Source organism: Sphaeramia orbicularis, chromosome 18, assembly GCF_902148855.1.
Source record: "Sphaeramia orbicularis chromosome 18, fSphaOr1.1, whole genome shotgun sequence".
In the NCBI taxonomy this organism is placed as follows: Eukaryota; Metazoa; Chordata; class Actinopteri; order Kurtiformes; family Apogonidae; genus Sphaeramia; species Sphaeramia orbicularis.
In genome coordinates, this window is record NC_043974.1 from 38,067,731 (window position 1) to 38,124,110 (window position 56,380).

The window sequence follows — 56,380 nt, forward strand, 5'->3', positions numbered from 1 at the left end:
AGACCATCAAAAGTCATCAAAAACAATAGTTATGTAATCCAGTACTAACTCCTGTGTGTATCATGTGACTAAAACAGACAGAAAAGAAAACATGGAATGCCTAAAAGCACTGTTTTTGTCAGTACAATACCATAGATACTGATGGAAGAACTGAAGTGATTTTGGTTATTATCAAGAAAACATGGAAAATGGATAGATATCAGGTCTGAAATTAAACTACTATGAGCTATTTTTGTTGTTATCATTATATTTGTCCAAACAAATGTACCTTTAGTTGTACCAGGCATTAAAATGAACCAGAAATGCTTATATTACCTTTTTTTCTCGTTATCTTCCTTTCAGTGAGCATTATTGATACCCTTTTTTTCTTCTCAAAAAAAAAAAAAAAAAAAAAAAGAGAACAGTGTACTTTGTATCATTGATGTCCTGTATAATATATTATGAGACTGTTCTGAATAAAAATGTGAATAATAAAAAAAAAAAACAATAGATTGAAGAAAACAAGGGATGGTCTAATAATTTTCCCTGCGACTATAGAAATTGTGTTAGCTCACGTCAACAAATGACTAGATCCCAGCACAAAACAGACTCCGACACAACTTTCCGTGTCGCTAATGCAACAACAGAAGGCTCTGCTTATCAGAACTGTCTGTCAGGTCTCTTAGCAACAAGCCTGAGATTGACAGTTTGTTCTAGACTTACATGAAAATGCTAGTAATTTACATCAGTGCCTGGGATTTAAGAAAAAGGCACAATTAATGTTACCTTTGAGTTTAGACACGACGGAATGCAAGTTTTGTTTCTTTTTTTTTTTTAAATTAAATACATTTCATTCAAACCAGCTGTAACCAAATAGTGAGCTAAAAACATACTGCAACACAATTAGGGTGATTTTTGCACGTGTGTTGGACAACATTTAACTTTTATCATAAAAATTGGACTTTCTTGTCAAAGTTGTTATTTTTTTAACCTCAACTTTGATCCTACTCTAAATTTAGAAATTATGCCTTGTGCCTATATAGAATAAATCTCGTCAGCTGTGTAAAACCGATTTGTGATTTAAAATAGTTTGGGAAAATCATGATAAATGTCATGTTAAAAAATATTCCGATCATTTCATTGGGTGGACATTTATCTGTCTGTGGAGCCTAAACTCTGGCAAAACTAAACAAATGTGTACTGATATGTCTTCCTTCCTACTCATATTATGAATTAATTTAACATTATTGAAGCTAAAACCATTGAGTCATTCCATATGAACTTACCTCTACTTACTACAGTAGGTATCATGTTTTTTATTTTATTTTATTCACTTTTAGACTTTTGTTATATTAACGGGTCCTTGTAAAATCCTAATATTCTACTCCTTTTTGTAGTTGTCAGTGTTTACAGTTTTTAAGCAGCCAAATGTAATCATTATTAGAGTGTGAATTCTGATTGAGATGCATGGAATGGTTCTATTATTTATCATTTGTAAATACTTTGAAAAGCATCTCTCACCCAAATTTTGCTAGACTGGAACTGCCTGCTTTTTAGCTCATGTCTTATTGTTCATTTGACGTATGTTGAGGCTTTAATAACAAGAAAACATAGGAAAAGCATTCATACACTATATTGTCTTACCTTATTTGGTTTACATGTCATTTGAGTTTGCCTTGGTAACCAACCAATTAGCATTTAAGCATAGAGACATGCTGTAATAAGAATGCATTTTTGTGGTGCACTTTAATTTGAAAAGTGACAAAAAATAGATTGTAAAAGCAATTCAAGAAGCCAGATAAGAGAGAAGTAAAACCATGGCCTTATTCTCACATTTACACATCTGACCAGTTGCCGTTGGACATGGGATGTGAAACTTCAATCATTTGACTGACAGTTCTGACGGAGTGTATTGGCACCTTCACCGATCAGAGTTTGACAACTGATTGTAAATTGTACATAAGAAAAAAAAAACAAAAAACAAAAAAACCTGCTTTCCCTTTTAAAATAACACAAGAAGTGGCCAAAGAGAAGATATCAGATCAGTGGACAAACACTTGTGAAATTTTATGTATTTATTTATTTTAGGAAAAAAGGGTTTTCAGTGATGAATTGACAAGTTAAAGTCTGGCCACTTTTTTTCTGTCCTCAAAATGAGGCCATTCAAGTTTGAACTTAGAAGAGCTGCAGCTGCAGCACCACAGTATTTACATGCACACAAAATTATAACAACAACAACAAAATAAGTTAAAGGGTAGAGTTTTCATAATCTGATGAATGTAAGGGCTATGAAAACACGGTAGAGGATGTGTTTGATTGAAAGGAAAATATCCAGCTTATTGTACAAAGTAAGTTTCAAAGATGACTCAGGTCTAGGTTACGATACTGACGGTGTGTATGTGTGTGTGTGTGTGGGGGTGGGGGTGGGGGTGGAGACTGGCTGCCTCTGCACTATTCTTCATCACTACATAAAGACATTTTCAATCTTTATCGTCACACACATCATCAGAAGGCAGCAGAGTACATGGGCAAAGAGGATTGGTTTTGTGTTGTTTCTCTTGTGTGATCATAAAGAAGTTACCTGGAGCTAAAAAAATATCAAGCCTTGTTTTCTTGTTTTTCTGAGATCAAAAAAATCAACATAACCTTTGTACTGACTTAAAGGTTCAGTGTGTAAGATATAATGGCATGGAATGTTGAGTTTGAGGTGTATCTGTTCTGAACCTTTTGGTTATAGAGGTGTTAAAAAGGTGAGCTATTATAGCTACTATAGAAACATATCGCTTCCAAAAGATGGACTACATGGACCATCTGGGGACCATCTGTTCAAATAAATGACCCAGTCTAAGCTAAAGAAAACAGGCTTAGACAACTACTGCATTTTTGCACATATAGTCCCGTACGTCTTACACACTGGACCTTTCATAAGGACAAAAATAGGCTAAATTTGTCTGTGGTCCTGTATTTAACCTGAATCCTACTGCAAAGTGAACACTTTGGCTGTAAATAGCTGCCAACAACAACAGAATGGACACATATGGACTGATGGGATATAGGTATGAGTCATGGTGACCCTCAAGGTTAAGTTCTCCAGTTACTTGATGGTCTGTGTTATAACCTTAAGTCGTTTTGGTCATGACTCCCCTCAAGCCCAGAGTCAGGATTTAGATCTTCAGCATAAGAATACTAGAACATCATATTCAGTTTATCTTTTTGCCTGGACCTGATTATACAAGAGAAATAAATGACTTTTTTCACTACTGACTTTTGTCCACCACATGGTACTGGATCAACTTGCCTTTGGTACTAGGTTACTTTAGTTATTTCCAACAGCAGACATACCAAAACATACCAGAATAACCTTTCCTTAAGCTGGATGTAGCATGTATCCTAGCATCAGTAAGTTAACTGAAGTTACTTGTTTACAAAAACATCCATCTTATGGTGAAAGTAATGGCCTATCCGATACTAAACTTCTACGGATACGACCGAAACTGTCTTGGTATGGACAGGGCCTTAAAGAACAGTGGGTCTAATCTGTGTCATATGGACTGGGGCACCGATAAGAGGGGGTAAACATGACAAATTCATTTGTGTTAGAGCAGTGGAGGGGGCCCAGTGGATATGGAAGTTGTGAAAATTTCATGTAAGAGAGGCGTAGAAGTCGTCAGGCGAACGGTGAGTGCATGTTAAGTTTCATTTTCACAGTATAATAAGTGACGTTGTTTATGGAGCGCACCCCCACATATATTTAACCCCCCCCTCATCCGACAAATTGAGAAGATAGGGAATTTATGTAGGGTCCACAATGATTATGTTTTCATGGGGCCCATAATCGGTAGCGGTGCCCCTGCATATGAATAAAAAAATTCTCCGTTTGAGAGTTTCCTTATTAGTGACTGTATTTAATCAGATCCAAACATGGTCTGGATTCAAATGCTTTATTGTGTTTTGACTGTCAAAGACAATCAGCTCTCCCTGTTGTAAATAATTCTTAAATGTGTGTGTTGTAGTGGTCCAGTGTGGTTGGAACTTTAATACCTGTTATCTTGAAAAGCCATCCTGGTATTCTATAAAACTGAATATCAGCTTTTCCTGTTCTTTCCTGCATCTTTCCCATTCACTTTCATTTGTTTCTCCTACCAGTCTGTGCAAGCAATAAATTAGAAGAAACTAAAGTATTTAATCTGAGTCTTTTTGCTGCTTTTTCCACATTTTACTGTTTTGTACCATGAACCAAAAACAGTTATTAAGTGAATCTACCAAGAGTGTTGAATGATTTTGTGACACAAGGGACATTTTAACATGTCAATAACCTAGTGTTTACAATCAAATTACCCATCAACCCTCTGCATGTCCACCTTATTCTCTGAATATCACTTCTTATCAGTCAGTTTGCGTAAACTCCACATCACATTCAAATCCTCTTCAGATGCAATGCCAAAAAAAGATACCAGGTACAATGGACAAATTTTGTGTAACTGAAACCCAAAATGAACTTAATTGTCACCATATGTTCACTGTTGTTTATTTATATATTTCCTTCTTTGAGTAATTATTTGTTTATTTCTTCATCAGCACAACTAAGAAACGCATTGGTATAAGATTACATGTGTATTTGTATGTGTGTATGTCAGCTAAAATTTGCTTAGAGGTCTTATTTCTGTCTTTGTGCATAAGAAATCAACATAAGTGAATCCCCAAAGGAACTCTGTGTTGGTAAATGCAAGTTATGCAAATTTACAGGATTTCAGTTCTGTTGCAACATGTTGATGGTCATATGAACTATGTTTTCAGCTCAAAAATGTCCAATTTCATCACAATTAATGCTATATTTTCATGTCACAAATGGCCAAGTTATATTTGAACTGAATTTACCTGAAAAACAAATATTCTATTCTTTTAGATTCCCCAATTTTTTGTACAAGATTATATACTACATAGCACATTTTCTTTTTATAGCTTGCAATATGGAGTATGGTGCTGATCCATCCTGCTTAGGTTACGCAAATACATACATTAAGAATGTCACACGTCACTTTTTAAATCAACAGTTTTCTAATAATAAGCATTTTTATAAAGAAATAACAATTCTATATTGTTATTTCCTCTTTAGTCTGATGATAAACTATACAATAAATAATTCTGATACTAGTTTTGCACAGGGATCATTAGTGGAAACGGTGACATGGCTGCCGAGCATCAGTATGATGGGATCTGTAACAACCATGTCACATCCGTCCACTGCCACATTTTGTGTTTTTGTGTCAGCTGTTATTGTTTTAGATCCAAAATACTAACATTTATGAATAAGAGGAGAATTAGCAATAGTAAGTATATAAGTTTATTACTAATAAAGTACTGGTACTGACCAGATCATCATGGGTAATATCACGTCTGTCCACCAGCAAAAGTTTTCACATACACGTGCTATTCCCAATCCAATATTTATGAAAATAGAGCTTCCACTGTCAAATAATATCAGTAGTCTGTGCACAAATGGATTAGCATTATTTCAACACAGTTCTATGCATTACTTACTTTTTTTTTTTTGGACAAAAATGGCCACTCGTTTGACCCCCTAAGTAAATTTTAATCGATATATATTTGTATGTTGTGTATATGCATAAACGTATGTATGTGTATATGGATGAATGAGTTTGTGTATGTGTGTGTGTGTGTGAATAGATATATAAATATAGAAGAGTAATGTAAAAGGAAGGACATATATATTATTAATAATATTTTAGGGAGAGAGGGTGGGATTAAATAAATTGCACTTCTTCCCACCCCTTTTTGTAAATGGAACTATTGTGCTGTTCTTCTAAGATTGTTATGATTCTTGATATTTGTATTATTAAGTATGTTTTGCAAGTTTGCATATAAATTAAATTTTATCGCATGTTCGGAATAAATCACTAAATCAATCAAATCAATCAATCAAACTTGAACCAGTACCATGTGGTGGAAAACACCTGCCGAATTTCTCAGTTCTATGTGCGCGCGCATCAACTTGACAATATTATGAACAAGAAATGTCCCAGCACTCAGATGGCATGCACAAGGCTTTAGAAAAGTCATAAAAGCTCTGCCCTAAACCACCCACATTCTTCCTTCCCCTGTTACCCTAGTAGTTTCTGGTAGTTTAGGACCCCTGATCACAAGAAAACAACACATAAATCTCATCACACCCATGGCCTCTTCAGCTTTCCATGTTCACTTCTGGCAGCAAATTAAACTGCATCAGCTTATATGAGTTTCTTTGGTTAGAAACAATAGGAAAAAAAAAAAAAAAAAAGAATAACTGTCCTTTTCTTTGTTATATTCCCTGCAAAATGTTAGCAACAGTGGCCATTGTCGGTCCTTCCTAAAAATGTATCGTTTAAAAATTGACACCTATGTTCTTCAGAAATTGGCCCAAACCACTGTCTCACCTTGACTGTTGCATACGAAAACGGTGGCAGTCCAAGTCAAGATAAAAGCTGATAAAGGCAACAGGAGAGTTGAAATTGTTCCAAAAAAAAAAACAAAATTAATAAAAAAAAAAAAAAAAAAAAAGATGTTTTCCTTATAGATTTTCATGTCAGGCTGACGATAACAGGTCTATATCACATGCGTTTAAAGGGAGATAGTAGGAAGAGTCAGGAGAGTTTTGAACACAATGTTAGACACTCGTTCTTAAATGTTGTTTTTACTGACCCGGAGGTTTTGAAACTTTTGTTCTGCTTTGTAGCCTGTGGTTGCAGTCGCATGTCGGGTCTGAACTGGGTGCAGTTTTTTTTTCCACGTAGTCCATTATCTGCTAACTGATCATACTCTAGTATATTATTGTTCTATACCATGGCCACTCACCAACTGAATAGTGTTACAACCATATCAGCGGCTCTTCAGCTGTAGAGCGTCGGCTAAAGGTACACTACGGTACATTCAGGTGTGCTTATGTGTAGAGTTTGAGTCTGTGTTGTGCTGGGAGTCACTCGTTTGCTGATGTTAGCGAACTCCGTTAAGTTAACTGTAGCTACTAGTGCATGATGTCAACACTTTAGACCACTTTAAGACACAATGACTATTTTCTTTGGTTGTCGCAAAAGGGTGGGAAGGTCACACTGCTGCATTTTTAACCCATAAAGACCCAGTGCTACTTTTGCGGCAGTTCTCAAATGAATTTTTCTCTTTATTTAACCTTTCTTAAGTGATTTACCACCATTTATTATAATATTATGTTCAGTGTTTTGCATTTTTAATTGTACATCATGTATTTTTTTTAATATTTAATTTTCTATATTTAATGTAGATGTTCATGAAAACTCAGAGTTAATTTCGACGGCTATTATATCAAAACAGAGAAAACTGAAGATAAAGTCACATTTTCAGCAAAGATATCAATAACTGAACGTAAAAACAAATGTGTCCGTCTACTAAGATTATTTTTTCATAATTTTCTTTGTTCAAATGCAGGATGCGCTTTACTTTCATACACTTATGTGACATTTATTCAAAGCCCCTTAAAACATAAAGACCCAGTGCTACTTTTGTGTCAGATTTTCTCTATACCTAACCTTTCTTAAGTGATGTATCACTGTTTATCATAAGAGGAATCTCTATATTTTGCATTTTATCATTTAAATCATGTATTTTCCTGTACTTAATGTACTGATCATGTAGATGTTCATAAAAGCTCAGATTAAAGTTAAGCATTATTACATTAAAAACAGAGAAAAATGCACAAAAAGCGACTTTTTCCAGTAAAATATATCATGAACTGAACATAAACCAACCATTTCCATCCACTGTCATTGATCCAACTCCATGAGTTTTACTGGTGAATCAATGTTGTAGAAGATGACGGTGTTTCCATGGTAACTATGGAGCCTCTGAACGTCCAAATGTATCATATTTGATGACCATGAAAAGACGACAAACTGCATTTTACACCAATTATTTACATGTATTGAAAGGTTTAGTCAATCAAGAGGTATTAGACACTTTAGATCAATAAAAATTTTAGTCACCAGTGGATGTTTGGGTCTTTATGGGTTAAAATCAAACTGAAATATTATGATTTTACTGTTTTCCAAATGACCAGGCAATGAATAGAGACCTCAGTTCATTTTACAAAAGTAAAACTTAGTGTTATACAACAGCTAACGTTAGCGTTAGGGGTTGTATGGTAGCATCCGAGCCAAGTAAGTTAACCTGTTACATTACATCATTTTTTTCCGTGGTGGTTTAATATGCACATTTTGGGCAATTTGCAGGAAATCTTAATAATTGAGAGGGGTTGGGTGGAGGTTAACAAATGAGTGTTTTTCGTGAGTGTCACACTGAATGGTTTAAAGTGTTGAGATCACATGGTTTGATGAAACTGATGTGACTTTTTCTATGGTTTTCACGTTCACCAGGTCTCAAACCAGGTGAAAGTAAATACATATCCACTTGATTAGGGTTAGATTGTTCTTAGTTGTAAATCACCAGCAGCCTGTGTAATAATTGTATATACACTGCTGACTATGAACAATTGAATATCAACTATATTCCTTGGCCATGGTATAATCCACAATAACATGACTCGGTGTAGATAATGAATGAAGTAGACAGCTCGCTATAACAACCTTTTTGTCTAGTCATGGACACTCAAACTGACCAGCAATTTCTAGTAGTGACTAAAATAAAACAAACTGTTTTTTGTTAATTGTAAAAGTTATTTTCCTTCCCCTTCTTCCCTCCTCTATTAGCTGAAGCCAACAATAAGTAGTAGTCAGTAGTCAAAACAATTTCAACAGTTAGCATTTTGCTCTTTCAGGAATCTACAAAAGTATGCCTAGGTTTCACTTACAGTTTCAAAAGTTAAGAGTTTTGTTAACATTTTATTGCAGCATTTATATGAAAATGTTAAATTAGTAACATACTGTATATTTACAGTTAAAGTTTTGAAACAAACAAACAAACAAAAAAAAGACAAACGCTAAGACAAAAGCTTAACCAAGGATAATTTGTTAGCGATTTTGTGACCGAGTATGTTCGTTTCAATGGTGTTTTTGTAGGTTTGCAATTATTGACGATGATCCTAAGGTTATAGCTTCTTAAATGATGCAGCCAACATCACCAGAGTGATGGGATCTAAACATTATCTTGATTTGATTTGACTCTACACTATCCTGTTTCACTGTAAAATAGACACAACCTTCCTGTTTAGTTTTAATAAAGTGCCTTTAGAGTTGTGCAGATTCAGTAACCTAACTCAGCTTGTGTACATATTTAGAAGTATCGTATTTACAGATTGAGATTTGAGATGCCTTAAGGGTGTGTGTTTTCTGTTTTCAAGGAATATCATTTGGATGTTCATTGTTTGTAGGGTTAGGTTACATCACAACAACTAAATATAAGAATGTTTCTTTTGATGCACTACCCACCTCCTTATCATAACATATAAAGAAAGTGGACACAATGTCATAAACATCTGTAATCCATGCATTCCACCTTAATTTAATGTTTACTTTTAGGGTGATGGTTAAACTTTGTATTTAAGGTGTTGGACTGTATCCATGTTCCATTGCACCAGTATGACAGTAACATATTCCAGACTTTGTGAAATTTATAAAATGCTAAAATGGTTCAACAGAACCACCTGAAAGATTTTAAAAATCAATCCCCATGAAGTTACACTTCAAAGTACCCCATTTTGGAAAACCCTTCTTGGAGCCATACCCTAAACCACAGGTGTCAAACATGTGGCCCGGGCCAAAGGGTCCAGTCCGGCCCTTGGAATGAATTTGTGAAATGCAAAAATTACAATAAAAAATTAACAAGGTTCCACACTCAGACCAATTCAGTCTGAAGTGGGCAGGACCAGTCAAATACTATAATAATAATAATAATAATAATGACAACTCCAAATTTTTCTCTTTGCAAATGTAAATATTTTCATGTATTTACTCTAAAACAAAGTATAATTTTGCAAAAAATGTGAATAACCTGAACAAATATGAACAACCTGAAATGTCTTAAGAGAAGTAAGTACAATTTTAACATTAACAATATTCCACTTGTTACTAAATGTTTTGTGTGTTTGTAGACCAGCTGTGATCTGTAAGTTATAATGTACATGTGTAAATGATAAACTGAGGCAGAATATTGTTAAAATTACACTTATTTTTTTCAGTTTGTTCATGTTATTCACTTCTTTTGAAAGGATACTTTGTAGATGTAAATCTTTCCATATTGTAAATTTCCTTTTTTCGCTCTAAAACAGAGAAAAGTTTGGAGTTGACATTATTTTTGTATGATTATGCTATTATTTTACTGGTTTGGCCCACTTCAGATCAAATTTAGCCGAATGTGGCCCCTGAACTAAATTGAGTTTGACACCCCTGCCCTAAACCTGATGCTATTTTGTTTTGAATATGCAACTTTTGTGGTGTTTTTGCCATATACAAGCATTGTGCTTCAACTACAGAATTACACCTAAAGCTTAAGATTTGGTCAGTTTCATCAAGACAACTGAAATGAAAACATGTTGAGTTTTTCATAAAGACTTTTGCCTTGACTTTTTTTTTTTTTTTTTTTAAATTCAGCAGAAATAGCTCAAATTTGTACTCTACGAGCAAGTCAGCCATTTTGGTTTGACTATGCAATTTTAGTCTGTTTTTTTCTTTTCCAGATGTTGCACTGTTGATGCAGGCCGTTACAGGGGTATATAATATAACCCCTTCAGCCCAACCTGATGTGCATGGAGGTCTGAGAGTGTGCATTGAAGCTCAAAATGGTTGACTTGCTGTTAATTTTTTTTTTTTTTTACTGAGACCTGAGCTCTATATTTCGTTCTTCATGGCTCATGATGGATGAAAATAAAGAATCCTTGAAAGCATCAAACCAAGTAGACTACAGTCTCTATTTAAAGAGGTAATAGTGTTCTCTCTGGGCACAAAACAGAACACCAAAACTACAGCCTTAAATATAAAGTAGCATCAACACCCAAACAAAAACAAGTCCGTAAGTGTTGAAGTGAAACACCGGTGACTTTTATGATTTTGTGTCCACATCCTGCATATGTCGTTGATTAAAAATTACCGGATACTTCAATACTTGCTTTGTTTTGTATGAATTAAATTTGTTTGCTTGCTTTCTATTCTATAGAGTTCTTTTTTTTGTTAAGTATAATTAAGCGAGTTCATTACTTGTTTCCTAGATCGTTTTTTCATTCCTTTCTAATCTCACCTTTCTTTCCACCTTCTACTACACCATATCTGACTCCACTACGCATTGCTCGGTGTACTCCTTCACCAGATCCACTCTTAAGGTGCTCTGGCAGAATTCAGTCATGGGCTTCCACAGAGGCGGGTCCAGGAACATCTGGCACATCACATGACCCTTCAGAGTAGCGGTGTGGCGCTGCAGGTGGCACAAGAACTGCTGCCGAGCCAGGTTCAGGTCTTTACCGAACATGTCAATGTTCAGGTAATACCTGTATCAAACGTGGATATATTTAGTAAAAAGAATTAGTTTACAAACGCATGAGACAGTTAAAATACATTATTTACAAAAAAACATACAATACTAATGCCTTGTGGTGAAAATTTCATTGTATATAGTACTTGCCACAATACTTTCTTACGACAGTTGTTGTTTCTCACAGTAAGAGAAACATCAGTCCTGGTATTTATACAAATTAGCATTTCATGGGTGAAAATTGTTTTCACACTACTGCCTGTTTCAAAATTATCCCAAATCTTGACAGATCAATGCTAATATAGAGTCAGCTATTTAGGTGTTTTCTAATTTGTATACAAAATTTTATGTTAATAGTCTCCCATCAGAACACAGTCATTTTCCAATGGGAAGCCATTTTGTTAGTCTATTTAAAGTCTATAAACTCCTTTGGAAACAAGAATTACTACCCCACAGTTGTATACCTCCACTAACTAGTCACTAGTTAAGTTACAATTTAGATCCACGCTTGTCCAGATTTATATAATGATTATTTTGAGGAAAAAAAAAACCCTCACTGTGCTCCAGAGACTGCATTTAAAGTTGACTTTTGGATATAAAGTCTAATTAGAATGTATTTTATCCAGTTACACATTTGTGTTAAAGTTGGTTCATAGTTGGCAAATCAAATCTTGATTAACAGAAAAAAATGTGTTTAGTGAGATCATCACTGGTCACCAAAATCTTAAAAGTTTATCATTTGTGTCCTGGTCACAAGACCTGGTACTGACAGAAACCTGAGGGTTCCAGTCATGGGTATCACTGATGCAGAGGCAGGCCTGTCTTACCATTAACATCAATCAGTTACAGTGTTTGTTTGATGCGACTAACATGCTAATTCACTTAAGTCTTGCAATAGCACAAAAAACTACAAGGCAGTGATTGTATATGGTAAAATACTTTTCTACAGTGGCTCTGTTGGCTTTGAGCTTTGGCTACTATCAGAAAGGGCTATCTGATGGGAAAGCAAGGAGGCAAAAATACTTGAAATATACTGTGACATATACTTACATAAGTCTGTATTGTTATTTGCAAAGGGAATTTTCTCAGATGGCAAAGCAGGACAAAGACTGCAAACTAACCCTGTAAGACCCTGATTCTGCATGGGTGTCTTGTGATTCTCTGGTCTCTCTGGTCTGGGGATGTCCCTGAACAACTCCTGGTACATCCACATCTGCCTTGTCAGCTCCTTGTTGAATTTTAGTGCATGTCAGTGTCATACAGAGGGTGAAGTCTAACCCTAACACTCTGAGATGTAGCGTTGTAAAAACAAGGGAAGGATAGTTACCAATCATCTCCAATGGGCACCCTAAAAGGGAAGGTGCAAAGGCTGGCCACAGTGGGGTTGGTCCCATCATCTACCATCCAGTCAATGTCCTTCTTCAGCAAGATGGCCATGTTACTCGGCAGAGGCTTGAATGGCTGCCAGTCTTGAATGATGGTGGAATTAGGAAGAACACCCTTCATTAGGTCTGTGGTCAGGTAAAGGCGTTCGATGGCTGTGTGGTCAAGACGCACTGGAGGGGAGCTAGATGAGGAGTTGGAAAGAGACGCCTGAATGTCGGCACCTAGGCCGAGCTCAGACAGTCGGAGCTTGAGGTCTTCAGCTCTAAAGCGCACCAACATGATGCCCTAAGTAGAAGAAGGTTACAGTGTGAATTGACAAAGCTGAGAAACAAACAAGTAGGAAGACAAAAGAACAATAGATGGTCCCCAAATTAGTGAGAGGAGTTCTGATCTGATATTGTTGCTGGTACCTGCTTGGTTATAACACGGTACTTCTGGAAATCTTTGGGTCCAAGCTGATCATCCCGGGTCAGGCGGGCTACTTTAACATCTGGGTACTTGGATTTAACCAGTTCGGAGCAAAAGCGCAGCAGAACACCAGCCACACCTTTACCACGCTCCTGGGGGGCAACACGAAGACCTTCCACGAGCATAGTCTCCCCATCGTCAATCACACACACTGACTCCAGTGCAATCTGCAAAGGACCACAAGAAGAAGAGGACCAAACAGAATGAATCACAAAGCATCAACTCAACAGCTGAAACAATTAAGAAGCAAGAGAAGCATTCGTTTTCTGAACCTCTTAATCCTTGAGACGGTCATGGGGGTGCTAGCACCTATACCAAGTACCATCAAGCAACAGTGGGGTACCTCCTGGACATGTTACCAGTTAATCAGACAAACAACCATTCACTTTCACATCTACTGGCAATTTAGTTTGACCAATTGCATGTCTTGCATGGTCCTGGATGGTGCATGTCTTTGAATGGTGGAAGAAAGCCAGAGAACGAAAAAAAGCTTGAACTGTAAATGACTGTAAATGAAAAGTGAATTAAGACATCTGCTCTTGGGCATATGTTCAAACTTAATGTGCGAAAATTGCAATGAAGCAGTGTTTGGCAGATGTTTTTTGTCGGGGCAGACATATATTACATCCATTAAGGCCGTCTTTGTACAATCACATGCATCATAAGTGGACAGCACTATGAATGTATGTTCACACCTGCCATTAGAATGTGGCTCAAGTAATTACCTGTGCTTTATGCAAAAAAAACCCCAAAAAATAACAGCTGTGATCTACAAGCTAAACATACAGTTGCGGAAAAAAATATTAGACCACCCTTGTTTTCTTTGATTTTTTTGTTCATTTTAATTCCTGGTACAACTAAAGGTACATTTGTTTGGACAAATATAATGATAACAACAAAAATAGCTCATAGTAGTTTAATTTCAGAGCTGATATCTATCCATTTTCCATGGTTTTCTTGAAAATCACTTCAGTTCTTATATCAATATCTATGGCATTGTACTGACAAAAACAGTGCTTTTAGGCATTCCATTTTTTCTTTTCTGTCTGTTTTAGTCACATGATACACACAGGAATTAGTACTGGATTGCATAACCATTGTTTTTGATGACTTTTGATGGTCTAATAATTTTTTCCACGACTGTACATTGACTTCAATTTTAAGAACCTGGCTTTATAATGTTTCTTAGCAAATGTAATCCCATGTGCAACTCAAAGACGATAGTAGCTTGTAAGGTGGAATGCTTTCCTGCCTGTTACTTGCTGCACAACATATTTTAAATATTAATATGACAACTTCAACCATTTTATTTATTTTATTGCCTCTCTGTCAAGGTGTATGTGTTAGTGGTTGGATTTTTAAGGGTATAAATCATTCATGCATTACACAAACTGCACTTGTTCTGTTTCCTAGTGGAAAAAAGTAAAAAAGGAACATCTTTCTGATGTGTTAAGGCATGTCTACCCCTTTGAAGCACCGAGAAATACACCTTTAAAACACTTTAATATAATGTCATTGATGCCCTGACATTCATATACATGGTGTCTGGGACCACATTAAAAGACTGCTTACTCATTTATTGTGTTTATGTGAAAGACTGCTTACTCATTTATTGTGTTTACGTGAAAGACTGCTTACTCATTTATTCATGACACATAAAAGAAAGTGACCCCAGATCATCTCTGAATATGGTCTGACTAATCAGATCTCAGTGTCCTCCAATGTCCTTAAAGATGCGGGAGACTTTCGTGACCAATTTTTCATCAAGTCTGTAAAACCTCAGTCATAGCCTAAGTATCACGAATCTGTAAGTCTTTCTGTGATTACTCACCTGAATCTCTTGTATTATGGTGAACAATTTCGAAGTGCCATCCACCATAAACAAACCCTTTGTTCATAAGCAGAACTGGGAGGTAACTCGGGCATCTTCGGAATTTTGTTGCGATGTGCATTATGGGAAACACCGGTTCGTGCCGCTGTCTGGCAACGGCAGCTGCTACAGACACGAGGCGGAAACGGCAGGAGCTCCCTTCCCTCTATGCCAGGGGTGTCCAAACTTTCTTTCAAGAGGGCCGGATCTGATAATGTGGACATTGCCAGGGGCCAGTGGTCCCTTCAGACATTTTTTAAACAGTAAAAATTACATATAAATGCGCTGTTCTACAACAATTTTATTTTCATTGTCACAATATCATTTTTTTAAAATGGCAATGTAACCAAATCTAAGCCACTCAGGTGTGAACAAATTAAAAAAACAAAACAAAACAGTTCTGCCTTCCTTTCACATCTGGAGTCAGATAACATAGAGCAAACTGTATAGAGTATCTTAAACTTCCAAGTTGATAAAAATCTTAACCCCACATTCATTTTAAACATGACTTATATGAGTAATCATTACTCATATATTACTCAGTAATACAAAGTCTGTTAACGTTTAAGATGAAAACATATGACTCTTACTCTTGTCTTTCACAAAATCATTCAGAAAGTAATATTCTGTGTCACATCTACAAGTACATAACACCAGCAGTGACAGGCAACTAACCTGGCAACTTGGTAGCCTGCCTTGGTGGCGAATTCATTGAACTCCCAGGTTCACATGAAGAGTCACTGTTGTGAGTTTAAAGCAGCTTGAATTTGCTTCACTTTTTCAGAGCGCTCACTCCCTGCTAGCTTGTCATATGCGTTAGCATGTTTTGTCTGCTCCTGTCTCTTTACATTGAATTCCTTAAACAAGACAACAGTCTCTTGACAAATTAGGCAAACACAATCACCTCGATTTTCAGTGAAAAAAAAATTGTAATTCCCATCTCTCCTGGAAGCAGCGGCCCTCACTGTCAACTTTCGTTTTTTTATTTACAGGCGCCATGGTTAGAAATTAGCGAAAAAGGTTCACGGCAAAGTCACAGAGCCAGATAGAGTTAGTGGTGCTGCCACCATGAGGTGAAAGGAGAAACTGCATTTTGAACCTTTTATGATTCATGTAGTCTGTTCAACAGTCCAAACGGGCCATAAATAATATAATATAAAACCCAAGCTGTGGGCCGTATAAAATCTGACCGCGGGCCGTGATTGGCCCCCGGGCCGGACTTTGGACATGCCTGCTCTATGCATATTCCTCCTGCTGTTTCCGTGTTTCAGCCGTTTCCGCGTCGTGTTTTTTTCATCCATATAATATATGGTCGCGCTGCTGCTGTCAGGCTCTTGACAGCGGCAGCGCAAGCCTTCACTTCCCACAATGCACGTCGCGACAAAGTTCCAAAGATGCCAGAGTTACCTCTCGACTCTGTAAACACATGGTTTTTTTGTGGTGGATGGCACTTTGAAATTGTTCACCGTAATGCAAGAGATTCAGGTGAGTAATCACAGAAAGACTTACAGATTCATGATACTTAGGATATGACTGAGGTTTTACAGATTTGATGAAAAATTGGTCACGAAAGTCTCCCACACCTTTAATGTTAATGTGGTTAACACCTGACATTAGACCTGTCCTCTTATGATCACCCCAGATATTGTACCTGTCAAGATCGGCTCTTAAGAGCAAAAAATATATGTCAAAATCCACAAACAATTGTGCCAACCACTTTTGAAGTGCTCTAGTTTTCATGCTAAAAGAAAAACAGACCCAATGTCTGAAATGTAATATAAGATGGAAGGTCTACGTATTTTGTGCGTTATCATGCTGCTAATTCAACTCACCACTTTTCCTTGTTTGCGTGCCAGTATAACTATGCGGTTGGTCTCCTGCAGCCAGCTGGTGTATCTGGTAGGCAGGTAGTCAAGGCCTCCATAGATGTCCTGGCTCATTGCCATGATCTCATCAAAGTCCTCCTCAGTGGCTACAGCGAACTGAAGGCCTGCCTGAGACAGGGCCTCTGGAAGCTGGGGCATAGTCAGGCTGGTATCAATCTTCATCTTTACAACAACTGATGGGATATAAAGTGAAGGAGAGGTTATTGTAGGAGTATTCATTACGTGTGTTTGAGTCGGTTGTCAGTTTTCCACTTGGTAAAATGACCAAAGTGAAAACCAACAGATCCTGCTCTTAAGCAGAGGAGGAAGCATGTTTACTCCTTTGCTTAAATTTTGCAGAAAAGTTTATTTCTGCAGCCAGGGTTTAGAAAAGCTCAAGCTTTCACCCCAAATTTGGGGTAATGCAAAGATAGATATGTCCACTCACAACACAACTGTTTATTAATGGTTTGAGTCATCATGTAATATCTTGAATCAGCAAAAAAAAAAAAAAAACAGACAAAGTGAATCATCTTATTATTCTAGTAAATCATATTCAGTTACACAATAAGAAAAATATAAAGAGGAAAAAAAAGCACATTAATAATACAGTATAACGGAATGTTTGTTTATTAGTGTATTCATAGGGATTACACACTGAATAAAATACACTGCAGGAACTCAATGTGAAAGCAAAGGGGAAGCAGTGGTAAATCATTGAAACAGTCTTTATTGTAGGATAAGGCACATCCCATGATGTATGATCTTTCTTCCTGTTTGTACTTAACAATACATCAGTGTGTTTAAATGCTTTTGTACAGCATAATGATGTTGTCAGCCAAATAAATGTTCCAACACAGTTGACAGCATAAGACAAGTTTGCAATACCTTGCTTATACCATAACAGAAACGATTCAGCATAAGTAACAAACACAGAAAGACCACACCACTGGTACTGAAGTACAAGATGACTTCTGCAGAGTTCCAGAGGGAGCCCATTTCAATAACCACAGGACCACCCCCCCCCCCCCCCAAAAAAAAAAAAAAAAAAAAAGGCACATGTAACTGGACCTATCCATGTTTTGATAAAAGCTTTGTGTGAGATAAATGTAAATAAGATGAAGCTGGAAAAAGACTAAATTTGAATAGAACCACAATCCTGGTCCAAATCAGTGACCAAAGGGGAACCAAATACATAAAATTTCATGTAGAGGTGAGTGCCAGGAATAAGATTAAATGAAGACACAGTGCAGAAAAAAAGCATGAAAACCCAGCAGTAGTCAGTCTGTTGTTAGCATAGTGACAACACGTAGCACTGAAAGCTTCTACAGCAACATGTGATGTGATGATTATGAAAAAAAAACCCAAAAAAACATAAAAAACCAGTAAGTGTAAAAGAAGTGGCCAAACATTAGCTTACTGACTTGAAAACAAACTTCATCAGCAAAATAATGTTATTTCTTGCTAGTGTAAACTATTAACTACAGTGGGGCTTTCTGTCAGCACAAAATGCATTTATTCTTAAATAAACAGAAGTTTACAGAACTTTTCCCTCTTCAGAATTCACCTTCCAGAAATTAATAAAACACAAATTTTAAACATTATAATCAATTAGGCAAAGTAACTAGGTCTAGCTGAGCCATTATGTTAAATAATTAAATCAATATATGGTTCAATAATGTGCATTGGGAACTAACAGGAAGTCAGGACATTCTCAACTAGTTAAAAAAAAGGCCACAGTTTGTTGATCGGGAAAAATGCTCCCCAGACTTCCTGGCATATATGTGCAACTTGTACTAAAGGGACCAAAAAGCAGTAAAATAAAATAAAATAAATGCAACATAGTATAATAAGCCGTACAGAAAAGGTATGGTACAACATGACAAGATACAAAAAATGAATACAGAATAATGTGAAATTACACTGGTCACTAATTGGGAGGAAATGTCAACATGTTGTCATTAGTTGATGTTTTGGAGTAAACCAAAGCCAAATGGTGACTGGGTGTCTCAAGGTGCATTCTTTCATCATCCAATTTGTTTGAAAGAGTTAACTGGTAGAAAATAAAAAGTCTGTCCAGCACCAAAAACAGCACATAGGAAAAGTGCAGGTTTTCAAAGGAGAGCTCTACTTCAGGACTTCATCATTGCATATGGATCATGAAAAGCAGTCCAAAAGAATGGGTTTTATTAGCCCCTTCTCTGTAATGAAAATGCCTGCCTTTGTGTGGATGGTGGAGAGAGACAAAGGATTATCGGGATTTAAGGGGTTGAACTAACAGATGGCCAAACAGAAACATGGGACAGCCTCATGTTTAAGGATTCCAGTGTCACGTGATAGCCAAGATGTAAGAAAGACATACAGAAAGAGTGAAAAGCTTGACCTAGTGTCAGGTCAACAGAATGTGCTCGATTGAAGACAAGAAAGAGAAAACCCTGTGAAGTGGAGAGAGTGACACAGGGAAGCTGCAGACATCAAGAATTCTCACAAAGTGAGAAAGAAAGAAGGAAAAATTCCATCTGAAATTGAGAAATCACACACTGTTCACTCTCAAGAAAGAAGGGATCACTGAAGCCTGTATCCTGAGTCAAATACAAGCCACACATGAGTTCTTCCAAGTCATATGTTGAACAAATGAACTATTCTCTTGAAAAAGCAGTGAGTAGGATTTCTCCTCAGTCTTAAAAAGTCAACCACATCCACATATTTCCAAAAAACATTCCCAAAAACACTGCATATCAACCTGGACAAACCAGTAAATAATGGTCAAAACACCATAAAATGAGTGTTCCGACAGGTCATGAAGGGAAGCAATTATAGAACCTCACTGATAACAACTGCCCTCAACTGCCAGTCTACATCAGCTGATTCCCTTTTGGAGATCCACTTGCCGATTGAGGCACCATATTTATGCTCCATAGCCAAAGTAGCCTTGCTGCTTTTAACCGGCTTGGTTTGCTGTTTCCTCTACTACCTGGTTTTCAACCTGCCTACTGGCCAATTCCTCCTTGTCTTTCCATGGACAGTGGCAAGAAAAAGTATGTGAACCCTTTGAAAATGAAATTAAATAGCATGAATTAGTCATGAAATGTGATCTTAGCTACATCCAAGTCACATGCTTCAACAAATAAAATGTAGTAAAACTTAGTACTAAACAAACTATTATAATATTCCTTGTCTTTATTGCACAGAGCAATTAAACACTGTTGCCAGTGAAAGTAGCTGAAACCTTGGGCTAATTACTGCAAAAAGCACTCATTTGAGTCAGGGGATAGCAAACTTGAAGTCCAATCAATGAAATGAGGTTTGAGCCAGGTGTAGAGCTACTTTGACTTTTAAAAAATACTCAAAGCTATTTGCGAGGTTGCTATTCACAACAAACATCTGCTGTCGTGAGCCATGCCATGCAAACAAGAGATCTGTGAAGACCTGCAATCATGAACTGTTGATTTGCAAAAGACTGGAAGCACTTACAAAGTAATCTCAGAGACTTCAGGCAATCATCAGTCCATAGCTAGACAAACTGTCTACAAATGGAGGTGATTTAATACTGTGACATTCATTCATTCATTCATTCATCTTCTGAGCTCACTTTACCCTCACTAGGGTCACAGATGGTGCTGGAACCTATCCCAGCTACCTATGGGTGAAGGCAGGGTACACTCTAGACAAGTCACCTGTTCAGCACAGGGCTGACCAATAGACGAACAACTGATCACTCTCACATTGTCACATTCACACCTATGGGTAATTTTAGGATGACCAATTAACCTGTCAGTGCATGTCTTTGGATGGTGGGAGGAAGCCGGAGTACCCGGAGAGAACCCAAGCAAACACAGGAAGAACATGCAAACTCCACACAGAAAAGTCCCTGGTTGGAATACTGTGACATATCTACCAAAAAGTTGCCAGCCAAGTTGACTCCAAGGACACAAGACAGAACACTCAGTGAAGTATGGTGGAGGGAGCATCATGATTTGCGGCTGTAGTGCTGCCTCAAGGCCTCAACTACCTGCTGTCATTGAAGAGAAACTGGATCAAGTTTGTCAATGTACACCGTCCACCAGATGAAACTCAGCCGCAGCTGGGTGCTGCAGTCGGGCAATGACCGTAAACACTGAAGGAAATCTACAACAGAATAAGTTCAGAAAAAGAAAATCTACCTTTCGGAGTGGTCTTGGCGGAGCCCAAACTTGAATCAAATCGAGATCCTGTGGAATGACCTAAACAGAGTGGTTCACTTTAGACATTCAAAGAGCATGGCTTTGCTGAAGCAGGGCTAGCTGTGTTCAGTAACAACGTATTATAATTGTTTGTTATTAGATCAAGAACATTGTGTTCACCTGTACCTGTGACTTAGATGCAGATCAGACCACATTCTATGACCAATTCATGCAGAGCACAAGGAAATTTCAAAGGGTTCACAAACTTTTTCTGACCACCGTATACATATTAAAAGGTGAAAAGGTATGTTCTCCCTGCCTTAGGCTTTTCTTATATGCAAGTGAAAGGGTAGGGAGGCCCCTGGAACAGAGCCTAATTTCTCTACAGCTTGCTGCAGAAGAAATTGGTTATTTTTGTAATGAAACGATGTACAGAAAGAACTGTACAGAAGCCAGAAAAAGAAAAAAATCTGTTGTGGTTTGATGCAAATCTTTACAGCATAACCTCTCGAGTGACAAACTCACCAACAGTTCGTTTTGAGCAAATCTGTCTTCCACAAAATGTGAAAGAAGGCATGCCATGTACAAAAACGACAAAAAGAGAGGAAAAAAAGAGAAGTGTTTGAAATGCATTTATTGACGATCTAGCATACTAAACATGTCACACACACAACACAGTCTCCTATTTGAGATGATGTGACAAAAGTCTACAAGCCATTTCAAATAAGCTAAAGGTGATGGTAGAAATAATGGCCATCACTGTTTAATCTTACAATGTGTTCAATTACAACGCTTCTTGGAATGCTGACCCAGCTCCAGAAAGGACCAAGCACAGAGTGACATGGTTCTGCTGCAAATTCCATGACTTACGCACTAAAGAACTCAAAAGCAGACATGTTTCATCCTAAAAATTCAGTTCTCCTGTCTCACATACATTCGACAGAATAACATTTTAGAAGCCCAGTTGATAAAAACATAAGGCCATTGATTCCATCAAATGTACAATCAAGGTACAAAAAAAGATAATTGTCAACTCATTTCTGGCAAACAGGGGGATACATCTTCCAAGCCACACTTTTTACAGTAATTGCGGAGAATATGGTACTTCAAGATGGCCTAAATGGAAAATTTTTACACATGTATATCAGAAGCAAGTACATGACACCACAGAAAAACCTCATTTGCATAGGGGTCAGTAACACATGGTTAAAATCTGGCATGAGCAAACAGTGGAAGCAATTATCAGATTTGTACACCACAACTTTGGGAATGTTTAGTGTTCCTTCATACTGAGCTGCTTGTTGATTATTTAGAGTCTTTTAACGCTATTAGCAAAGAAGAGGTTGAAGGGGTAGTCCATTTGGCCCTTAGAAGAGCTGTTGGTCAGTAGAGGCTGACACAGAAATGCTAGACATGTTCCAATAATCTATCAATGGGCCATGTGAGCTGTAAGGGCATTTGTAATGAAAACACTGTCTAGTCACAGCAGATACACACACACACACACACACACACACTGTAGACACTGGTATTTTTCCATCATGCTTTGATGCTTTGGGATGAGCTGTGAGGCTTGGATGGGTATTTTGGTCCTGCCAATGAGAGCTATGCTAGTTTGTTTTTGTGTTGCAGTTTCCCACTTTCTCTCTCACACATCCATTGATTCATTCTTTTTTTTATTCACTCTCTCAGTCCCTTCCTTTCTTCAGCTGGCAATATACTCCAAAAAGAATGGAATCTGGCGTGTTGGCAAAGATTACTGCACTGCCATCAAAACACCGCAGTGAGAAACTACCGGAATGGTCTCTGCAGGTTTGGATCACTTAATGATAGAAAAGACACATTTGCAAACACTTTTTGTAGATTACAGAAAATATGCAGAAGAAGGAGGCACATATTCACTTTGGCACTTCAAATCTGGTGTCACTTTGAGCTGAGATTTTTTTTTTTTTTTTTTTTTTTTTAGAATTTGTCAGTTTAGATACTGCTACCAACTGTCTTTAGCCAAGTCCAAGTCAGCTGGTCTTTACATTTACTTTGAATATACAGTACATTTAACCAACAATTATGCCAATCAAAGAGTTTTATGAACAGGTAGGGATATAGTATAAGTGGAAAAATGCCCACGACTGCTAACGATAACTACCATGCTAGCAGTCAGCACCATCTAATGAACCAGTCGCAGTCAGGTTTAGTAAAACAGTAGACTGGCCCTACAGGTGATGCATGCTAGAATCAACAGTATGATATGCATTATATTTGTTCCTACAGACCTATACTAGACATCTGCAACTCTTTTTTATGTACCATTCTCTGACACAAATCCTCCAAAAAGATGTCCTAAAAAACACCTTTCCAAACATACCAAATTGGACTCTTTGGACTACGTTGCCAGCTTTTCTTTTCGTCTTCCACAAATCCCCCACATAGAATTGACCATTATAAAAATAGAACTGGTGTCTCAAGCACCTGGATAATACAAAACACAAAGGAACACACCATGTCTTCAGTAGATTCTGCTGGTCAAGTGATGAGAACATGGTCACCAAAATCATTCATGTCTCCAGGGTGGATCCTTGGCTCCAGTGCTTCATGCCAGTAGGCTCCACGCTGATGCAAACACATAAGCATAGCACTCTGTTGTGCGATAGCAGGCTCCATGTCATTTTTCCCACGCAGCCCAGCCTATACATAAAACAAACCATTGACACAGAGGCACCAGAAAATGATTAGTTGGTATAACTGCCAAAAATCACTCTGTGCTTGTTGCCATGAAAATGAGATCACTGTGCATGACACCTCAGCACTGTCACCTACACTGTTTGGGTCTGAGTAACATAAGCAGGTTTAATAATTATGCTACATTTTAAAGTACCTTTAAATCGCCCTGTGCCACTAAAATTCATTTTGGACACATCATGTAGTAAATGATGTATTGTTCATTAAATGGCACTATCTCTTGGTTCTACTATTTGGCCTTACGCATCACACTGTATGCATTTGGTCCTCGGCTACACATTTCCTTACACTTCACATTGTTTAGTTTAAAGATGGCATGTGTCTGACATTGGCATGTTATCAAATTGGCTCATTTTACATTTATTGCAATTGTTTTAGAGCTGACAGCCTTGTGTTTAGTCTTTGATTCAGACCAAAGTTGCCTTTTTTTGGTTGAACCAAAGACTGGTTGTGTGGTCCAGACCATGCTCTGGGGGAGGTTTCACACCTGAAATGGTTTGGCTCAAACTGGAAAGGCCAGATGGCCAAACCAAACACACTAGGTGCCAAACCACCCTTAGTTTAATATCAATAAAAAGCAATAAGCAGTTGGATTGTTATAGCAAGCATTTCTGAAAAATCACGATTCAGGGTTCTTTTGTAGAAATTTAAAGGTGGGGTGCCAGATATTTTCCTGGAGCATTTTTTACTATATTGCATTAAAATCCCTTTCACACCCTGATTACAACAAATTAATTAAATGGTTGTGGGTGAATTGTTGCTGTGCAGCACTCGTGAACCCTCAAGAACAAGCATTGTGCGTGCCAGTACTCTGGAGGCGTGGCTTCGGGGGGATGTCTGAAGAAAGGAGTTTGGAGTTTTGAATTGAATATTTTCAAAATCTAGCTTGCTCGAACCGTTTTTCTAAGATCTCATACCCCACCTTTAAGCGAATAACAGCTTGTGACTGTACAGTTGTTTATAAATGTTAGGGTACTAGGGTTAGGGTTACGCTAACCATAGTATAACCAACATGGATGACCACTTTTCCCTCAGTGTTCACATAAACATATTCATATCATCTATCTTTAAAAAAAAAAAGGACTTGGAGAACTATTGTATAAGGAGACCATCCAGGCACTATAGATAACTACTCTATAGGCATGGATTTTAACAAAGAGGTCATGGTTTATGGCTGCCTTCAAATTGTAAAAAATGCATCTGCTAGACAGGACTCACTAGAGTGAGTATTGAGAATCTCTCTTGAATCCTGTCCAGTCATGCCCCAAGTATTTTACTTATGGATGGTTCCATGTTGTAAACAATTGCTGTTTGTGTTTTAATGTACTGAATTTCCTGTGTTTTGTGGTTGCCATGTCACATGCCAACAGACGATTGTTGAAAATTAGCCTGGTGGTAGGCCTATATCTGTCTATTAATGTGCACTTTCCCTGTCAAATAAGTAAAAAGCTAATCAGTGTAAACCATATGTATTAAGTCCTAATGAAAATGACCTTAATGCACTACATATAAATCAATACATTCCATGTGGAGAGAAGCATGCAAACCAATACTGTGCCTCCCTTTACACAAGGCATTTAATAGGTCATTGACAGTTCCTGATATTGACTAGTGACAAGCTAAATAACAGAACGGACAAAAGTATTGTTATATACATGTGCTATCAGTTATTGTTATTTATTCAATTAAATAATATTGGAATCTTCACTGTGACCTTAAATCAAGCCCAGTGTACAAAAATAAGCAATATGCTACCATTTCCCCTCTACACCATCCAGCTCACCCTTACCCACAACACACTCACATACACCCTCTCTAGACACTAACTTAGGAACTTGTCCAGCTGCTTCATAGTTCCAATTTCAAGTTCAGCAGTATCAGGCTACAAAAACAACCACAGGTGGTCATAATGTAGCTTTTTAGTTGTCATCAATCAGGTTACCAACAAGACAATCATGTACATTTTTTTGCAATTTATTAATTTCTACAGTTAGAGGCAGTCAGTAAATATAAACAATTTTATTTAATCAACATGTAGGTACATCCACTTGCATAAATACCAACTCTCAGAAGTCATGAACCAGTCACAATTTTGGAATTTCAGGGAGGGACTGCTCTCTTTAGCGAGAAGCATGCTTCACACATTCATTTAAAGCCTCTTGAAATTTGTTTTAGCAGAATTAACTGCGTAATAGATCTGCAAAGTCTTGCCCCGTTCAAACCCAACACCAGTAATTTTACGAAACCTAAGTTGTAACTTTGATTGGAGATCATTTCAAGTACTTTTTGATGTTTAGTATTATGTAAAAAAAAAAGAGCCTAATTTACATTGTAACAAGAGTATTTCATTTCCAGAGGCTTTAAGGCTTTAACAATGTACGACAGATTCATACAAATTGAACAACCCCCAAAGCTCAGAGAAGGTGTGAACAAACATGCTGAGTTTTTTTTTCTCAAATCAAACTGCAAACAAAATACTCTATATTCATTTAGTGTTTCAGCATTTATTGTTTAAGTATTACTCATTTTTGTTTGTTTTTTTGCCTTAGTGAGTTTAGTGTCACCAAAGCTTCTTGATAGAAAAAGTCCATATTACATCTATGGACAGTCATGGATCTGGCAGAACCCACAAGTGCGAGTAGATTCCCCCATCCTGAAAATAAACACATACATTATTAGGTGAATTCAGACATCTGTGTATAATAAACCACTGCTCATGATTAACTTATTGAAGTTGTCCTTACCTTAGTAAAGAGTCAGACGGCTGAATGGCTGTATCAGAAGCATTGATCGCACTAACTGAAAGCTGGCTTTGTCCGGTCAGTCACGGGGCTACTTCAGCAGGTGTATTCATGGTTCAGACACCTGTGTGATGTAGCACTGGTCATGAATAATGATTTACTTGAGTTGTTATGTATTATTCAGAATTGAGTAGTATAGGCTTACCAGTTACTTTCTTAAATGTTGCAATCTGCTGATGAGCCTTTGACAGTATGATAATATTATTCATTTATCAAAGTTACAACAAAGTCATTCTACTGTGCCTTTTTAGTATAGTTTAGTTTTTTCAGTATATAGTGATTTTTGGGAATGTTTTTAGGCACACATAATTGTCATCTTTGGCTTTATTCTTTCTATAATGCTGAATACTTTAATAATTTAGTTAGCATTAGCTGTCACAAATTAACATTTGAGGTCCAAACTTTAACCTCTCAATATCTAACAGGTCATTTGAAGCCTGTTGGGAGGTTAAAGTTACGGTCACATTTCATCCATATGGTTTAGGTTGTGTTTTACACATCCTAAACCCAAAAAGTAGGAGATCATACCTTTCATGTCAAGTCTAATGCTTGCAATTTGCTTTACAATGCTTCAGTTATTAGCCAGGAACCTTAACCGTAAGCTAACTCTGCATAGGGTTATGGTTCCAAGAAAAAAGTAAATGTTAAAATGTTAACCCCACACACAAAAGAAATTGCATAACAAGCATGTACATCTCTGTAAAACACAGTGCTGGGGTACTTGAAATACACATAAAATTTCCAGGTTCTTTTTTCCTTTCCTGCAAAGATGAGTTTGCAGTAAAGCTAGCATGCTTGGTCAAAAGCTGTCCCTTGATGTAGTCTTTGATCATTGCAATAATCCTATACCATTCCAAACTAACTAAACCAGTGCTTGTAATAAAATATTTCGAAACCCACTCTTGATTAAAAATTTCCAGTGCTGTTGTCAGAACTTCTGGTAGGCAACAGTCAATTTAAACCCCACTTTTGTCCAGCCTGAATGTGGACTGTGCCCTCTGTCAAACAGCAGTGCAGGCTCAATGTATTTATTTAGATATTAATGCCTCACTGTCATTAACACATTACTGTTTCTTCTTTCTTTGGGGGACTGAGTTTCCTGTGAAGATGTTGTATCTCAGACTGAGATGGGCCGGTTCCTTCTCCAAGGTCATATTTTGTTCATGTAGTCTAGGCATATAATTTTTTTCATGTCCGATTCCAGTACTTCAAGTTTAAATATCAGCCATTATTAGGACTGGGTAAAAAAATCAATTTGATTGATTTGATTTTAATTTTGCGATATTTATTAATTGTGGATGAGATCAGTTTTTCAGAGTGGGATGGCGAGTACCTGACAGAGTACCACCAACACTGAGACACTGAGGCCACCTCGCGGGCCCCTTGGGGAGACAGGACATCTTGATCTCGCTTGCAATGGTTCTGATGCGAGAGGGGCGTGGAGGAAGGGTGGGGAAAACACCTCCTTGGGAGGTCCTCCCGGCCTCAAACTTGAACCCACAGTGCAGAGGAACTAGCTGCCTGGACTGTCTGGTTGGCGGAGGCTCTCCGAGGCGGGTCGCGAAGGCCGGTCATTCTAGGAATATTAACTTGGATCCACACTCAGCCATAGGTGATAGGAATGTGCCTTAACACTAGAAGCCACCATCCATAACACAGAGTAAAGATGACGAAGAAGTCCGTTCTGAGCCACTGTAGAAACATGGCAATGTTTCTGTCCCGTTCACTATTTAAGAGCAGATTCAGCTGTTTACTGCTGAAATTTCATATTTATTTCCTTCCTAATGTTAATATTGATACCAGCATCGTTGTGTTGCATGACTACAGTAATCAAGTTACAGCTCAAATTTAACTTTGGAATCATTAAATGAATCTGAATCAATCAAGTAATACTGAATCAAATGGGTATCAGATTGGATCAAATTGAATCATGATCAATCGATTCAGAACCTTATGAATCGAAATTGAATCGATTAAGGAAATTGGCCATGATACCCAGCCCTTGTCATTATCAATACATACCTGTTCTTTTATAACTCTCATACTGGTACTTCTGACAAAATATTTCTATGAATTTATGTCCACAATGACATTCAGAATCATGTTTTTGTCTCTGTAATCATTGCCGCTAATGTTACATATTTATCAAAGTAATGAGCAGGAGCAAATTTGAGGCCTAGTTTAGACAGCCTCAAGACAACATCCTATGTTGGTATTGACAGTAGTACAGTCTCAGCATTTAATCATCTGGGGATTAATGAATATGATGGTGCCTTATATTTAAAATGATTTGTGGGGGGGTGGGGTTCCTGTCAAGATGATGTAGACTGAGATAGTTCACCAGCTGGTCTCTGGTGTGTTTCTGGTGATTCTTGGGTGTGTTCTGAATTGCAGTAGAAAAATCGTAGGGCAGGATTAATGTTTTTGTTAGATTACATTTATTCAATTGGTTATTTTTGGTTTCACATTGCGATTTTATGAGCTCACTAAGGAATGTGGGACATAATTCCTCCATGCTATTGCTGAATGCTTCTCCGTATACTCACTGATCTGAAGAAGTCCATGTGTTTGAGGTCGGTATGTTGTCAGTTCAGTGGGTGGCATTTTCCATTTGAATGGAGAAAAATGAATAGCCAGTTTCTTAATCTTCCAGTTGCAATGCTCGCCTCTCCTCTCAAACATCAACATACAAAATTTCAGCATTTTTACATTTATGTGTCATTTTTCTGTTTTCTTGCTCTTTTCTTATTTTTAATAGTGGATTACAGCCTGGTGTAACTTCTAATAAGACATAAAAGTCAGTATCATCCAAAAACTGATTTAAGATGAAATATTGGATGATATATTTACCATTTAATTTCATAAGAAATAAGCAATGAGCAATGTTGGTTGTGTTCCATTGCTGGAAACGACCCCTGATACTTGTACATAGAAACTGTGCCATCAAAAATAAAGGGTATGAAAAATAAAAATGCACTTTAGCAACATTTTTAAAAGCTAGCTGCATCTAATAGAATCACAAAAGAACAATATAAATCCCACATTTTTTGTGTAAGATGAAGATATGAACCTAAATATACCCAATTAACTAAGTGCTGAAGTTGGAATACATGCAAATTGATGTTTAAGTAATAACATAATTTAAGGTCAGAACTATTACATTAACTACAAAAATGGCTGTTATCATCTTGCGATGCCTCACATTCACCCTGAACCCTTGATAAGTCCCATCCCCCCTTGCTGATCAGTACTGCTCTAGTAAATCCAGTATTTGGGGCAGACATAGCATTAATGATTCAGCCAAAGTACAGTGAAGGAACATGTCACCTTGTGAAAAGCCTGACTGTTTGAAGTGCAAGGATAATAGAATTAATATAGACATGACTGACTTTGTTCTTAACATTCTCAGCTTTATTTTTGGTGACTCAGTTGTGAAATATTTTGGGAGCTAGTAGACAGCCTATGAGCAGTGACTGATCATTTTGATCCTGTTCCACCACTGTTGTCTCAAGTATGCCTTTGTGACAAATATATACTCCTACAAACCATATACAAAGTAATTTCTACAGTGGAGCAATCAGATTGTAAAAATGCAGCTGTGTAAACCAGGCTTTTATGACATCCAGTGAGAAATATATTGTATGATTTTAAAATTAGGAGTCTCCATGTAGACACAATGACTGCTTATCACTCTAACTGCTCCTGCTGTAAACAAATGAGGGTCACATGGAGGAAGAGATGGGTGTGGGGGATGGGAAGGGATTACACCTTCAGACAGCTGTGCTGTAATAAATATGATGGAGCATGGACTAGAGAGGTGAGAGAACAGCAGGACTGAGGGGTTCTGTGTTTTTGTGTCTGCTTTGGTGGAGGTGGAATGTGAGCAAAATGATGCATCACTATTCACACACATTCATTAATTTTCTGAACCCTTAACAAGGTCGCAGGGATACTGGAGGATATCCCATCTAGCAATGGGTGAAGGAGCAGTATAGTATCCTAGACATGACGCCACTTTAGCATTAACCATTCACACCTATGGACAATTTAGACAGTGCATGTCTTTGAGTACTCGAGCTTCCTCCCACCATAACCAAGATGGTGGGGGGAAGTGGGAGTACTCGAAGAGAAACCAAGCAGACTGTGCTAATAGCAGGGCAGATAAATGAAAACCCATATACATGATGATGCAAGCATCAAATTTAGCATAGTTGTTCTTTCGGACGTGGTCTTCAGTTCTGTCCAATTTCCCGAACCACTGTTCAAGATGGCTGCCAAGATGAACCCACTGTATGGATTTTCCTCAGTGGAAGGCTTACATTAGCTCAATTATACTTACACATATATTGGTCATAATATGTATGATTTCCATCATGATGACCTTATTGCTCTACTGCATACTTGAGAATTCAAAATGGTGGCCACTTCTTTCAAGATGGCTGCCAAAGAAGCAAAAAGACAAATGTATAGGGAAAAAATTAATAATAATCACCTCATAGCAATACAAATGGATGGACATCATATGACATTTGAGATAATGTTTGTGTGTCACAAACAAAACTATGTGTAATACATGTACATCAATGCAGCTGTTCACTGCAGGAAAGTCCATTCAACTAAGATTTGATAAAGCCTACATCTACATTTTGGAAATGTAGATGTAGAACTGTAGACTTTCCAGAAATTGAAAATCGAAATTCTGACATCATAACCATGTAAGAATAATTCATTCTCAGAAATGCAACTGCAGAGAGCAGTGCAGGTGAATCCATGATGGTAGCAATTACATCTGACCTTTCATTCTCCTTTGCAGCTGCACTTGGCCAACGGCTGGCAACATATTGCCATCAGTGGAAGGGTCGTCCAGAAAACTTTCCATGCGTCTTCCTTTCAAGTCCACTCCCAATCAGAAGGGTTCCTGGTGTCTTGCTCTTTAAGCATTTGCCTGTGCCCAGATTATTCTGCCTGGTTGGCAACACACTTTCAATGTTAACTCAAGGCAGCTTGAGATGGTGGAATGGCATCATAGGACTTTTGCTTCTGGAGGTCATTGTCAGACACTTTGTATGGAGTCTGGCTGGGTGTGACAAAGGTTGCAGTCGCTTCATCACACACCACCAATCACCGATGCATTCTGTGGACCAACTGTAGAAACTAAGTCATGAATTGGTATCCATCTGGGGGTAGGTCCTTGTTTGAAGAAGATCTACATCTTATGAAGACTAATTTCCAGAGGGGATGGCAGGACAGACACTGATATGACAAACACATCAGTGTCATTATCCTTGGTGACAACGCATTGGCTTCAATTGAGAGCAGCATATCGGGCATGCACAAATAGTTGGGTGTCAGCTTCTTCATGGCTGCATGGGGGGAATCAAGGGATTCGCTGCTGGAGTTGGTGATAGCAAGAGGCCCCTTTATAGCTATCACCAGGCTCCTGATTGCCCCGGCTTTGCAGACCTTGACTAAAAGTAATTTGAACAACTCTGTCTTGTTTCTGTAGTCCCTGAGAAATTCTTTCCAGATGGTCGGTGTTTTGTTTGTTACTAAGACTCATTTTCTGATGTCCGATTACCGCTTTGACTTGGTCTCTCCTTTCAGGCTGTCCCACTTCTAGACATCAAAAGATGTACTTTGCCCTATATGATTCCAGGACAGAGACAGGTGGAGGTCCATGTCAAAGCAGCAAAGCAGGAATCAGTCCATAGCAACAAGCTTAAAACAGGAAACAAGTCTGGTAGAGGAACAGGTCCAATCAGATGGGCAGACAGAAGGTTGGATACTGAAAAGGGTCAAAACCGAAGATCTAATACCAAGAAAATAGGTTGGACATTCCATGTAGCAAAAGAGTGAGTGACAAAGAGTGAGTGTTGAGAGATGTGTGCTGGAGTGGCAGATATCCACTGGATCCACTGGAGGCAGGTGAGTGAGAGTAGGTGAGCTGGGTGAATACTGATTGCAGGCACAGATCATTGCAGGAGTAACGGAATTGTGTAATCCTTGTACCACTAAACAAAAGCAACTAATTTTCTGTCTTTTGATGCATATTGGTATCCATTAAGGTCGAGAGTCTTAGGTGTAAGGCTGATACGATACGCATCTCGAAACAGCGTCTCCGATCCGATACGTTAAAGATATGTGTGTGGCATCTCGCAATGAAATATACGATTCCCACCCAAATCACGTTACAAAGCGATTAAGCACATTCTGATTCAACAAATTCACTCTGGTAAAAGAATATGCCATGCAATTCAATGACCTCAATTATTCATTTATCAAATAAAACCATGACTTTTCACAAACTGGCTTTTGTTCAATTTCAGAACATGTGCCTCACATTCAGTCACATGAAAGTTAGGATGCCCCCTTTAAATCTTTGTTTCCAACGTCGTTTCTCTGCATGTTTCTCAAACTTTTTGCTCCCTCACTGAATCAATATAGTATTCATCTGCGGCACACATGCCACAGTGCATCTGTGGCGCTCATACTGTAGTGTGCAGTGTACACATCTGCGAATCCGCGGCACACGTTAACGTGAGTCTTCAGAAAAGAAAAACCTTACCCAAATAAATAGTAACACTTTTAAATGCAAGTAAAAATATATTCTATTGGATGAATCGAATTTTATCGATACAAACATTTAATAACCGGTGCATCTCGATATCGTTCCAAAATTTTCATTCACTCGCAGCTTCTGTACCAGTGCATTCGGATCATGCACGCGTGTGTTGGTGTATCGGTACATATCGGATAATCTTCCCATCCCTAGTATCCATGCATCTTGAATTTTCCAAGTGGCAAATAAGGCAAAATTAACAGGTGTTCAAGTCTCTACCACCCTGCCAAATTTGGTGCTTGTATAACTATTTGAGGGTATATTTGATGTTATAAGCTCCTCTATAATCACTCTACCACTATTCCACCCCTCTTTACACATTTAATCCTAAACCTAATTTAGCCTAAGACTAATTTAGGCGTGTTTCCACTGCAGGAACTTCAAGGTACAAGGGGGAATTGGCGTTCCCTCGTTCATCCCTCTCGGCTGTTGTGTCTCCACTGCAGAGTATTCTCTGTGGTATTTTGATCAAGTCTTAAGTGTGTGGATCTTATTTCATGAAGTTGAGTAACTTCTGGTAAATTGTGTGTTTGTGTCCAGTTTACAATGACGTGGCACAGATTAGAGCAATTTGGTGTAGGAGCGGAAAGGAGAGGATGTTCCAACCGAGCCATGTTCAAAACAGAGTCATTAATAACATGCCATCATATTTGGCTAAAGAGTCTATCACGTATACATCAGATGGTTGATTCCTTTAATGGTAGTAATGATGTTCAGATCACCCCGTATAAAGCCCCTGTCGAATAACGAATGGGAGAGATTCCCGGAGACCATCCCGAAGTCGTGGTTTCTTCATTATTTTAGTCACAACATATCCACCGGCAACACAATCACTTGCGATCATTACACAACCAATTTGAAGAATGTAAGCAGTGCCTGATAATCTGCATTGGTCCAATTATAATATATTATTCTTCCAACAGTAAAATCCGTCAATATCCTTATTCCTATTGTTTACTACTTGTCTTCTTTAGGGCTTTAAAAATTCCGCTTGTTTCCTTTCGTGCTCTGGGGCTACCCAATTAGTATCGAGTAAACCTTTTAGCTCAAGAGTTTTTGGTGCTGTTTAGAGTACCTAACCCGAAGCAGGGACACAGTTATGCCATGTTTCCACTGCGTGGTACTGGCTCGACTCGACTCGACTCGGCCTTTTTGCGTTTCCATTACGAAAAAGGACCTGGAATCTGGTACCCGGTACTAGTTTTTTGGTATCACCTCCACCGAGGTTCCAAGCGATACTAAACCATGACGTATAACACTGCAGACCACTGATTGGTCGGACAGTTTTCTCTGTGACCCGCCATTTTACAAAAAACAGATGCGGAAGTTGACAGTAAATATAGCGGTACATTAATCCACATGATAACAGCCCAAAACAACACCATGGTGTAGGAAATTCAGTCTTTGGTCGCTGACGTAAAAATTCAGATGAGACAACACACAACAAGCAAGTTTTCAGCAACTCTCTGAGCAGATGACATGGAAATAACGTGCCACATCGCTATGATGACCAGGTACTGTAAAGTCAGTATCCTGTAATGGAAATGGTCTCCAGGAATACCAAGTCGAGCCGAGCCGAGCTGGTTCCATGTAGTGAAACGTGGCATTAGACCCCACAAAGGATCCTGTAATTTGATCTGCGGGGGTGGAATACGCACCAACAGCCTAGCCCCGTAAAACTACCTTGAAGTTCCTGTGGTGGAAACACGGCTTTTGACTTATCAATACCTAAACTGTGTAACTATTCAAGCACACAACAGTCCTCCACGTCATCTCACTGCATTAAGAATCTGCAGTTTCACCTCTTCACAGCCTAGTCTTGACCTTTCTCTCACCTCTTTTTTTAGTCCCAACCCTCCATGCGCCTCTGATCTGCTCCTCCTTTTCTCCGCATCACCATCTTTTAAATCTCACCTTTCTCCTGTTCTGTTCTTTCCTCCCATCCCCCCCCGATCTGCCCCCCCCTCTTGTCCTCCTCCCTGGCCTCCCCTCTGCAGTGCAGCACCTATACGGTCATTAATCTCCAAGGTCCCTTTAGTAAAACACACAACGTATGTGTGTTGGGGGGAGGCTGCATTTTTCACATTATATGGGGATCTAAGTCTAGATCTTAAGTAATGTATCTCATATTACACCATTATATGTGAGGGTTAAGAATCGTTGGGGGGTTGAGATTAGGGTAAATTTGGGGTGTTTAGCGTACACCTCTCAGAGTCAGAAAGAAGGTAGTGATTCCAAAACATATGGAAACAAAATGGGTTTTGTTTGGGGTTTGTTTTTATATTGTGGGGAAGACTAACAGCCTTTTAACATCCATCAAGACATTGGTGACTTATTTTAGAGTTAGAGGATTAGGGATGAGTTTTTGTGTTTCTCAAGATGAACATAAAATCTAATTTACTCACCTGTCCTCTTTTGCAGATTTGTGTTGCACTCTCAGAACATATTTTATTCACTAGCTCAATCAGGTCACACTCAAAGTCAAGGTCTTTGTCGTTGTGATAAGCAGCTGAAATTAAATTTTAAAGTGGAAGTTTTGTGGTGGAGACATTGAATTCATGTGGCTGTGGTATAGCTGTTTAAACCCTCATGTTTTTTTCTCTGCAGTAATCAAAGGGCTTTCCATTATCTTTTGGAAGCATGGAAATGCTAAGTTCCGGGTTAGTCCACAAAAATACATCAGAACTCTATTAAAACCTACTAACCTGTTTCCATAATTCTGGGATTTATTTCAATAAATGTGCTAGGTTTCATCTGCATTAAATTTGTCATATTTTGAAAAGAGGATCCAAAGCCTTAAAGATATTTTGCTATCATAGACAATAATCAACAAAATATCCAGTCAGATCACACTTACGATCACTAAAATGATAGTTTTAATTACTTAAATTTACACAATGAATTTAATTTCAATCAATTACACAATCATACAAATTGAGTCTAATGAGTTTGGAATGAGTTTCATTCCCAGTAGATGTTTTTGCATCTTTACAGGATCAAATCTGGCATCTTAAGACTTCATATGAATACATTGCTTTTTATGATCTAAATGCTTTCAAAACTAGAAGCAGCCATTTATTACTTTTGCCACATGGGTCATTTTCAAACATGTCACTACAGACATCCCACAGTAATCCTCCAAGTCAGCCAGTCATATTTTTTTGGTTTTGACAGATGTCGTATAAGAAGTTACATGATTTTCATACTGTATTGTACCTTGCGTTCCAATGAAAATCTTGGACAAAACAAACAGATTTACCAGTCCTAACCAGGTTAGCTACTGTTACCTAGACCAACTGATAATAACTGATTACTCTGCCTTTTACAGATACAAACATTCCAGAGACAAATCCACAGATAGAGGTTGAATGGTACTGTGGATGTGACTTATTGAGTAACAAATAAGACAGATATGCAAATTAATTAACAATGTATTAGGTAATAAATGATGTAATAGGCTTGTGGAAGTTGGTTTGATTTTCTGAGTAAGGATGTGTATTGACAAGAATGTGGTGATACGATACAAATCACAATACTAGGATCACGATAATATATATTACGATATATCATGATACTGTTAAAAAGGCAATTGTTTTGTTTGTTTCTCTTTTTTTAATAGATTATTTCCTGGGAGGATTGAATTAAAATGGAAATATGTACAAATACTAAACACATTTTTGTTTGATCAGAACAGGATCTAATGCTATATCACAAATTTTTTCTAATTCTCCTAGTTTCCAAAGGAACCAACATCTGCCTCTCTCAGACCGTAAAAAGTGCTTTTAGGATGCTTCAAATAACCATTATTCAATAAAACAGTGTTAAATAATAATAAATAAGATATAAACAATAAAGAAAAACAAGAAAACAAAAGTGAACCTCTGTCATATCTGCATTTGAATAAATACCTAAAAATATCGATACAGTACTTTTTAATATAAATACAATATTGTGAAATGAAATATCACAATATATAGCAGAACCAATATTTTCTAACACCCCTATTTCTGAGCTGGAAAGCCGAATTTAGGGGGTGTTTCAGCTGAGATCTCCAACTGGGAACTCAAACTCTGACCTCCCAGTTTAAATGGAGGACCCTATTATAGTACTGGGACTAGAACACTCACCACACACAGCCTGTATAGTTCAGGAACCAAAATAGGCAGGTTCCAAATGAGGCAAAAGTGTGTAGCATTTGCAGTGCAACCATGCAATGCTGGCTCTCCTATTCCATTTTTTCACTTGTAAGATCTATTTTACCATTTGAACTCTATGTGATTTTTACTCCAAGTGTGCAGTTTGGTATCTGTGTGAAATATAGCCTTTCACAGCCTGAAATGAAAGGACGCAGCTCTTATGTTTTATTTTGGTGCATGTTTCACCTTTGTGGCTATGACTTAAGTTTTTTATTTATTTATTTGTTTAAATTTTTCAGGTTGATCCTACCGCCCCAATAGTCAATTTCCATTCAAAAATAAGCGATAAACACAAACAGTTTGTACCTTGGTAAGTCTGGTTTAAGATCATTATTCTTTTTTAGTAAACAAAAAGTGTTACATTTCAGACCACAACATATTTCATCAGATCAGCAGTAGTGTTCAGTTTATTTCAGGTATATCATTTCCAGCTTGTGAGCCAAAGATTGAGTCAATGTTTGGACAATAATTATAATTTTTGGAGCCAGCAGTGGCCGTAGGTGGATATGGGGAAGAGCAGAGGGTCATTATCCGAGCGAACACAAACTAAAACAGTACGACAGTGAATTGGAAACCAAATCATATAACATTAATTTGATGTTAGTTTAGCCTTTGACTCACAATTAATGTGGAGCTGTCTCTTGGGGAAAATAAATACTTTAATTTACAACAACAGAAGCTCTCAAATCCAACTTAACAAGCACTACGCTACCATCTAAAACCCTGACAGTAAATATGAATATATCTACTATTAGCCTTAAATGCCTATAAATATAATTAGCTAAAGGTGCCTGTATATTTGTAAGATATGCCAAATAACATATATGATATTAAAGCTTCTGGAAAACAGTTACTGATTCATTGATACAGAGAAATTAAAAGGTTAGAGTCCGATTTTTTGGTGTCAACATCTAGAGGCCATCAGACACAATTACTTGTAAGGGGGTTCAATTTAAACACATGGCAATACATGAGATATGAGATTTTAGTCCCAGTAAGATGCAAAAACACAGAGGTGTAAATATTTTCCATCATGTTTTTATCCAGCTGCCTTTATTCCAGAGTGGATGGTAATAATAGCAGGTACAGAAGAGCCTTCACATCTGCTCTGTTTTTCAATATGCTTTATGGAGTGGACGTTAAAAATAAGTTTCTTTTTGGAGTGCTTTTGGTGTTTTCATCGACGCTCAGAATTGGAGAGAGACAAGCACTTGTGACATGTCAGTAAACATGTTTTTTAAAGTGGAACACGGATGTCCTCATGTTGTCCTTTCCTAATTTTTCTCTATCTTCCATGATTAATACAATAATGCTTCCATGCATTCATTTCCAAATACCAAACTGTCAGAGGACATTAGATCAGCCAAACCCCTCTCTTCTTACTAACTCTCCCTCTCTCTTTCTCTCTCTCTCTCTCTCTCTATGTCTCTCTAGAGCAGATATAAGAGCTTTGAAACATAATGGAGGTGCAACGATAAGAGACGCTCGTATATGCGATGGTTCATCCAGTGAACAGAAATACCTGCTCCAAGTGAATGTTAATGTCTGATGTAGAAACAGGTAACTATCTGATAACATTTTAGCCATAAACAGGTCTACTGTACATGATCCGCTGCCCTTCTGTTACACCTGAATACATTACTCCTTTACCTACTGTGTATGCGCATTAAAACCAAACATGAATGCGCAAAGGGCTTGAAACGACAACACCTGTACATTTAGGTAATATTCGCGACTTAATATTTTAAATAATTCTAAATAAGGATGAACTCTAAAGGGTTATAGTCAGCTAAGGCACAAAATGTTACTCATTGACATTCTGATGATTTGGAATAAAATGCATTTTTTTACAGTATTTAGCAGAGTTAAGATGATAATGAATTTGTGTAGGACTGTAGATCATAAACTGTATAGTGGACCAAACCCTCTTTCACATCACCCGATGGTATGTGAACTTAAATAATGAAGCGACATAGCCATCATGGATTATTCATGGCCATGTTGGTTTTATGAAAACAAGAGGGTAGAGCTGGGGAAGAGCGAAGGATGAAACCTGAACTTACTGAAAACACTAACCACATGGAACCATGTAATACCTAATGCTGTCAAGAAATTTTAGCAACCTTTTTCTACAACATTTATTGAATGTTAAGCCATTCAGTTTTGTTGGCTACCAGTGATGTCAAAATCATGAAATGCATTAACACACTAATCAGGCTCCTGGGATAATTAGCAGGCTAACTGGCAGACCTTTGAATTCAGTATAAATTCATGCTAACATTGGCTACTGTAGCTAAGCTCAGTTGTAGTATAACTCTTTGAACACCACTACACCTGTTAGCCAGAGAAATTGGTTTTATTTGATAAAACAAGAGCTACAAGGTCTGACTTGGTAGCTGAGGTAATGCTAGCTGTCAACCAAAGGCCACACGGCACAGCAAACACTAGTCGCTTTTCCATTGACCCTCAAATTGCACGAATATAACTTGCACATAAAAATTTGCCTAATGGAAAAATGACAATTTTGGCAAAACTCTGGTTTTTCAGGTGTAGCGCAGTTGGTATATCACACAAAACTGCAATGGAAAGACCTTTTTTGTGATTAAAAAAAAACGGATGTTGGCAGATGTTACAACAAGTGAAGAAGAGTTAAAAAAAAAAAAAAAAAAAAAACTGCACGGTATGTGTGGACACACCAGGAAACCAAATAATTTTGTAATTTAGTACAGAATGGAGGGGTAATATATTATAATTGTTAATATATATGTAAATCAAAATGATATTTACATTCGTCACCATGTTTATGGAACGACTTCTCGCGTCATCCCGCGACAATAAATAAACAAATCATAGCATTTGTGATTTAATGGAAAAACCAACATTACACACTTCTGTTTTTTTCAACATTTAGTAAATATCGGTAAAGCTTTGCACATATGTCCAATGGAAAAGCGACCACTGGCAACACTCTTAAGTTTTATGATACGGAAATAAATGGCCCATAAGCCACCTAGCTCCATCCGAAGCTTCCCTTTAGTCGTATTACTTCATTTTGCTCATGTAATTTACTGCATCCTGTTTGGGATATTATAAGGGTGGTGGTTATCAAGCCCTCCAGATGGCCCACCAAATGCAGCACTTCCACATGCACAGTCAAATGTGGTGGTGGATATTTGACCAGAAAGCACTGCAACAGTGACTGGAGTAGGAGATAAAATCAAATTCAAAATCAAGACATGTAAAATCAGGTTGAATTAATATTTGATGTCAATAATGACTGCTTAATTTCCCACTAGAATTAAGAAAATACACATTAGTCTTATCTATGATGTCAATAAAATATAGTCACATTAAAGAAATAAACACTCAACATCACGGATTACAGGTAAAAAAAACAAAACTTCAGTAACATCTTAAGTCTGCTAAATACACACATTAGTTTCATTGGTCAAGGTGCCTGATTAGACAAGAGCTCATTTTGTAGCTCCGGACTCCTCATGTTTCCTTTATAGCTTCTTTTTAAGGAGCCATTATCCAGCTAAGCACACCTTGAGATGGGTGATACTGTTACAGGGGTACAAGTAATGGGATATGACCCATGTCTGCGGTTTCATTTGTCTTCTTTATCTGTTTACACTACTTACTAACAGGGCATGGACATGACATATTTCACTTTAAAGATCTTCTGGTCTTGAAAAATAGTGTGGAGCGCCTCATCTGCGTTAAATTACAACACTGGGGCTATCTGTGTACAAGGTGACACCTCAGACAATGGTTAGCTGTAGGGATGACTTTAGATGAGACTAGACCAGCCATGTTCACGCCCACTGTTTCTAGATTTAATAGAAGAACATAACAGTATTACAGATTTTTTTTTTTTTTTTTTATAGTAACCCTGTACCCTGTAACCATGATGAAAGATCTTATTTCAACCTTAACCATAACCTTTGTATTTGTACTTTGTATACTGATTTAAATCTGAAATCCCTGACAATATTCTAGAAAAACTACAAACTTCCACCCTTTCGTTATCTTTAAAGTCGTGCTTGCCCATACCTCTGCTATGTGTTGACAGTGACTTTTTGTTACAGTTTATATGTTGATAGATTTAATACAGAAAAATACTTACGAATCACAGTTTGTGTTGAGCTCATGCAGACAGAAAAAACAAGGAAAATTGTGCATTGTCCATATCAGTGAAAACAACTGATGTTAAAAATTCTGTTTTTTGGCTGCACTCCCAAGCACAACACTGCTGTTAGTTTTAAACACAACAATATAACAGTATATCACAAACTAGATGTTAAAATCTATTTGAGCTCTGAGAATTTGTGCTGGGTATTTTGTTTTTGTTTTTTTTTTCTCAACATTAACCCGTTAATCTAAAAATAATCCCATTGATCAGTAGGGGTGTGTATTGGCAAGAATCTGGCAATACGATATATCATGATACTGTTAAAAAGGCAATTGTTTTGTTTGTTTCTTTTTTTTTTTTTAAAGATTATTTCCTGAAAGAATTGAATTACACCAGAAATATGTACAAATATGAACACATTTTTATTTGATCAGAACAGGATCTAATGCTATACCGCATAATTTTTTCTAATTCTCCTAGTTTCCAAAGGAACTAACATCTGCCTCTCAGAGAGTAAAAAGTGCTTTTAGGATGTTTCAAATAACCACTATTTAATAAAGCAGTGTTAAATAATAATAAATAAGATTATTTTAAGATATAAACAATAAAGGAAACCAAAAAATAAAATGAACCGCCACCATATCTGCATTTGAATAAATACCTAAAAATATTGATACAATACTTTGAAATATCGGTACAGTATTGTGAAATGAAATATCACGATATATTGCAGAACCGATAGTTTGTAACACCCCTACTGATGAGTAGATTGTGAAAACATTAGGGGTGTGGCTTGGCAAGAATCTGGCAATACGATACAAATCATAATACTAGGACCACAATATGATATATCACGATATATCACGATACTGTTAAAAAGACAATATTTTAAATTGTTTTTTTGTTTGTTTGTTTGTTTTTTAAGATTATTTCCTGGAAGAACTGAATTACACCAGAAATACACACAAATACAAAACATTTTTATTTGATCAGAACAGGATCTAATGTTTTATCACAAAATGTTCCTGTGTTCAAACTTAAATTATGTTTTTACAGACATTACAGTTTGAGATCCTGTTCAAATGTTCCTATTCTATTAGTTCAGAACTAACATCAGAACATTATTTTTGTTAAATCCCAACAAAGGAAAAAGTAAGTAGTAAGTTTATACTTCTTCCTACTCCTTTTCAACTATGCAAAATTCAGACTTGTATGTGCTTGAAGATAGATTCTGTCCATTTAAATGTTTTATTTTGTTTTATTTTGTTTCTTTGCATGTTCTAAACAAATAAATAAATAAGGAACTAACATTATTTAATAAAAGAGTGTTAAATAATAAATAAAATATAAACAATAAAGAAAAACAAAAAAACAAAAATGAACCTCCACAAAATCTGCATTTGAATAAGTACCTAAAGATATCGATACAGTACTTTTTAATATCGGTACAGTATCGTGAAATGGAATATCGCGATATATTGCAGAACAGATATTTCCTTACACCCTTCGAAAACATCTATTGCGTGCATCCTGATTTAACAGTGCCAGACAGTGGAAATTCTGTAATCGAAATCATTAGCGATCCCTCTGTGGGAACATCTGTGATGTTCTGAATGAGAACAGGTCAGCTGACTGCTCTGAAAATATACCCTCTGGTGCTGCATTCTGCATCCTCATCGTCACCTGCAACCGACAATTACCTCTTTTCTGATAGGTTTTATATAAGAAGCACAAGCTATCAATAAAATCAGATCAGTGAGAAGTAGTATATTACATGCTGCTACTGCTGTGTATGACTTTTGGTTGAATCTATTTTCTATTTTAGTCATCATGTCCTTATTTCACTGAATTATGTTGCAGACCCATTATATAAATAGAAGAATAAGATGACATTATATATTATATAGACATTGTATATAGCAGTGTAGCAGTAGCCTTTTCTCATCAGATGTGTTAGTATGGGAATGGGTTTTTAAGGAGAAAGCTCCATATCCATCAGTGTGTTGTGTCGTCATTAGTAATGCGCCGTGATAGCCGAGCAAAGAAGATCAAAAGGAACCCAAATAATCCGTCAGGGTCAGTATCCTGTTATTATCGGGAGAATATTACATAATGCCACTGAGATTAGAATCAAACAATACCAAAAAAAAAAAAAAAAAAAGCCGATACGCCACAATGCACCCAGCAGCGGGCCTGTGAGCGGAGCCACACCGGGATGACAGAGGCTGGCACTTGTCCTCCACTCAGCCTACAGGACCGGGCTCACACATCCGTTATCTAACCGGCAGCCGCTCGCGAGCCTTACGCTGCTGCTCTGCGGATCTTACCGCGAATGATGACCGGAGGTATTGGTAGAGTGTCGGTGTCCCGGTGTCCTTGGTGTCGGCGGTCGGAGGAGGTGGAGGAGGAGACTGTGGATGGTCGGTTTAGATGGCGGAGGACCAACGCGGACTGACGCACGAGCTCCTGCGGTGATGAATGAAAGACGGGGCTCGCGGAGACCAGCTCTGTCCGTTATCCACTCGAGACTCTTTGCACGAGCTCCAAGCCCCGCCTCTCCCAGTTTCACTACGTCAAGTGTCCATACTGGAATCACTGGGGCTCGACCGCTGCAGCCCTCCCCCCCTCCGATATCTGTGTGTGTGTGTGTGTGTGTGTGTGTGTGTGTTAGGCCTTCTTTAATTAATAAACATGTGAAGTCGTCACGTTTAATGTAAATGGTTCATCCGTTCCATTCCATGCTTGGCTTAGGTTAAGATAAGGGTTATATTATGTTGCATCAAATGAATGGAGGTCTGTGCACTGCGCCCCCCCCCCCCAAACACATGGAGACACACGTGATGCGGTATAGGCTATTATGCGCGTGCACGCTTTCATTCTTCTTACCTTAGATCAGAATCTGTCTCATCAGATTTTAAATAATAAAAGCCATTTAATTTCTAGCACTGAATTTTTTTTGCACTGAAATTAAGTATCTGAGTTTTTTGTCTCTCAATTTAACTATGTTCATAAATTTAGAATAAAAAAAATTCAGATGCAAAAAATTGTGAAGCAAAAAAATTCAAATGCAAAAAATTCAGATGCCAAAAATTCTGAAGCAAAAAAATTCAAATGCAAAAAATTCAGATGCAAAAAATCTCTCATCAGATTTTGAATAATATAAGCCATTACATTTCTAGCACTATGTTTTTTGCACTGAAATGAAGTATCTGAATTTTTTGTCTCTCAATTTAACTATGTTCATAAATTTAGAATAAAAAAAAATTCAGATGCAAAAAATTGTGAAGCAAAAAAATTCAAATGCAAAAAATTCTGAAGCAAAAAAATTCAAATGCAAAAAATTCAGATGCAAAAAATCTGTCTCATCAGATTTTGAATAATAAGAGCCATTGAATTTCTAGCACTGAATTTTTTTTGTACTGAAATTAAATATCTGAGTTTTTTGTCTCTCAGTTTAACTATGTTCATAAATTTAGAATAAAAAAAAATTCAGATACAAAAAATTGTGAAGCAAAAAATTTCAAATGCAAAAAATTCAGATGCAAAAAATCTGTCTCATCAGATTTTGAATAATAAAAGCCATTAAATTTCTAGAACAGAATTTTTTTGCACTGAAATTAAGTATCTGAATTTTAATGTCTCTCAATTTAACTATGTTCATGAATTTAGAATAAAAAAAATTCAGATGCAAAAAATTCTGAAGCAAAAAAATTCAAATGCAAAAAAATCAGATCACACATCCTGACACATTCTGAATTTTTGCATCTATGGAAGTAAATCTGTCTCATCAGATTTTGAATAATAAAAGCCACTGAATTTCTAGCACTGAATTTTTTTTGCACTGAAATTAAGTATTTGAATTTTTTTTGGCGTCACATGACCGACCTAGCATAACTTGTTTGGCTGGCTGGCGGTTCGACTTGAGATGGAATCATTGCTTATCCTTGGTGTCCCGGATGTGTGATCTGAATTTTTTACATCTGAATTTTTTGCATCTGAATTTTTTGTTTCTGAATTTTTTACATCTGAATTTTTTTTTTTTTTCTAAATTTATGAACATAGTAAAATTGAGAGACAAAAATTCAGATACTTAATGTCAGTGCAAAAAAAAAATCAGATACTTAATTTCAGTGAAAAAAATCAGATACTAAATTTCAGTGCAAAAAAAAAAAATTCAGATACTTAATTTCAGTGCAAAAATATCAGATACTTAATTTCAGTGCAAAAAAAAAATCAGAGACTGAATTTCAGTGCAAAAAAATTCAGTGCTAGAAATTCAATGGCTTTTATAATTTAAAATCTGGTGAGACAGATTTACTTCCGTATGCATCTGAATTTTTTGCATCTGAATTTTTTGCTTCTGAATTTTTGCATCTGAATTTTTTTTATTCTAAATACATGAACATAGTTGAATTCAGAGACAAAAAATTCAGATACTTAATTTCAGTGCAAAAAAAAAAAAAAAAAAAAATTCAGTTGTAGAAGTTCAATGGCTTTTATTATTCAAAATTTGATGAGACAGATTTACTTCCATATAGAATCAATTGCTCATCCTTGGTTCCTTATCCTTAAGTTCAAATTATTCAGAAATATTGGATTGAGATGGCAGATGTGTTTTTGTTGTTGACTTTTTTTTATTTCTTTATTTGTTATTATTATGGTGTAAATGCTTGATGCTGTACACATTTAAGTTGATGTAAGCAGTGTATTAGTTGAACAGGATAGGCAAAAAAATAAGCTTTTGCTTCTAGCCTATTCCTTTTTTGGCTTTTATGTTTATTACAATTGATGTACTGAGTACAATGATTGATGTAAAACCAAAATAAATTCATTCATTCATTCATTCATTCATATGTCTTTAGTATGTGCCCAAAAAATCGTCACCTGAAAACCTGACTATACTGAATGAGCAGGTTTTTCCATAAAAACATTTTTTCTTGCCTGATTGCACAGCCATATTCCAAGATGACATGACCGGGTTTCATCAGGCTCATGCTGTGAAAGAGGGATTCATTACATGGTTCAGAAATGGACAGACGGACGGACACTGAGACCAGACCTTAACCTCATTGAGAATCTTTGGGATGTTCCAGAGAAGACTTCCCACAGTGGTCCAATGCCCAAATCATCAAGACCAGACCTTGGCTAAAAATTAATGCAACTATTGATGGGAATAAATCTTAGTGATATCGTGCAGTTATCAAAACAATGACTTGCCATAATCAAAGCTACAGCCAACAAAACATTAAAGTGTGGGACGTTGTCTCTTCATTTGGCTGCATATATCTTTTCATATGATGCTCTATGGAAGGGGTGCCCAATACGTAGCTCATGATCAGCTGATCAATCGCGATCAGCCCGTCAATCGCAAAGGTAGTGCAGGTAGATCACATCCCAGTCAGTGGCGATTTCTCACAGACTGCAAGGGAAGCTCACCTTCTCCTAAAATTCTGAAAATCAAATGGTCAAATATGTACGTTTGTGTTGACATTTCATTGACTCCAAATGTGTTAGAACACGTTCATCTCACAGATGAGTTTGTTCAGAATCAGTTTTATCACAAAGCAACAGACTGGATGTTGTTCACTTCTCATACATTCCCGTTGCGCTGTTTTCTCATTTGATCTCTGCTCAGTGCATTTGTCTGTAGATGCTCAGCGTCCATGCACTTCAGTGGGACTGAGTGGAACAGTTTTTTTCATTGCCTCTAAACTGGACGGTAATTGGGTAAATGCCACGATGTTGTCCCGCCCCCGGACGCTCGGCGTCTCTGGGGGTGAATGGAGCTGTGGGTGGAGCTCGGCCGGACTGGACGCAGAGCTTCCACGTGCTGATTGGAGTATCAGTCGAAAGGCTGAATCCCGTTTGATTGACAGCTGTTTTCAGATCTACTCCTTCACTGACACAGTTCAGTTTAATACTGTCGCACATTCTGCTGTGAAATCGAGAGAGAAACCACTATGAAATTACTCGTTCGTTTCTTGCACTGTAAATAAAACACACTCATTGTACTTCCTTGTTTCAATTTAACATAATTTCAACATTTTCTTGTTTAGTTGGTACGATAAGGTCACTGACCATTTTCTTAAAAAGGAACGGAGGGACGAATTTATGTTTAAATAACTTGACAATTTTTTTTTTAATGTAAGCCGACAATGAGCTTCCCCTGTCTGAAAGACGAGCAGCCGCCACTGATCCCAGTCATAAAAAATGTTTTCCAAATTAGTCTACTTTAACAGTTTCCAACTAGCAGATGCCGGTCCAAATCCAGACTGGGAGAAGCTTTCATCCAGCCTTTTGATAAAAGCAAAACACTTATTGGCATGAGATACTTTTACTAGGCACAACAAGGCCAACTCTGTAATACTATCAGAGTTCTAAACTATGCAGATATCTGTCTTTATATAGTGCAGTTCTGAAGCCACACACCCCGGATAATTAACAAACAATGAACTTGTATCTACTGTATTTGAACTCCAGTAACATTACATGTTGTAACAGATGTGTTGTTTCTGATTTGTGGGTTCACCTCAGGACATCTGTGTTCAGGTTTGACAGGTAACAGCTGTTTCCACTCAGTCTCCACACCAGAGAAGAGAGTGCACACGGGGATCCTCTTCTGCCATAAGGTGAATATAATATCAGATCCTTGTGTAATTAATTGTAAATAATTAAGTAAGTAAAGTTTATTTATTAAGCACTTTTCACAGATAAAAATCACAAAGCGCTGTACATTAAAAAAGGGTGCAATAAAACAACATAAGAATAATTTCATAAAAAAGCACAAAAAAAAAAACAAGATAAATCCATCAAACAAAATCTTTCCTAAATAAAAACATCTTGAGCTGCTTTTTAAAAGAGTCCACGGAGTCGACCCCACAGAGGGACAGGGGCAGGTCATTCCAGAGTCTGGGGGCTACAGCCTGAAAGGACAGGCCTACCAGGGTTTTAAAATGAGTCTTTGGGACCTTCAGGAGGCTCTGGCCTGAAGACCTAACCCCTGAGGAGTAGGGGCACAACAAGTCTGCATTATACTGGGGGGCCTGACCATGCAGCGCCTGGAACGTCAGGACTAAAATTTTAAAATCAATACGAGATTTGACTGGAAGCCAATGAAGAGCTGACAAAATGTATCCTTGTAATTTTGAAAACTACTGTTTGATCTGGTTAATGTAATGCACACTGACCAAAAAAGAAAAAAGACCGAAGGATGTCAGATCTCTCTAAATCTCGGTCAATAAAAATATCCTCCGTCCTCAAAGGAAAACTAAAACTTCTTTAGGGGAACTCTGTATCGATTGACTGAGCTGAGTACAGGACAAGAGAGGAGTATTCCAAACCAGAAACCTTCTGATAAGGTTTAGTTATGTCAAATCCAAACATTTTACTTTAAAACTGATGAAATGTAGATGTTGTTCTATAGAATTTGTAAGTGCTGTAATCAAGCAACAATTATAAAGCTGCATTTGTAATTGTTTGGACCTCAGCTGTAGAGGAGGGCTGACTTCAAGGTTCAAGGTTCAAGGTTACTTTATTTATACCCGTGGGTAGATTTGTTTTGCAGCAAGCTCTCACTCACTGCCCGTCGCTGCGTGCACATGCGCCCAACACAAATCCTTCGAAAGAATTACAGTGAAGATAATGCAAGCACATACATAAGACATAAGGCATTATAAACACAGTACACGTGGTCACGTGATGGAACTTTTTCAGTGGATTCGGTTGTGGGAGGGGGACAGGAAGAGAGGAAGAATGTTGTGAGGCAGACGGAGATGGACTTCGAGGATTTTTTGTTATTTTAGCTGATCGGAGGAAGGTACTGACCATAGGTATTGAATTGTACTGTGTTAGTGTTCATGCAGTTACACAAGGTACGCCTTTTATATTATATAAACAAAGTATACTCGGTATACTCGATATACTACATTGTCATGGATTCAGACCTGAATTTTAAAAACCACATACAAACAATTACAAAGTCAGTTTACTGTCACCCCAAGAATATTTCTAGGATTAAAGGACTGACGTCGCAGCAGGACCTTGAAAAACTTGTCCATGCATTTATCTTTAGTGGAGTTGACTACTGTAACAGTATCTTCTCTGGTCTGCCTAAAAAGTCTATCAGACGACTGCAGCTGATCCAGAATGCTGCTGCTCCAGTCCTCATGAAGACCAAGAGAGTGGACCACATCAGTCCAGTTCTGAGGTCTCTACACTGGCTCCCTGTCTCTCAGAGAACAGACTTTAAAATTCTCTTACTAGCATATAAAGCACTGAATGGTTTTGGCCCAAAATCCATCAGAGACCTTCTAGTCCAGTATGAACCTTCCAGACCACTCTGGTCATCTGGTGCAGGTCTGCTCTGTGTTACAAAAGTCAGAACGAAACATGGTGAATCAGCGTTCAGTTTCTATGCTCCATATATCTGGAACAAACTACCAGAAAATATCAGGTCTGCTGAGAGTCTGAGTTCTTTTAAGTCCAGGTTAAAGACTCACCTGTTCACTGCTGCCTTTGACTAAAAGGCTTTTGACTTTTTACATTTTATTTTCTCCTTCGAAACTCTGCACTGCAACTCTTACTTTAATATGCGTGTGTTTTTATAGTTTTGGATTTTATGTGTTTTCTTACTTGCTGTTTTTAATCACCTTTTACATGTTTCTTTTATAATGTTTTAAATGTGTTTCTTTTTCATTGTCATTGTATTCCAATGTCCTGTGTGAAGCACCTTGAATTGCCTTGTTGCTGAAATGTGCTATACAAATAAACTTGCCTTGCCTATACTGAAAATAAATATAAATATTTAACAGTTTTTAGTGTAGGCTCATCATTTTGACTTGCTCATTTTAAAAGTTGTTTACAAGCTGAAAAATGTGGACACCCTAAATTGTATCATTTTATTCAATCTACATATAGACTGAATATATAAAGTCTACGTGAGGACTAATATTCAGTCTATGTATAGACTGAATAAATACTGTAATGAATCATATCTTAGTTGTAACATGTTCTTACACTTTTAGGTACTAAATTTGCTGAAATTTATTGAACAGAAATTGGGACCTCAGTCATACACCTCAGCAAAGATAGGCTGCTACAGCCTGACTTCCATACTTTAATTCTGCAGTCGCCATTAAACTAAAGAATACGATGACACCGTAATGCATTGTGGGACACAATATGAAGGCCATTGCTCAAAAATGTGACATTTGTTCATTGTAGTAGGGTATCTGTGACACATTGTACTATTTGAAGATTCCATTCAGCTGTGATGACTAGTGTGTGAAGACGTGTGTGTGTGTGTGTGTGTGTGTGTGTGCGTGTGTGTGTGTGTGTGTACATATGTGTGTTTCTGAGTGTCAATGTACAGATTTTGATGAAATTTTCAGGGTTTGTTGGAAATGGGATAAGGAAGAAATGATTCAATTTTGGTGGTGATCAGGGGTGGGGGGGCCCACGGGGGGGTGCAGACCAGAAAATTTCATCAAAATCTGTCCATAACTTTTTGAGTTATGTTGCACACTAACGGACAGACAAACAGACAGACAGACAGACAAACAAACCCTGGCAAAAACATAACCTCCTTGGCGTGGGGGGGCCCACGGGGGGGGCCACTGATCAGCCTTGGCGGAGGTCTGCGCTCTCCGAGTGCTTCTAGTTCAGTTAGTTTTGTACGTACACAATACAGTTTCAGTTAGTTATCGTTTTTTTCTTTTAATTACAGTTTTTTTTTTGTTTCAGTTAACGAAAATGTTTTTAAAATTCTAGTTTTCGTCATTTCGTTAATTTTCGTTAACAATAATAAACGTGATTCTCAGTCAAACCAGAGCCTTTATTGTTTATTGTTTATACGGATCCCCATTAGCTTCCACTGTAGTGGTTGCTACTCTTCCTGGGGTCCGTTAAATTGTAAATACAGTTACAACACAAATACATAAACATTTTTATCATCAGCAAGCTGAACATTTCATCTCAACACATAAACCTTAAAACATAAACTTTTATCTTTACAGCAACTTGGATTGCGAGAGTCAAAACAATCATTCACTTCACTGTATTTCCTTTAGGTTCCTGTTTGAATGTTTTTTTGAATGAATATAAGCTTTTAATGTGTTTGATGTATGAAGGTAACTTATTCCATAGACTCGAGGCCCTGTAAAAGACAGAATTTTTCAGTCGATTCATTTTTGGTTTGGGAAGTTCAAGGTGACCCATGGTAACCTGTCTAGTCCCATGGTAGGCATGGTAGGCACCACTGAGCCATTATGCTATACAGTATAAACGTATATAATACTAAACTTATATATAACCCATAAAGACCCAAACATCCACCGTCATCCAAAACCATCTACTGATACAATTGTTTAAAACCCTTAGAACCACTAATTCTATCAATACATGTAAATAATTGGTGTAAAATACAGTTTGTCATCTTTTCATGGTCATCAGATATGATCCATTCAGATGTTCAGAGGCTCTGTAGTTACCATGGAAACACCATCGTCTTCTACAACACTGATTCACCAGTAAAAGCTTTGGAGTTTAATTAATGACAGTGGACAGACACAGTTTATGTTCAGTTAATGATATATTTTGCTCAAAAAGTCACTTCATCTTCCGTTTTTTCAGTTTCTGATATAATAACCTTTGAATTTACTCTGAGATTTTATGAACATCTGCATGATCAGTGAGTTAAATATAAAAAAAAAAAAACCTTCTTTTTACTGAAGAAATGCAAAATAAACTGGAAAATTTTTAATAAACGGCGATAAATCACTTAAGAAAGGGTAAATATAGAGAAAAATTAATTTGCCAACTGCCACAAAATGGTTTTATGGTTTTTTATGGGATAATGTATAACCTCTGAGGCGTGGACACATTTTTATGAGTTTAGCTCCACAGAAAATTAATTTCATTCAGCAAAAAAGAATAAAAATAACAATCCTTATAGTTTCTAGAAGGCCTTTGTACTGATGTTTCTGCTTGGGCCCTGAAAATAATATAGGATCAAAACACAGTAATGTCCTATCAGAGAGTGAACTTTATTCATTGCCATTCAAACATTTATTTCAATAAAAAGTAGCTCCTTGTTTTGGATAATCCCTTATGGTCCAACTAAAGCAAAAATGAATTTAAAAGTAAAAATGTGGGTAATTTAGCAACACTAATCTGTCAAATATTCTCTAAAATGTCCCGTCAGAGTGATTTTGAAAAGAGTGTTTTGACCCTGGTGTGGAAATCTTGATAACCTTTGAATTTACTCTGAGATTTTATGAACATCTACACGATCAGTGAATTAAATATAGAAAAATGCCTGTTTTTTTACTGAAGAAACACAAAATAAACAGGATCATTTTATAATAAATGGCGATAAATCACTTAAGAAAGGGTAAATATAGAGAAAAATTCATTTGCGAACTGCCACAAAAGTCGCACTTTATGGGTCTTGATGGGATAATGTATAACCTCTGAAGCATGGACACATTTTTATGAGTTTAGCTCCACAGAAAATTAATTTCATTCAGCAAAAAAGAATAAAGATAACAATCCTTATAGTTTCTGGAGGGTCTTTAAACTGTTGTTTCTGCCTGGGCCCTGAAAATAATAAAGGATCACAACACAGTAATGTACCGTGAGAGAGTGAACTTTAATTGACTGCCATTTCAGTATTTATTTCAGTACAAAGTAGCTCCTTGTTTTGGATAATCCCTTATGGTCCAACTAAAGCAAAAATGAATTTAAAAGTAAAAATGTGGGTTATTTAGCAACACTTATCTGTCAAATTGTCTCTAAAATGTACCGTCAGAGTGATTTCAAATACAGTGTTTTGACCTTATTGTGGAAATATTGACGCATATCGTTGAAAATGTTATGTTTTGCAGCTCTGGTTTGTTACTGAAACTTCAGGAATTTCAAACTGATCAGCTGTTGACCTCTACCCTCAGACCTTGTCATGTCTGTTCCTGCACACAGGGCAGAATGACAAACCAGCTACTCAACCTTCACTGCATTTTGAGGTCACACACTACTTCACACATCTTTACTTTGTTAGAATAGCATCACTGAAGTATAATCCATAAACAGTTTTGTCAAATCTTTCATGCTTGTGATGTCCTTTACCCACTCTCGGGTGTCTCTGTTGCAAAGGACAAGTGTGCTCTGACTTCCTGCCAGGTTCGTCTAAGGTCTCAGTTTAGGTTTGTTAGACTAAGGCTGACTAGAGATGGCAGCTGTGGATAGGGTTCAGGTTGGGTTCAGGTTTCCTTATTGAAACAAGACACTCTGATGCCACAGTGAAGGAGCTGCTTTTCCATTCTGATTCTGATGTATTTGTGGTTTTGAACTCAATATGTTCATTTCTATCTTCTTCCACTTGGAGTTAACATATAAGAAGTATAAATAAAATACACTTAGTTTTTCTGTATTTATTCACCTAATGAGCTCCATCAGTGCATCTTTAACTCTTTATAGGGTACTCAAAATGTCAACCTTGGTTTGTTATTGGAGGACTGAACAAGACTTTATTACTTTTGTGAAATTTAAAAAAAAAAAAAAAAGGAAATTATTTTTATGTAGAATATCAAGGTCAATGAAGTTACCGTATTTGGTAAGTGGCAAAAAAAATAAATAAATAAATCCAAGAAGTATATATACATACAGTATATATATATATATATATATATATATATATATATATATATATATATATATATATATAAATACAAGAAAAACAGATGTAAGGTGAAAGGATCATGTATTTTTAACATTAGAACACCTCTTTTAGGACATTACAACAACATAAGCCAGTGTTTTTCAACCTTGGGGTCGGGACCTCACGTGGGGTCGTCTGGAATTCAAATGGGGTCGCCTGAAATTTCTAGTAATTAATAAAAATTACAAAAAAAAAAAAAAAATTACAAACAAAAATATATAGTGAGTTGACAGAAACAATCCCAATCCATAACAGACATGACAAACTGTGAGTCTGAAACTGAAGCACTGTGGTTCTGTTTATCTGTCAAATGTTCATTGTGATCAGTTTCAGATGCTGCAGCTCTTTCATAATTCATAGTTTGAGTTCTTGTTTGTTCAGTATTAATTGTCAGCCTTGGAAATCCAAGCTGGACTGACTGCACATATCCTGACCACGGGAAATAAAATTCTCACTGAGTAATCTCAGTAATCAGTAATCTACACCTGGCTTTTCTGCCTCCGTCCATAATAATATAAATTATATAGACTCAAAGTCGTCTAAAATTAACGTTTATTTGCAACATAGTATCGAAAACTATTACATGATCAAAAACAAATTAATTTTAGCAAAAAAAAGTCTATGGAATAGAATCTTTATTTTGTCAATGGTAGTTTGTTACACCAAAATTTGTCTTCTGCCTTTAACCCATCACTAGATCATGCATCACACACACTGCATGTTAGGAGCAGTGGGCTAGCCATGTCAGGTGCCTGTGGAGCAGATTGGGGAGGAGGGGTTAAGTGCCTTGCTCAAGGGCACATCAGCCAACAACTCTCTGCCAGTTCAGGAAATCGAACTGGCAACCCTGCAACCCTTTGGTCACAAGCCAACTCTCCAGCTAACTCTCCAGCCCTCTAGGCCACGGCTGCCCCCAAAAATAATCATTTGCCCGATAAAGGGTTTAAAGGGAGAATATGAATATGAATAAAAAGTGTGTATTTTTCCATCACATTGATCAGTATTGGTTTGAAAATTGTCAATACCAGCTGCTCACTGGTCTGGCTCTGCTACATTTCTTAATTTCAATATTTGGCCCAATTGAATTTGTAATTGTATATCCCTGCGGTAGAATGCCTGCATCAGTATGAATGACAAATGTATTTGTTGCATTCATCATGCCCATACCCTCTAACCCAGGGGTGTCAAACTCATTTTAGTTCAGGAGCCACATTCAGCTAAATTTGATCTGAAGTGGGCCGAACTAGTAAAATAATAACATAATAATATAGAAATAATGTCAACTCCAAACTTTTCTCTGTTTTAGAGCGAAAAAAATACATTTACATTATGAAATGGTTTACATCTACAAACCATCCTTTCAAAAGATGTGAATAACATGAACAAACTGAAAAAATAAATGTAATTTTAACAATATTGAGCCATAGTTTATCATTTACACATGTATATTATAACTTACAGATCACAGTGGATCTACAAATACACAAAACATTTAGTAACAGGCAGAATATTGTTCAAATTTTACTTATTTCTCTTAAGACATTTCAGGTTGTTCATATTTGTTCAGGTTATTCACATTTTTTGTAATAGTGTATATACATGAAAATATTTACATTTACAAAGAGAAAAATTTGGATTTGTCTTTATGTATATGTTATTATGATAGTATTTTACTGGTCCTGCCCACTTGAGATTGACATCTTCAGTGCAATTTTTGCATTTCACAAATTCATCCCAAGGGCCAGATAGGACCCTTTGGAGGGCCGGATTTGGCCCCCGGCCCACATGTTTGACACCTGTGTTCTAACTCTATCACAAATACAAGTACCATGACATGCTTAATTAAAAAAAAAAAAAAAAACGTATTATTTCATGTCTCACTGAGGTTTTAATGATTCAGCTCTGGACACGACACAGTGTGGAGGTGTGTGAGGTGATGTATTGACTTGGAGATATGTTCCCACCTGTGTAATCAATGCCCACACTATACACTGGGCTA

The 56,380-nt window shown here is 37.2% G+C and overlaps 1 protein-coding gene and 1 long non-coding RNA gene across 3 annotated transcripts; both read right to left on the bottom strand.

Moving 5' to 3' along the window:
* Window positions 1-803: 803 nt before the first annotated feature.
* Window positions 804-9,735, bottom strand: LOC115438474 (uncharacterized). Its single transcript, XR_003938071.1, has 2 exons — window positions 9,695-9,735; window positions 804-3,149 (listed from the first exon to the last, which is right to left on the bottom strand). It is a non-coding gene; the product is annotated as an uncharacterized LOC115438474 (long non-coding RNA).
* Window positions 9,736-10,548: 813 nt separating this feature from the next.
* nat16 (N-acetyltransferase 16) lies at window positions 10,549-44,246 on the bottom strand. 2 transcript variants are annotated; one of them, XM_030162098.1, is made up of 6 exons: window positions 43,997-44,246; window positions 23,679-23,864; window positions 16,984-17,210; window positions 13,224-13,448; window positions 12,755-13,098; window positions 10,549-11,443 (listed from the first exon to the last, which is right to left on the bottom strand). In XM_030162098.1, exons 3-6 carry the CDS (start codon window positions 17,197-17,199, stop codon window positions 11,215-11,217), a joined length of 1,014 nt encoding a protein of 337 aa, XP_030017958.1. In that variant the 5' UTR covers window positions 17,200-17,210; window positions 23,679-23,864; window positions 43,997-44,246; the 3' UTR covers window positions 10,549-11,214. The 2 variants fall into 2 exon arrangements, with proteins under 2 accessions (XP_030017958.1, XP_030017957.1); XM_030162097.1 differs by lacking the exon at window positions 23,679-23,864 and having other exon boundaries at window positions 43,997-44,245.
* Window positions 44,247-56,380: the final 12,134 nt, after the last annotated feature.

Bases quoted from the DNA above. Each gene is read 5' to 3' on its own strand.
- nat16 (XM_030162098.1), bottom strand. From the start codon at position 17,199: ATGAAGATTGATACCAGCCTGACTATGCCCCAGCTTCCAGAGGCCCTG. The intron at 13,449-16,983 runs GTGAGTTGAATT...GGTCCTTTGCAG, and splicing joins CACGCAAACAAGGAAAAGTG to ATTGCACTGGAGTCAGTGTG. The intron at 13,099-13,223 runs GTACCAGCAACA...TCTTCTACTTAG, and splicing joins ACCGTGTTATAACCAAGCAG to GGCATCATGTTGGTGCGCTT.